Source organism: Vigna umbellata, chromosome 8, assembly GCF_029865625.1.
Source record: "Vigna umbellata cultivar VRB3 chromosome 8, Vumbellata_1.0, whole genome shotgun sequence".
Lineage (NCBI taxonomy): Eukaryota > Viridiplantae > Streptophyta > Magnoliopsida > Fabales > Fabaceae > Vigna > Vigna umbellata.
Window position 1 is genome coordinate 36132739 of NC_142172.1, and position 71625 is coordinate 36204363.

The window sequence follows — 71625 nt, forward strand, 5'->3', positions numbered from 1 at the left end:
AAAGCGTGTCATATATGTGAAGAAAACACTGCAGCTCATCAATTGAAACATGGAAGAAAGACGGTGTATCTGCGTCATCGGAGATTTCTAAAACGTAATCATCCATATCGAAGGTTAAAAAAAGCATTCAATGGAGATCAAGAGAGGGACGAAGCACCAAATCCACTTACTGGCCTTGAAGTTCTTGAAAAAGTTAATAAAATACATCATGTATTTGGGAAAACATCGAAGAAGTCATCTGTAACGACCCCTTGGAAGAAGAAATCAATATTCTTTGATCTTCCATATTGGTCAAAGTTAGATGTTCGACATTGCATAGATGTGATGCATATAGAAAAGAATGTGTGTGATAGCTTGATTGGTACATTACTCAACATTCAGCGAAAGACAAAAGATGGAGTGAATGCTCGTTTGGATTTGGTTGACATGAATATCCGAGAAGAGTTGGCACCCAAGGAGATTGGTAAACGTACTTATTTGCCCCCTGCATGTTACACAATGTCTAAACAAGAGAAGATAAGTTTTTGTGTATGTTTAAAGAGTATCAAAGTACCACAAGGATACTCTTCAAATATGAAGAGTTTAGTGTCAATGCAGGACTTAAAGCTTGTTGGCATGAAGTCTCACGATTGTCACGTCTTAATGCAACAGTTGTTACCGGTGGCTATTCGTGGAATTTTGCCCAAAAATGTTAGGCACACCATAAACAGGTTGTGTTCATTTTTCTCGTCAATATGTAGTAAAGCCATCGATCCTACAAAGTTAGATGAACTTCAAGGCGAGATTGTTATCATCTTGTGTCAACTAGAGATGTTTTTCCCTCCATCTTTTTTTGACATCATGGTACATTTACTTGTTCATTTGGTTAGAGAAATCATGGTACATTTCCCTCTATCTGAGGATGACCCTCTTTCTTCATTGCATCTACTTGCTGACATCCTTGATGATAAGCCTTTGGAGGTTGAGTATGATGCTAATGTATTTGGGGCAGGCTCTGAGGTCCCAATATACCTTAATAGCCAAGATGTCCGTGAGCTTGCGTCGGGAACACAAGAGTTGAATATTTCAATTATTCAACTATGGACGATGTAAGTCTATGACCAATTATTTATATATAAAATTGATTTATATATCAAGTATCCTTATATCAAAGTTAATTTTTGATTTCAGGTATATGTCTGGGGTCAGTAATAAGTTGGGGCGTTCTGATGATTATGGATTCATTGATCCCCAATCAATTCATGAATCAAATGATTTTGAGCAGATCAACATGAGTCTGATAAGAAGTTTTGGAAGGGGCAAGAAAATATACTTTTTGCCTTATATATCCGGGTAAGTGAACTTTGTTAACATAATAATGTTCCATATGTGATTTTAATATTTAATAGTTACGTTATTATGAATTTCAGGCGCCATTGGCAACTTCTTGTTATGTCTATGCAAGACAACTATGCTTTGTGGTTCTGCTCATTGCACAGGCCTCCTCCCACACAACTCAAACAAGCAATTGATTGGTAAGAACCTCAATGTTTGGACTTTCTTTGTTATATAAATGAATGCTAAAACCTTTTTTTATATACAGTTCTATTCCAGCAAGTATGATGATGGGTGGGAGATCAATTGTTAATAGTAGAAAGATTGCTTGGATTTCTCTCAAGGTTTGACATATGCTAAAGTCATACTTTGTTATAATTGTTTTATTTTAATGTTATTCACTAACTATTATCAACTGTGATGATATATTGTAGTGTAACAGACAAAATGGGTCATATGAGTGCGGATACTATGTAATGTATTGGATGACCCATATTGTTCGTTCTCACATCACAAGTCGCTGGGAAACGGTAATATTTAACTTTAACAAATTTTGATTTTTTCCCAAATGTTGAATTCATATACACTAATTAATATGAATTGTCTTTTGCAGAGATTCAAGACTACTACACCAGTTCCTGAGAAGTCACTATTATTCATTAGGAACGCTGCTGCGAAGTATATAATTAGATTATACAATAGCTCTTAGATTTAAACATTGCATTTGATTAGATTGAATTTTCTTAGACTTTGTAGTTTATTTGATGTTGAAATACATTTGAACATGTGTTTGTTATGTTCAAATTGAATTTGTGTACATGTTTTTATATGCAGGTCTGTTTTTGTGGTAGTGGATATCACAAAAACAGACCTGCAATTTTAAAAAACTGCAGGGGAATATGCCGCGGTTCTAACCATAACTGCGACATATAGTGTTTCGTTTTTTTTTTAAAATGAGACATATGGCCGCGGTTTTAGCACTAACCGCGGCATATATTAGAGTATATTGCCGCGGTTCAACCGCGGCATATAGTGGATAAATTGTTTTTTTTTAAAAAAAAAATTGAATTTAGGCAGCGGTTCCGTAGACAACCGCGGCATATTCCGCAACCTATATACCGCGGTCAGAACCGCGGCCTAAAGTCTCTGACTTACTACCGCGGCTGAATATGTCGCGGTTCGTAAACCGCGACGTATAGTGAAAAATAACCGCGGTAAAATCCTCTCGCTACACTAGTGATTGATGTTGAAAAGATGAAATATTTATGTTTAAATTTGAGTTATTATTAGTTTAATATGTTTTTCTTCCTATGATTTTGTTGAAATGTTGTATTATAATTTATATTAGTATATAAATAAATTTATTAAAATTTAGAGAAAAGAAGTACAAAACATTCGAAATATTTTTAAACATTGAACATTTATTTTCTTTTTGTAACTTTTTAAAAATATTTTTTAACTGTATCAACTTTGTTTCTTTAATTTTGAAAAATTAATAGATGTTTTGGTTTTCATGAAATTTTACGTGTATTGTGTGATATTTTATAATTTTTTCACTTTTATGTTGGAAGTGTTTCACAATTATAAATTATTAGTGGTGAATATTGTTAAATCAAAAATTAACTTGTATCTTCAACAATATGATTTTGGGACTCATGGTGAAGATCCTATTCAAATGTACAACTATTTTTTGATATGTTTGAAATATACAATTTTTTAAAAACGTGTTTACATCATCAATTACATAAGAGACCACCAACTGCTATATGTTACTCATTATTATAATTTTAAGTGATTAAATATAATTACATTCACATCAATAACATTTAAGTGAGACGGTTTTTAGTTAATTAAAGTATTAGTTATTTCTTTTTAAGTGATACTATCATTATCTTGCTTTGAATGACAATTATTACGCTTCAAGCAACATATGATTCGTTGAATCATTTTATCATAATTTGTGACATATCATCCCATTAATTTTTGTGATGGAAAATGATTTTATTTAATAAAATTATTATTATTATTATTATTATTATTATTATTATTATCATCATCATCATCATTATCGTCGTCATTGAGAAGTTTGTGATAGTAACAAAATAAATTTTTTTGTCACAAATATTTTATGAAGCATGATTTTATTTTTTGTTTTTAATATTTGTTATCCAATAAGATATTATCTATATGAGACTTAACTCAACCTATATAAGGTATTGATACCACTTTTAACCTAAAACCTGAAAAGGTATTAAGTTTATGGGTCTTTTGTGTACATGGTGTTTAACTTTGTTATTACTTAATGTAGAACTTAGACTCACATTTAGGTTATTCTCAACAATCTTCTCTTAAGGGTGAGTCTCTTTGATATGATATATTTTTCTCAATATTTTATAGTGATATTTACTTATATCATTGTTGTTGTGGATGTAGTGTTATTATTATTGTTGTCACAATGGTTTAAGCTGGTAATTAAGACGAATTGTTGTTGATTGAATTTTTTTATTAGAGAGGAAAATATTGTATATATATGACTTAAGTCAACCTCCATATATGATACCAAATACATTTTAACTTTATCAACTTTATTTTATTTATGTTAAAAAATTAATAAATGTTTTGGTTGTCATGAAATTTTACTTATATGTGATGGTGTAATATTTTATATAATTATTTCACTTTTATTCAATTGTTATTTGGTATTTTAATTTAAAATTTATACAATCATAATTTTTTCTAAATATTTGACTTTGAAAATATGAAAGTAAGTTATTTTATATTAAATATTTGATAATATTATGTTTTCTTTGTAGTGATTTCAACTTTTTATAAAAAATAATTAATTGATATTGAAATAATGAGAAAATGAATATATACACAAACAGTAATAAAGTAGATATAAACACCAATATGAATATACTTGTTATCCGATGGAGGTTAAGAGAAGGATGAGACAACAAAATTTATATATTATATATGTTGCATATGGATTGAATATAAAATCAAGAATGCGAATGAATTTTATTTCAAAAATGCTAATGAGATAATAAAATTGTTCCTATTTACCTCTGTGTCATTTTTATTAATTGTCTACATTGTAAAAGTATTTTACGTAATACTTTTAAAGAGGTAGGATTCGAACATTTGTCATTCCATATATGCTTAAATAATTATTCAAAGTGAGTTGGGTACTGTGGTTATTTTTATTTAGATGTTTTGTGAACACTTTAATCCCTATTTTTCCAAGCAAATGTACTTAAGCAAATTTTTTAAACATATAAAATATTTGTGAATTATAATAGTAGAACTCTTTTAATTGTGTATCATACATAAAATATTTTTTTGAAAATGATTGTTAATGCTTTAATCAAACAAGTTCTTAAAAATAAGAAAATTGATAGGGTAGATTACATTAAATAATTTTTTATTGAAATTTAAGAATTTGTTGGATTGCTAATGATGCAAAAATAGGGGAGTAAGATGTTTTGGTAAAGTTTGTAAATGAGAAAAATATCAAGAGTGAAATGTAGTTAAATTTGTTTGTGAAACAAAATGGTTTTATGTGTATTTAATATTATTAAACAAATTATGGTAAAAATGTTTTCCTATTTTCTCTTGTGTGAAAGGTCAATCAAATTGCACTACAATATTTTTAGTGAACAAGAAGTTATTCACAATTATGAATTATTAGTGATGAATATTGTCAAAAAAAAAAAAACTTATGTATGATTTTGGGACTCATGGAAAGATCTAATCCAAATGTACACCAATTTTTTTTTAAGATATTAACAAAGGTATAATTTTACTTAAACCGTGTTTACGTTATTTAACGCGTATTTACGTCATCCCCCACACTATCAATTCTTATGTGTTGCTCATTATTACAATTTTAAGTAATTAAATATAATTACGTTGACTTCAATAACATTTAAGTAAGACGGTTTCCAATTAATTAAAGTATTAGTTATTTCTTTTTAAGTGTTTCTATCATTATCTCTCTTTGAATGACAATTATTTTGCTTCAAGCAACATATGATTCATTGAATTAATTAAATCATTTTGTCATAATTTGTGACTTATCATCCATTAAATTTTGTGATATAAAATTATTTTATTTAATGTAATTATTATTATTAAGGAGTTTGCCATAGTGTGATTTTTGTGTGTGTTAGTAACAAAATAAAAATAAAGTTTTTTTGTCACATATTTTGTGATGCATTTTACTTTTTTTCTTTAGTATAGTTAAAATGATATTTTTCTTATCTAGTGATTTTTTTTTATGGGTTTTTTTTATCATAAGAGATTCATCAGGGAAATTATATATATATATATATATATATATATATATATATATATATATATATATATATGTGTGTGTGTGTGTGTGTGTGTGTGTGTGTGTGTGTGTGTGATCGAAGTCAATATACATAAGGGATTACATCACTTTTAACCAAAAACCTTAAGAGACATTGGATTTATAGATCCTTTTTCTTATATGGTCATTTTTCTCCTTCGGTAATTACCGAAGGCCAACATCTGTCGGTAATGATTACTAACAAAGGTATAATTGACGGATTAGTAGTTGTCGATAATCTGATGAAAAAAGTTTATTACTGGTGGAATATGATTATTTTCGACAGATTTTGTTTATTAGTAAAACCTGTTTTTTTTTTGTAGTGAAACAATTTCCTTTTAAGGGTGTGTTCCTTTCATACGATATATTTTCCTAGTGTATGATGACCTTGCTTATACCATTATTATTTTGGGTGTGGTGTTATTATTGTTGTTGCCACAACAGTTTAAGTCGGTCACCAAGACGAACCAAACTTTTATACCATTGATAGATTTTTATTAGAAGAGTATTCATTAAGGAGAGATTATATATATGTGATTTAAGTCAATCTCCATAAGGGATTGACATTACTTTTAATCCAAAATCTTGAAGTATTGAGTTTAACTATATTTTTTTATATGGTGTTTAACTTTGTTATTACGCAATGTAAGACTCAGACTCATGTTTGAATTATTCACAATATTTTCATCGCAAAATATAATTTTTTAATAACAATTCAACTTCACAAAATCGGTTTATAAAGCAATGTTTTGTATCAAACTATATTTTATAATTTAGTTATTTCTTTAAGCAATGTTAAAATCTCAAAAAAAAATAGGCACAAGAAAGAAAAAAAGTAATTTTATAAATAAAAGAAGAGAAAAAAATTTGATATTTATAATCAAGGGAGATATAAATAACAATTGTACAATAAAATTTATAAGACGTTCACAAAAATGTCTACACAAGCAATAAAGCCCATTAAAAAATAATCCTAATTAGGTTAAGATGAATTAGATTGGAAAAGGATAATTAGAAAACCAATTTATGTATCAATTTTTATCAAAGGAGAATTCATTAGGAAGATATTTACTTGTGATTTAGTCAACCTCCATATATGATACCAAATACATTTTAATTTTATCAACTTTGTTTTATTAATGTTGAAAAATTAATAAATGATTTGGTTGTCATAAAATTTTATTTGTGTGATTGTGTAATATTTATATAATTATTTAACTTTTATCCAATTGATATTTGGTATTTTAATTTGACATTTATACAATTATATTTTCTTCTAAATATTTGACTTTGAAAAAAATGAAAATAAGTTATTTTGATATGAAATATTTGATAATATTATGTTTTTTTGAGTGATTTTTAGTTTTTTATATAAAGAAACAAATTAATTAATATTGAAATAATGAGAAAACGAATATGTAGACAAAAAGTAACAACGTGAATATAAACATAAATGAATATAGTCGTTACCTGATGGAGATGGAGAAAAGAATGAGACAAAAAATTTATATATTATATATGTTGAATATTGATGGAATATAAAAACAAGAATGAGAATGAATTTTATGTTGAATGTACTAGTAAGATGATAAAAATTGTTCATGTTTTACCTTGTTGTCATCTCTATCAATTGTCTGTAAAAATATTTTACGTAATAGTTTTAAAGAGGTAGGATTCGAACATTTATCCATATATGTTTAGATAATTATTCAAAGTGAGTTGATTTTTTACTTAGATATTTTGTGAACATTTTAATTCCTATTTTTTCAAGCAAGTGTACTTAAGCAAATTTTTTAAATATATAAAATATTTATGAATTATAATTGTAGAACTCTTTTAATTGTGTGTCATACACAATTTTTTTTAAATGATCGTTAATGCTCTAATAAAAGAAGTTCTTAAAAATAGAAAAACTGATAGGGTAGATTAAATTAAATAATTTTTTATTGAAATTTAAGAATTTGTTGGATTGCTAATGATTCAAAAATATAGGAGTAAGATCTTTTGGTAAAGTTTGTAAATGAGAAAAATATTAAGAGTGAAATGTAGTTAAAATTTGTTTGTACAACAAAATGGTTTTATGTGTATTTAATATTATTAAGCAAATCATGGTAAAAATATTTTCCTATTTTCTCTTGAACGTGAGGTCAATCAAGTTGTATTACAATATTTTTAGTGAATTATTAATTATTAGTGATGAATAATGATGGAAAAATACAGGAGTAAGATGTTTTGGTAAAGTTTATAAATGAGAAAAATATTAAGAGTGTAATGTAGTTAAAATTTGTTTGTGCAACAAATTGGTTTTATGTGTTTTAATATTATTAAACAAATCATGGTAAACATATTTTCCTATTTTGTCTTGTATGTGAGGTCCTATTACATTATTTTTAGTGAACAAGAAGTGATTTACAATTATGAATTATTAGTGATGAATATTGTCAAATAAAATAATTAACTTATGTCTTCAACAATATGATTTTGAGACTTACGAGGAAAATCTAATCCAAATGCACATAGATTTATTGAAATGTTGACAAATCTACAATTTTACTTAAAATGTGTTTACGTTACTTAACCCTTAACGCGTATTTACGTCATTCTAAACTACCAACTCTTATGCGTTATTTAACACTTAACGCGTATTTACGTCATTCTAAACTACCAACTCTTATGCGTTATTTAACACTTAACGCGTATTTACGTCATTCTAAACTACCAACTCTTATGCGTTACCTAACACTTAACGCGTATTTATGTCATTCTAAACTACTAACTCTTATGCGTTACTCATTATTACAACTTTAAATCATTAAAATTTCACTGTAATCAACAACATTTAAATGAGACGGTTTCTCATGAATTAAAGTATGAGTTATTGTTTTTAAGTAATATCATCATTATCTCGCATTGAATGATAATTAGTATGCTTCAAGCAATATATGATTCATTAAATTAATTGAATCATTTTGTCATAATGTGTGATGCATCATCCCATTAAATTTTGTGACGAAAAATGATTTTATTTAATGTAATTATTATTATTATTAAGGAGTTTGCGATAATGTGACTTTTGTGTGTTAGTGACAAAATAAAGTTTTTTTGTCACATATTTTATGATGCGTGATTTTATTTGTTATTTTTAGTTAACATATTAATTTTTTTATCTATGATTTTTTTATAAGTATTTTGTCATAGAAAATTCATTAGGAAGATTATATATATGTGACCGAAGTCAATCTACACAAGGGATTGCATCACTTTTAACCTAAAACCTCAAGAGACATTAGGTTTATAGGTCATTTTTCTTATATGATGTTTTACTTTATTATTATTTAATGTGAGACTTAGACTCACACTTGGATTATTTCTAAAAATATCTGAATTCCTTTCATATAGTATATTTTTGTTCAAGTGTATGGTGACCTTACTTGTACCATTGTTTTTGTGTGTGGTGTTGTTATTGTTGTTGCCACTACGGTCTAAGACGGTCACCAAGACAAACCAAACTTTTATATCATTGATGGATTTTATTCATCAAAGACGAATTCATTAAGGAGAGATTATATATATATATGACTTAAGTCAATCTCCATAAAGGATTGACACTACTTTTAATCCAAAATCTCGAAGTATTGTGTTTAACCGTCTTTTTATTTAAAGAGTGGTCAATTATTTACACCAAGTTCATCTGTCATACCCAAATTTTTAAATCATTATAATCATAATTTAAAAACTTGAGTAAAAGGAGCAAAACAAGATTTGATAATAGAAAAAGAAAATACTTCATAAAATATTCGAGTACGTAAAAATCTCAATTGATATTTTTATTCTTCACAAATCTTTCATCTTTTATATATTTATGTGAATTTGGAATAATGAATTTTAAAATTGGATCCGTCTTGATCAAAATCTTAAATACCATGTATTTATAGATCATCGAGATCCTGATTTGAGTACACCTCAATTGATACTACAAATATAGGTTCAATCTTTAATGTTACGAAAATCAAGATTCAATGATAAAATAGGAAAATCACACTCAAATCTTAAATAAACACTTTTATTCCATATAATTTGTTCTCATCTCTTGTATATAAGACATGAAGCAAAAATGAGAATCAAATGGTAAGACTTCAACACATGATCATCAGTACATCCATCATATATAATTCAAGATGATACTAAATAAACAATGCTTTGAAGATTTATAGCCTTAAAGCAAGATCCAGTGCTTCACCATTGATGATATCCTGATTGAAATTCTCAGCATTGATAGGTTTATCCAATAGATTGATGTACGGTTTAGTTCCATCAATTGGAGAAACCTCCATCTCCCTTTCATGGATTGTATCAAGAAGTAATTGTGCCACTTCAATAACATCACTACTTGCAGGTAACATAGAATATGGTGAACCTTGGAGTGATCGAGAAGCAGCAGCCCCACCTTGGGTAACATAGGTTGCTCTAGATGGAGGTATCATCCTAGGTTGTTCTGGTTGTGCATGAAAAAGCCTGTTGTTAACAGAAAATTGAGGTTCCTGCATCACCATTGGTTGTTCAAGTGGTGGCTGAAAAACCCTATTGTTGACAAAGACATTAGTTTCCTGCATGACCATTAATCTAGAAAAGTTTGGGTGTAAAGGGTTTGGAATCACTTCCCTTCGAGAGTTCACCTGATTTGGTGAATATAGAGCTCTTATAGCAGGGTCTTCAAGAGATAAATGAGACTCAACATGCATTATGAGTGCTTGAAAGGTAAGAAAGACAAGGTTGCAAATTAAACATCTAAAACCATTTTTGTTGTTTTGGTTAGGATCTTCTCCAGAGTTGGAAGCAATCAGGCGATGAGCGATGTTAAGAATGTTTTGGGTATTCATGGACATGATTTAACACAACAATTCTTACAAACCAAAATGAACACTCTTGATATGCTCACATTCATCTTTTTTCTTTTTATAAACGAGATTGTTTGTACACATTAAATGCATAAATTAATATATTTAAAATTTATTACTGCATTAATAATAATCGAATTAATGCATTGTAAGAATAGTTATTACATTTATTATTAATTAGAAAAAATTAACTACGAGCGTGTTGGAAGAAACTCCTCAAAAACATTTTTTAGAGAGAAATAATAGAAAAAATTAAATTAACTTCTTCATAAACTAAATCTAACTTAGGATGAACTGATTTGTAATACTAACATTTTCAAAATCTAATTTTTGACTCATGCATATGCTGATTTTTTTTTTTTTTATGTTTTTCTTCTTATTTTTTCTTTCATGTGGATATTTATCAAGACTTTTCCTCCAAATATGTATTAAATTAAAAATAAATTTTAATAAAAAATAAAGTACAATATTCATTATATTAATTTTTATTTATACATCAAATACATAGGGTCAATAAATAAAAAATATTGATATAATAAATATTTTATTTTATGATTAGTTATCAAATTTCTCAGGAATGAGTCAAGGTAAAATTACTTCTTATAAAAACTCCATGTACTTATTAAATTTGATTAATGTAACAATAAGAAAAAAAATAGATAAGAGTAGTTTTTCTAAATGAAACTTGATTATTTTATTATTAAAAAATTTGAATTATAAATAGAAAATTAGCTAATTGAATTTTATTTTATAAAAAACATATTTGTAGTTTTTTAAGAAATATACATACAAATAATATATTTATAGTCCTCTGATAAATATTTATAACTTTTTAAAAAGGATAATATATACATTACATTCTTAATAAGAATTTTAAAATATAAGAGTATATATTTTTCACATTTTTAATTTAAAAAAAAGACTTACTTTAAACTTGTAATTATTTAAAATATAAAAAATGTAAATGTTAAATGACACTTATTGTAACATTCCATTTTAATAATATAAAACTATTAAAATAAAATATTACATATATAATAATAGGACAACTAGATGAAAAACCTATCACAAAACGCTAGAGATCAATATTTAGGATTATCTAATAACTCATGTGCTTCACTCTCATTTCTTGCTACAATAACTAAAAAGAAATCTCCCTAAGCAAACTCATACTATTTAGATAATCATTGCAGAGAAAAATAACACACACAACACAAAAATAAGAATAAGCTAGTGCTAAAACAGTTCATTATAATCAAATAAAATTTCATCTTATATTATATTATATACATAATAAAACATTCATCTTAAACATATTACAAACTTAGAGTTGACTCATCCAGATATAATATGAATATCGAGCTATGATAATTATTAAGGAACCAAATTTTTTGAATGAGATTTTAAAATGATTTTTTTTATTTTAATTTTTTTAAAAAAAGAAAAAAAATTATAATACTCAAACTTTTTAAATTTTTTTAAAAATAATATAAAAGTACTAACTTCTATTTTATATTTTTTTTCTAAATAATTTTTTTTCAATAAATTTTATTACTTTTTATATTTTATAAATTTTAATTAAATTTTTTATATATTTTATTATATTTTTAAATTTCTATTTTTATATTTTATAATTAAAAAATTCTTAACAAAATTTCTACATTTCCATAGTTTTAAATATTAATTTTTATACATTTTTAAGAATAGAAAAAGATATATTTTCAAATGAAAAATAAAAAACTATGTCAAGAATAAAAGGGTCTAGTTTAGAAAATAAAATATAAGTGGATGTAGTGATGGTAATAAGGATGTGAAATAGTATATTACAGGAAAAAAATTCCTTTGTATTTATATTTAGGTATAGATTAATTTATTATTTAGTTTTATTTCAAATTTTGATTTCTTCATTTATTCTTTGGTCCCAGGTTTTAGATTTTACCAAATTTATGATATTAGTATATAATATTTTATTTTAGATATTATAATTTTTGTTTGCTTTTAATTTAAATTAATTAGTTATTTCTTATAGGTACTTTGAATTAGTATATATTTTTTTAGAGTTTAATCGAATTAAAAAAAATATCAAAACTATGAATTTTTAAATTCTAAGATTAAAAAAACAAATATGAACGGAAAGTGAAGTACAATTTGTCCACACATTACTAAATTTGGGTAGAACATGTCTTCGTAATAAGCCGAGGAAGGGATTTCGCAAACAGTCCCACCTTCAAATTTCATACAATACCATCCCAAATTCACTCTCGTTTAACTTCATCAGCAGTAACCTTTATTATTTCTTTCAACTTCTCATGGGTGAAGAAGATAAGGTGTTATTTTTTATTTCACCTTTTTTTTTCAAAAGAACCATTTTAATTTGACCTTTATTTTGAAGTTATTGCATAGAATAGACAGCACCGACTGGCAGAAGAGTTGTAAAAAGGCTGTAGTACCGTGTGCCATGGCGTGACATGATTGTTTACATGTTAAGTGCAAACCCACTTAGTTGGTCCAAATGGAATCTCAGTGGTAATCTATCCGACCCACATCATATGGTATACCACAAAAGTCTTGCCACCACGGTCAATTTGCTGTCTGCAACTCTTTCAGGTTCCAACACTACTATTATTTTAACAAAATTAACTCCCCTTCTTAAGATGTTCTTTGAACTGCTCCACTGCCACACACGCACATAACAAACTTCAGACATTCACCCAGATCTCATCTTCCTCTTCCTTTTCTTCTTACTTATTTCTACTTATCTTCTTATAGAATTATTTTTCGGGGACGAAGTTGGGATTTTGATTTCACTTTCTTGCACCCAATTGGATTTTGATCAGAACCCAGTAAGCTTTTCTTTATGTAATGCTACTTCTGTTAAGTTTGTTTTGCCTGTGTGTGGTGTGGCATGGCGGTTATGATGGATCTGGTATGTTTTACTGCCGTTGGTCATAGTCGTGGCCTACTGAATGTACCTTCGACTCTCTTATGTGATTTGGTGTTGTTAATAAGTATTACACGTTTTAGTGCTAGTGATTATTGTTTTGTATTGGGCTAGATCTGAAAGTTCAGTTTAACTGTAGGAAAGTGTTTGTCATTGAGATAGTTCATGTTGCTCGATTCAAGTCCATCTAAGTCTGAATCATATACGTGTAAAAGAATTTGTTTACTTATAAGTTGTCACCTTAGATCATGTTTCTTTTAAGGGGTGATTCGGATCCATTGTTTTCACTGGTCTGCTGTCACTTCAATAGCAAGCATAACGGCTCTCTTCAATTTCATTTATTTATTTTTCTTTTTTTAATAATCTTCTTCATTGGTATGTTTTATCCAAAAAAAATTGCTGAAAACTAGGAGTGAATCTTGTGAATTGAGTCGTAACTTATTGTTGGACTAAATTACAATTGCTTGAGACACACTCTAGGATTGTACATGTTTGACAATATCTTAACAATCAATAGATTTTCTTGTATTTGGTTATTTCTCATTGGCCAGGGTAGGTTTGTCCGGGCTGCCTGCGCTAGGCCAATTGATTGCTATTATCCTTTATATTTTGTTTATGAATGTCCTTGGTGCTGTGAAAATCTTTCTTTGCTGGTTGTTCCTTGTTTACATTTCTCATTGAACTTCATCCCACAAGGCTATAGAGCTATTTTAAGGTTCCTTACACGGATCTGTTGTCATAAAGATGTTTGAAATTGGATTTTGTATTTCAATTGGTTTTCCTTAGTACAGTTTAGATGTTTTCATGATGAAAAAGTGTAATAATGGTCTGCGATTATGGTATAATATTCTTTATTCCTTTAAGCACTATGATTTAATCAAAAGTAAAACAACGACAACAAATGAATTTCTGTATCTCGTTTGATAATTGATCTTCCCTTGTTTGCAGGTCAATCATTTAGTCAGTGTACTACGAGGAAACTGTTTGTCTTGTTTATGATTTGAGGAACTAAGATTGCTACCTTAACGGGGGTTTCAAGTCGGTAATTTGACATTGAATGTCTGGCAAATCAAGATTTTTTTAGACCGTAACTGAACAGTGAAAGTTGCAGTTTGGATTTATACTTTCAACTAATAAATGCCGAGGGGGAGATCTGATGGATTGCAACAAAAGCATACAGTTGCTTTCCTCTTTTTTGTGGCATTTTTTCTTGGTTTTCTGTATGTGTATGGCGGATCCATCTTTGGTTCTCAGAATAGTGGGTCATCTGCTCTTGAATATGGAAGATCATTGAAAAGACTTGGCTCATCATATTTAGGTGCAGAGGATGACAATGATGGCAATCGAGATGAATCTTCGGCAAGCTTCAAGCAGGGAGAAGGGGAGGCAAATATTTTCTCAAAGAGTTTCCCTGTATGTTGATTTGTAAGCTTAGACATAGGGCGCATACATTCTTTCTCAATGGCTTCATGCAACATCCATTTTATTGCTATTGCTATCATTCATGCTTAATGTAACATCTCTAATTTTTTGTTTTTGCTATTGCTATTTGGTTTAATCAGTGGTATTAGTATTATGAACTCTCTTATATACTGTTTTATTTGAATTTCGGTTGCTAAACTCGGAAGTCTACGCTTGAGAGTTGGATAAGTTTTGATAAATATAACATGTTACGTAAGAGGCTTAAAATGTATCATAAATGGAAAAGTAAAAGCTGAAGAAAACTAGTTTCTTGTCCACATCCACAATAACATCCCAATCAAGCAACAAGTTTCTTGTTTACATAATGAAAATAAGTTATACTTTCATAGATAAATAAGTGGAAACAATCAAGTTCATGTACACCATTTAAATTTACTTCTGGCTCTTCATAAATCTCACAGTGTTTATGATGTTTATGCTTTTGAAGACTTGTGATGATCGTCATTCGGAGTTGATTCCATGCCTAGATAGACACCTCATCTATCAAATGAGGATGAAGTTGGACCTGTCTGTAATGGAGCACTATGAGAGACATTGTCCACCTGCAGAAAGGCGTTACAATTGCTTAATCCCTCCTCCATCAGGATACAAGGTGAAGATTAGTTTGAATAGATGTTATTTCTAACATATCCTCTGATAGACATGTATTGTTCCACTCCAACATTTGCTGTTTCTATAATGTTGCAGGTCCCTATTAAGTGGCCACAGAGCAGAGATGAGGTGTGGAAAGCAAATATCCCACACACTCACCTGGCACATGAGAAGTCTGACCAGAATTGGATGGTTGAAAAAGGTGACAAAATAATGTTCCCTGGAGGTGGAACTCATTTTCACTATGGAGCTGATAAATACATTGCATCAATTGCAAATGTAAGTCTGCATCCGACTTTAATGGTTCTGCCTGTAAAAAATCAGTTATTATTCTTACAAGTACCACCAGGCTTAACAATGCTAGTTGTCGACTTTAATGGTTCTGCCTGTAAAAAATCAGTTATTATGCTTACAAGTACCAGGCTTAACAGTGCTAGTTGTCGACTTTAATGGTTCTGCCTGTAAAAAATCAGTTATTATGCTTACAAGTACCAGGCTTAACAGTGCTAGTTGTCGACTTTAATGGTTCTGCCTCAGTTATTATGCTTACAAGTACCAGGCTTTACAATGCTAGTTGTCGACTTTAATGGTTCTGCCTGTAAAAATTCAGTTATTATGCTTACAAGTACCAGGCTTAACAGTGCTAGTTGTCTGGTAAATTCTGTTTATCTAGATTTGCTTGCATTTGACACATAAATCATTATCTGAAAATTCCAGTTTACTTTGCCAGATGCTTAACTTTTCAAACAATAATCTAAACAATGAAGGAAGATTACGGACAGTGCTTGATGTTGGCTGCGGTGTTGCAAGTTTTGGAGGATATCTTCTATCATCCGATATCATTGCAATGTCCTTGGCACCAAATGATGTGCATCAGAATCAAATTCAATTTGCCCTAGAAAGAGGAATTCCTGCATATCTTGGTATCCTTGGAACAAAAAGACTCCCTTACCCCAGCCGATCTTTTGAGCTTGTTCATTGTTCTCGCTGTCGAATTGATTGGCTTCAAAGAGATGGAATACTACTTCTTGAACTAGACCGATTGCTCCGACCAGGAGGTTATTTTGCATACTCATCTCCCGAGGCATATGCCCAGGATGAAGAGAATCTCAAGATATGGAAAGAAATGAGTGAGCTTGTGGAGCGTATGTGTTGGAAAATAGCAGCAAAGAGGAACCAAACTGTTGTCTGGCAAAAACATGGGACTAACGACTGCTATATGGAAAGAGGACCTGATGCTCACCCTCCTCTTTGCCAGTCTGATGATGACCCAGATGCAGTTTGGGGAGTAAATATGGAAGCATGCATAACACGTTACAGTGAGCGTGAGTAGTCTTTTCTGTGTTATTTGATGGATTTTGCATTCCATGGATTCTAGTGATTTCCTTTCAAGTATCAATTCTTAGTTGCTACTTTAGTGCCATGCATCCCCAGATTCTACGTCAGTAAACTGAAAAATTCCAGCATTGTTTATTTTATCAGATGACAACAGAGCCGAGGGTAGTGGTTTAGCCGCATGGCCTGCCAGATTGACTACACCTCCTCCTAGACTATCTGACTTTGGCTATTCAAATGAAATGTTTGAAAAGGATACGGTAATCAGAATTATATTTGATCTTCTTGTTAATGATCATAACTATCTTTATAGTACAGCGATATTATTTTAGATAAATCAATTGTTGGCTTAAATTTGGTCATCTGCAGGAACTATGGCAAAGGAGAGTTGCGAAGTACTGGGATCTTTTGAGTCCAAAAATTGCATCAAACACGTTGAGGAATATTATGGATATGAAAGCATACATGGGTTCATTTGCGGCAGCTCTTATAGACAAGAATGTTTGGGTTATGAATGTTGTGCCCCATGATGGAGTCAATACACTTAAGCTCATATATGACAGAGGTCTCATAGGATCTACTCATGACTGGTATTGAAGCTAGATTGCTTACATATTTGTTGCTTCTTTGACAAATTTCTGCGTATTCATTTCGTTTTCTAACCTGTTAACTACTGATGAATAAGCAAGAGTTTTGATGTGGTAATCTTAAACAGGTGTGAAGCATTCTCAACATACCCCAGAACCTATGATTTACTTCATGCATGGAGTATCTTCTCTGACGTAGAAAAGAGAGGTTGCAGTCTTGAGGATCTATTAATTGAGATGGATCGTGTGCTTCGGCCCACTGGTTTCGTGATCATCCGGGATAAACAGGCAGTGATTGATTTTGTAAAGAAGTACCTAAGTGCTTTGCACTGGGAAGCAATTGACTCTGTTCAGGATGGTGATGAAGTTGTTTTTATAATCCAGAAGAAACTGTGGCTGACTAGTGAGAGCTTTAGGGACACAGAATAGGACAACCATTGCATTTTCATCTTCTTACATATTATTATCTGCTGCTGCTGCAAGGGATCAAACCACGGCCCAAGTAGTGAAGTGGATCAGTAAACAACTTCATTCTGTAGCATTACATGTTGTTTTCCTTTCATTTAATTTCCTTCTTTTGATTCTAATTTTTGGGCTGATGATTATTCAATGTGATTAAGACATACATAGGCACGAAGCTTTTATAGGCAATTCCAAATTTTGCCTGCATTTGGGGTTTATGTAAGGGTAAGCTATATAACAATGACGACATAGAAGTCACTTAATAAGTTATATGATGTAATATATACACATTTCTTTTCTGCTCGGGATTTCTTTTTCTTGTTGGACTTTAATTTATGAAGATGAGATTTTAATCATAATTCAATTTTAAAAAAACAATATATATAATAATAATAATAATAAATTAATTTTATTTTTAATCTATCTAATTGATGTAAGATGTGTAATAGATATATAACTATATACATTTTAGAGTTTAAATATATATAATTCTCTTACACGTAACCCTCTTACACATAATTATATGCATTTTATGTGTGAGCTTAAATATATATAATCCTCTTACACATAACTATATATATTTTATTTGTGAGCTTAAATATATATAATAGAAACAATGTATTTAACAAATAATAAATTTAGCTAAAATAAGATATACATGACATAATATAATAATAAGTGAACAATAAATATAATTTAATCATATAAAATTAGCTTGCAAGATAGTAGCTTTATCCATATCATAATACTTGACCATGATTTGGATTGGAATGTATTTTTTTATGATTCTCTTTCTATAAATTTTAAATAAATGGCTTTTTTTTTATTAAACTTGTGTATCAATATTAAACTAGATAAATATTAAAGTTTTTATATGTTGCATCGAACTTTAATATGAAGATATTAATTTATGTGATGTAAGGGCCTGAAAAAAAAATATAGGGCTTTTGGGTTTTATGTTGGGGCAGTTAGGTCAGTAAAACTAAGGACACCATGATCTTAGAATGAACTTTTTCCAATCTAAGTTCATTAGTCAACTTTTCTTTCTCTCTCTAACCTCTGTTCTTTTTCTTCTTGCTCTGCCTTCTCTCTACCCATTCACAAATTTCAACCGTTGCATTTTCAAATAGGTGGTGTTCTTTCGTTCACGAAGTTGAGAGCTTCCCATCCATCCGACTAGTTTCCGTTTTGGACGGGTAAGGCATTCTTTTCTGTCTTTCCATCTCTCTTGAATCTAGGGCATGCCACTTTACTGGTTGCATGCAGCTGGTAGCTTTTTCCTTTTTGTTTCCTTGTTCATTCTAGCTCTAAGAGCGGTACTCTACCCCAACTTGGTGGTTTGTAGATTCTGTGGAACTTGTTTTTGTGCGATGGTTACTGTTTCGGGGCTTTTTCTAAAGTGTTGTACTTGTAACCACCAATGTAAGGGGAGCTAGAAATACATCTTTGCATTGTTTGTATGAGGCATATGTATGTTATGATTCTGACTTGGTATGATGTTTGGAGTGGTATTTTATTTGCTTGGGTATGATGCATTATATGAACTTGATTGTATAATCTGTGATGCTGGAATTAGTGACTGTGTAGTTATTTGCATGAAGTGAATATCTGAAATTGGGTATGTTGGATGTATGTGTTCTTTTGAAGGGGTATTCAAGTGGAAGGTAAGATCAGTATGCACTGTTTTGAGTAAACCAGTAGAGTTTTGGGTCCCTGGAGAGGAAGTGAGGTAGTAATTTTGGGAAGTAGGGGTTCTGGGCACATTTGGGCTGTCGGGACATCTTAGGCAAGTCAATTGTGACTTGTTAGGATCATAAAACTAGACTAGAACATGTTAGAAGTAGTAAAATTGAAATTGGGTCCTTAAGTATAGAAGTTGATGTTTTAAAAGACAACTTGATCTTAATCACTTTAGATTAGTAATATAAAGGGTTAGGATCATCTAGACAGGTGTAATTGAGCTTAATACACGAATTGGAGGTCTTAGAAGTTGGCCAAGAAGCCTAGAAATGGTAAGGGTTGGTGTGAGTGTGTGATTCTATAGAATTTGCGTTCTACAGATGATGCAGAGTCGCTATGCGAACTGTCTCGCATAGCGAGACCCTATAGAGAGTGCTCACTGTTTGAGTCATTCGTTGTGCGAGTTGGTGCACTGTGCGAATGACCAGAGGGTGTTGCTCTCTGTTTGTGGATTCGCCTAGCGAATCTTGTCGCTATGCGACTGGTGGTGGTCTGGAACCACTGCCCATTTAATTCGAAAGGCGAGTAGGGCGCATAACGAGAGTTTTAGGGGGGTTGGTCTTTGTCTGGGTTCTCGCATAGCGACCTGGATGCGCTATGCGAGGGACCCAAAGTCTGACACTTATTTAGACTTAATTCGCAAGGCGAGCTGGGAGGGTGCGCTATGTGAATAGCGCCAGTTTCGCCTTGCGAGGGTGGTGCGCTGTGCGAAATGTTCAGGGTTTTACTCTCTATTTTCTCTTTTATATTGTTTCACTTAAAGTTGAATGTTGTATGGTTTGTGAAGTATGTGTTGGAGCAAATTATATCGTATGATGTGATTCAAACATGTTGTATACTGTTAAAGTGAAAGTGTGTGTGATTCAATGGTATGATTGGTGACTCAAAGTATGTGGTTTTAAAAAGTATGGTTGATGGACGTAATTCCATGATCTTCAAGGAGAAGATCCATGGTGGTGCCCTTAGTTGTTTAGAATGAAAGTAGGAGCTCAGTCTTGGGGTCATCCTGAAACTCCAATGGTCTTTCTTCTCACGTAGAGAGGATTGAACCATGTGGTGAGGAGTAGTAGGAGGTCTTAGTCTTGGGGGCTTCTAGTATGCCTCAAGGCCCGGAACAGGCTAACCTCGTGAGTGTGGTAGGGTGGGGGAACCCAAGTTTCATAAGCCACCACGAGTGCAAGACCCGTCATAGCTCGACTATCATTCTAAAGTCCGGACGAGTCAAGTCTAGTATTCAACATGTTAGGATGCGTGTTTTTCTTGCTTGATTGAAGTTAACTCTTGCATGCATATTGTCATATTGTATGTTTTATTTTATATAATTAGCTCACCCTTGCTTGTTGTGTTCGTGCTATGTTTGGGTATGTTTTCTCTTGCGATGATCATCCACTTGGATGAGAGCAGATGGCGAGGAGATGCTCCTAGAGCAAACATTGGAGGAAGATAACGCTGAATCCTAGTACCATTAGGATCTCCTTACTTTAACTTTTGCATTTTAAAAACTGTAATATGTATAGCCCATGGTATGTTGGCAGACTTGAGTACATGAGCTTCACTTCCTAGTATTTTAAGGATGATTGTAATCCTAATACTCTGATATATGTTTCTAACTGTTTTCTATTATTATAATCTGATGACATCTTTATTATATATACACGTTGTATATTTTGAGATGTGACATGTGATGTATAAAACTACGGTGATAAAATTTTTATATGGAGTTTGTTACATTTCTACTACTGTGCAGAATTTTTTTTATAACATGGGCAATTAAGAATGCAACCGAGTATAGCTTATAATAAGTTTAACTTAATATTATTGTAAAGACTACCTTTTCTGTGAAAGAAAGACGGACTCGTGTATGTATAGAAAAGCGAAGAGGGTACGCAATCAGATAGATGAAATCTTAACTCTTAAGTTCTATTTTTGTGTCTTTATTGTACATAAATGTTAAAGAAAGCAAAAGAGAAAACAAATGGCTAATATAGATAAAACTACTACTAATATTCATTGTATGATGATGATTTAATTAAACAAACATTTTGTTTCTTTTATCGTTCCAATTTATAAGCATATTGAGATTGCAATATTGGACAATTTAAAAAAATTGAAAATAAGAGGAAAGTATAGTTAATGTCTTTTAAAAGTGTCAAGAATCAGACGGTTAGAATTATCAAATTTAAAGAACTTAGATCGAGTTATTTTTCTAATCCAGTAACTTTGCAATGCTATGTTTCAAATCTCTGTACGGAATAATTGAAATTAATTAAGTTCTTTTAATATCATGTCACATATTTAGTATCAAGTGATCTTTTCATTTTCTTTCTTTTCTTACCGGATGTTGTCTCTTTTTATTATGCAACATTAATTGTGGTTGAAACATTAAAGTTTGGGATTAGACTGATAATCACTGAATCAGACCCGAGGAGTGGAAAGGATCCCAGAATATTTGGTATCCGCCACCAACAATAATTTCTGATAATTGAATTTGTAAAGTAAATAATTATATAATATTAACAGGTGAAAATATAATTCTTAAAAATTAAGATCTCTGCTGTTAAAGGAAAAGCACCTTAGTTTGGTAACAAATAACAGTGAGATGAAAAGGAGAGAAATGAAGTGCTTTCCAACTCTGATTAAAATCTGTATCTAATAAAGTTTATATACCTGTTGTACATATTTTTTTTATATAATTTTTCCATTATTATTATAATACCATATTAATAATCCTCCATTACCCTCTTAGAATTAAGGGGACCCAACACCTTTTCTAGACTTCTTTTCAGTCAGTGGAAACATTGCAAGAAGGAAAGATTAAAGAAAATGATGTCTGAACAAAAGAGTATCAATGCCAGGGTTTGGAGAATTCCTAGTGTCATTGGATGTTGTTTTGCCACACTACATAATCATCAACCCAAAATATAAAGGTTGTATCTTTATGCTGATGAAGAAGAATACTAGAATGGCTCATATCATATCCATAATACAAGTATAGTATTATCCATTTTGGGATAAAAAAATTAAAACGCTCCCAACAATGTGAATTTGAAGACCATAAAATGGAACCAACAGTTAGCTTCCTAGGATCATAAAACCATTGAGTGTTGAGAAACTAAGGGACACCTACTCCAACATCTCTTTTGAATGTATTCACTACAACTATTTAGAACATTGGAAGAAAAAGTTAAAAAAATATCAGATATAAATAATCGGTTATGGAAATATGTGAAGTGATGATACACATTACAAAATTAATTAAAATTTAACCCATGTTTCACTATCTGTAGTATAACATAAAATGTGAAGAACACTGTAAAAGACTTATATATCAAATTTGGATTGGTAGAAAATAAAGAGGTTCCCAACTTTTAACATAAAAAATATATAAAAGAATATATATAAATGGAAAAAAAAGGAGTAAACGAGGGAATGAATGGGGCATGGAAATGATGGTCGCAAAGTGGTCCTCTTTCTTTCTCTCTCTTTCTCCCTCCACCTTCTTTCTTCACACCGATAATCTCGGCTCTTTCACTTTTCTTTCTACACTTTCTTTCGCTCTATCTGACTCACTTCTTTCGCTCCCACATGCCACAACCTCCTGATTCCTCTCAATTTCAGGTTTTTCCCTCTAACACCCTTTTGCTTTTTCAGTCCGAATTTCATGTTGTTTTGCTTCTTCAAGTGTTGCTTAATTCATTTCGATTCGATTTCGATGATGGGTATCTTCAATTTTAATTCTTGCCTTATGATTGTGTTTGTTTGTTTGGTTGGTTAGTACAATGAGAAGTGAAGTGAGAATCAATTTTTTTTTCGTTGGTGACAGTGACGGGTCTTTGTGGCTGTTCAAGATTGTAATTTGACCTTGTTCTTTACTACCCATTTAAGGGATTTGACTTGTACTGTGTGCAATTGAGTGTGCTTGATAGATATGTGGGGATCGCTGGTTGGGCTGAAGATCGGGGCTGCTTCTTTGAATTCCACGGTTTCTATGTTTTTTAAGCTTTTGAGTAATCTGAAAGTTTACCTCTGCTTCAATTGTCCAGTTTAAGTTTTTTGAACTAGACAGTGTATGGTTAATTTGTTTCCGGTAGTTTTCAAGCATTGCAAATTTGATCAAGGTTTTGAAGTCTAATTTGTTGTTAAATGCGTAACTTAGCTAATGTTGTCGTTGGTTGAGAAAACTTCTAATATTTTTAGTGCATAACAAGCAGGCTTAAGAGATTTCCAAAATGGATAAGTGCTGGTTCAGTAAACTAAAGCCAAAAGATAAAACACGGTCTTCAAAAAGCAAGGAAACTAAGGGCATTGCAAAAGAAGGGTCAAAACCCCCAACCAATGAAGTAGCACCTTCAAATGTGACCAAACAGAAGGTTGCAGCTGCAAAGCAGTATATAGAAAACCATTATAAGAAACAAATGAAGGACTTGCAGGAGAGAAAGGATCGGTATGTTTACTTTTATCTTATATTTTGGATCATTGTGATTGTATAATCTAAAGTTCCTGTTGACTAATTCTCTCATGTAAAGTAGTTGTTTTAACTTAGATATGGGCATCTCCCGGAAAATATAAATGAGGGATTTCTTTAGTTTTTTTGCTTGTCATTGTACAAGCCAAATAAGGAGCTAATCAGTATTCTTTGACGTTGGTATACAATCTTGTATGATGTGTGATTCTTGATATATTGTTCTGTAAAACTTTTCTCTACCGGAAAGATGGATCACTCATCATGACAGAATTGCTTTATTTTTGTTCTTGACATATTGTCTTATATTGTCTCTGATGGGCTGTAGTAGATTATGTGCACACAATTTCTGCAGATGGAAATTGTTGTAAGTTCTTAATAAGGCTAAACACATTATTCTTGCAGGCGTAATATGCTAGAGAAAAAGTTGGCAGATGCTGAAGTCTCTGAGGAAGAGCAGAACAATTTGCTTAAGTATTTTGAGAAAAAGGAGAGGGAATACATGCGCCTTAAGAGGCATAAAATGGGGGCTGATGATTTTGAGCCCTTGACTATGATTGGGAAGGGTGCATTTGGAGAGGTATAATCTACCTTTATTCATTAAAATTAAAAAAAAAATTATGTTTCTGATTTTTCACATGTCACAAAAGATTTTCCAGATAATTTGTGACTGCAATTTTTTTCTTTATAGGTCAGAGTATGCCGAGAGAAGGCGACTGGTCATGTATATGCTATGAAGAAACTTAAGAAATCAGAGATGCTTCGCAGAGGCCAGGTAACAGAATCATCAGGACTTGCTCTCGATGTTAAAATGAATGTTCTCTTGTTAGACTCATTGATTACTTTTTAACCCTGTTTAGGTGGAACATGTAAAAGCTGAGAGGAATCTACTTGCAGAAGTCGACAGCAATTGCATTGTAAAGCTTTATTGTTCCTTTCAAGATGAAGAGTTCTTATATCTCATAATGGAGTATCTGCCTGGTGGTGATATGATGACTTTGCTCATGCGGAAGGATATACTGACAGAAGATGAGGCCAGGTTCTATGTTGGGGAGACTGTCCTAGCCATAGAGTCAATTCATAAACATAATTACATTCATCGGTAAGCTCAAGCTGCAAATTCTAATTTTACACCATTAAAATCTTATTATATTAATTTTACAGTGGTCCTATTTTCTCACACATAGTAAAGGTATACTATTTTATTTCTTACATACGTTCCAGAGATATCAAGCCTGACAACTTGCTGCTAGATAGAAATGGTCACATGAAATTATCAGACTTTGGATTATGTAAACCACTAGATTGCAGTAATCTTCAGGAGAAGGACTTCTCTATTGGAAGCAACAGAAGTGGAGCCCTTCAGAGCGACGGACGCCCTTTGGCTCCTAAAAGAAGCCAACAGGAGCAACTCCAGCATTGGCAGAAAAATAGGCGAATGCTTGTAAGTCACTCAATATACATAAGCAGCCATTACAGCTTTATGCCTTGTTAACTTTCAGGTTATGATTTCGATTTTCTTCTTACCCTGTTAACTAACCTTGTATATTATATATTGTTGAGTTTAAGATGTATTTTTCTTAACAGGTATTTTTCATTTTGTATATACATTTGGGGACCACCTGCCCTCACTTGTGTTTTGACAAGGTGCTGACTCCTGTTTTCACAAGCTATGGCATTTGAAGCTTTTCTTTCTTTTCATTACTGCAGGCCTATTCTACAGTTGGAACACCTGACTATATTGCCCCCGAAGTCCTTCTGAAGAAAGGATATGGCATGGAATGTGATTGGTATTATCTACTTTTCCTTTTAAAAAATACCTTGAAGTTCCCTTGGTTTCTCTAGATTTTATATTATTTCAATATGTTCTGATGAGGTTGTGGTAATGCTTCTAGGTGGTCCCTGGGAGCAATAATGTATGAAATGCTAGTGGGGTACCCGCCCTTTTATTCAGATGAACCAATGTTGACTTGTAGAAAGGTAATGTTTAGATCAACTGCTGTTGAACAAGGATGAATATCCTTGAATTAGGATCACTGTTGAATTAGGATGAATTTTTTTGAGGTTTGACATGTGTAGCACATTGACTTCATTGAATTTTGGTAGATCACTGTGCCTAGGGAAAGCCTATATTGCTAAATGATAAGTACCACTTACCAGTATTTTTTACGACCTTATCATTGATATTTTGCCTGCAGATGGTTCTGAAAGGCTTAAAATTTTTGGCATTGTGTGAAAAAAAATTGGTGTTTTCCCAGTATCTTAATGCTGAGAATTGCATCTTTCTGTTCTCATTACCCCATCTACCCTTTTCTTCCCTTTCTTATAGTAGAGGATGGTCACAATATATTTTAGACCATTCATATGTTGACTGGTGTTGAAGTTTTTAAGTAATAAGAGACAGCGTGCCTTAGTTATTAATAATTTGTGACATGAGCATCATGATTCCTTGTATGTCTTCCTTTTACTCTTTTTTTTTTTACTTTCATCAATTATGTTCATGTTGTGTTTGACACCTTCAAATTTGCAGATAGTAAATTGGAGAAATTATTTAAAATTTCCTGAAGAAGTTAAACTTTCAGCAGAGGCCAAGGATCTTATTAGTAGACTCCTTTGTAATGTTGAGCAAAGGCTTGGAACGAAAGGGGCTGATGAAATAAAGGTGGCGTGGTGTATTATTTTCAGAATTGTATAGTTTACTTTGGGTTACAGTTGACATAATTGGCTGATTTGTTATTCCCAGGCTCACCCATGGTTCAAAGGCATTGAATGGGACAAATTGTACCAAATGAAAGCTGCTTTTATTCCTGAGGTTAACGATGAACTAGATACTCAAAATTTTGAGAAGTTTGAAGAGGTATATTATACATGTTTATTTTCATAGGTATAGATGTGGTTTTTATCTGTCGGTACTAACCTCCTGCTGCTTAATTTACTATTGATGTGTAGGTTGACAACCAAACTCAACCTTCCTCAAAATCAGGCCCATGGAGAAAGGTTGGTTCTAATTATTATTGAAATTTTGAAAATTGTTAGTGTATTATAGCTGTGGTCATTGTGGTGATGTTTTGAATTGACACTATTTACTACGTGGACTTTCAGTATCCCAGTTCTTCTTCTTTGAAGATTAATTAAGATGTGAGATAATGGGTTGTGTAAATAATAAAACTGCTGCAATACGCTCGTAACCTATGTGTGTCTTTTCAGATTTATCTATCTGGTGGTTTGTCTATTATTTTTCAGTGTTTATCATCCCCAGATAGCACCATAGTGTCTAAATCTAAAAATGCTTCTTGTCGGTGTCTAACTCTACAAATGCCACAAAAGCCGAGTGATTGCTATTTTAGATATTATAATGCAAACTAAATAAATTATACTGCACATATAAACACAATTACGAACAATTCAAAGAAAATTACAAGCCCAAATATGTCTAAACAATGTCTTAACTGGATATCTAACATGAAGCCCCTCATTGTTGTCCACTTCAATTTGGATTAATTGGCCCAACTTGGGTTCCCCTTCCATATTTTTTTCTTGAGATTGAATATGTGGATCACCTCTTGTATGAAGCCTCCTTTGCCTTAGTCATATGTCCTCCTAACACAATTAAAGGATCGTCCTTCTGAGCTTTCCTCTTTTCTCTTGATGGCCTTCCTCTTGTCTAAGGTCTTTTGATAGTTTGACTAACTTTCATTTGATTGAATAGTTTTCTTTGGATTGCTTCTGTTGTTATGCTACTGGCAAGCTATCAATTGAACCCCTATGTTTGCAGATGGAAAAATTTGCTTTAGATGATGACATTGGGATTTTATCCAAATTTTGGTTATAGTAACTCTAAATACAAATGCATCTTTATTTAAATTCATTGATGACTAGTGTTGATGAGGAATGTTCAAGTCTGGATTTGTAACTTGACATGTTATTTTCTGCAGATGCTGTCGTCTAAAGATGTTAACTTTGTTGGGTACACATATAAGAACTTTGAAATTGTGAATGATGATCAACTACCTGAAATTGGTAAGTACATTTTCATTTGTGTAACATATTTTGTTTATGCTTTGTTTAAACCCTTTTGTCTCATTTTCCTAATTTTGCGTTTTATAATAATAAGAATTTTGTCTCATTTTCATATTTTGCGTTTTATAATAATAAGAAAGTTCCAAAGTTCCTCTTTAAGATATTGCTTCTAATATCTAATATTTTTTTTACTCGATGTGAATCTAATGGAAGGTTTTGTGCCCTATCAATTTTATTGTATTTAACTTTGTCTAATTGAGCTTTTTATTGTGGGGGCACAAATGAAGTGTTTAGCGCTAGGGTTTTATCGAGTAATGTTCTTTGATAAACATACACTTCTGCTGTGACTCAGTTTTAACATTCGATATTGTACAATACTTTGTATAATTTGTGCAAACATTTTACCTTCTAATAATTCATGTACTGGACTCTACTTTTTAAGTTTTATCAACAGTCGTCAGCCCTTTTAAACCCATTTGATTGTGTCCTTTAAAGCAACAAACCTGTGGGGAAAAAATGGTGCATCTTACTGAAGAAAGAAACTATATATATATATATATATATATATCATGTTAATGCTACCACTTGCAAAATTCTTGTTGATACATCCAATTGACTATAATTTCAATAAAATGTGATTTTATTGAAGACCATGTTGCAGAACCTTGATGCTTACAATAGCTATGCATTTCTTGTTTTCATTACTCCCGTCACGTGCCAAGTTTATTGTTCTTTTCCAAATTGATTCATCATACACTAATCTTCACAAACAATATGGATGTGTTCAGCTGAATTGAAGAAGAAGAGCACAAAAACTAAGCGACCATCTATCAAGACCCTATTTGGTAAGCATGTGCCTGTTGTTTTATGCCTTTGACCACTATATTATGTTGGTTTATTTGAGATCATTCACTTCACTTATAAGTAGTAATGCTGTGATAGCAAATACCTCCATCGTAGAACTATGCATCCTTCTTCATGACATTATGGCGTGGTTTCTCACACCCCTGAAATTTTACCATATTGAACCTGTTTTCAGGTGATAATTTAAAAGTTATGTGAGTGATAGTAAACTACCGATATTTGTGTTAATGAGGTTATCTCAAGTAATAGATCAGCAATTTATGGAAAAACATTCAAATATAAGTTATATTTGCTCAAGGCAACAATAATCGAATTTGATCCTGGATCAGGGAAAAAGAGTGCAGAATATTGAAATTGGAAAACCATGTTGTTTAGTAGAATAAATTTATGTTACTATTGATGTTGAACAATTAAAGTTCATGAGCAAAGGGAAAAAATGCCTTCCCTTTTGCATATAATAGAGATAACAGCTATTTAAACATTGAGGCTTAAAAGCTTGAAAGTTTTAACTGTCTTGTGGTTATTAAGTTGAGCTAATCACTTGCTGCAGATGATGAATCAGCAACGGTTGCTAATCAACCTGCCCAGGGGAGCTTCTTAAAACTCTTACCTACTCAACGTGAAGTTCCAGTGAAGAATGAATCTCAATGATCTGAGTTAGTATATTTTGCAGGGCTTTTACATGGCCATTGAGGTATGACCAGATGCCAGAGTTGAATACTGATTGTTTTAGTCTTTCCCACATTCTTTTGTTAGTTTGGCGTGGATAGTTATGGGAGCAAAGGCTCTGAAACTTTGTCGTTTTGGATAGCTGGGTTTTGGGTTGATTATATTTGTCTGTAGAAAAAAAGTCTTGAAAGGTATATATTCTTTACATTTTTGGTTGGTGTTGTATTCTTTTGTTCACCATTTATGAAGCTGCAATGTATTGAGAATCCAAGTTATTTCTTGTAATTAAGTTACTGCTGACGTGCTGACAAGAAAGTGCAATTCTCACATTCTTTTACTATCATGTAGAAATTCATTACTTTCCAAGGTAACATTTTCGTTTGAACCTCACTTCAAAAGTTCTAACCTTTATATCTTTGTGCTCATTTTTTCTTCATTTCACAATTTCTTTTATGGGCTTGGGAGGGGGAAGGGGAACACCCTACATAACCTATTTTTTCAATATTAGATAATGCTTGAATATCCACATTCATTCCTTATTTATTGTTTCTTCAAGATAAAATAGTCCTTGCAATAGATTGGGTTGGTATCACCAATTTTAAATGCAAATGCAAATGAGGTGATGAACTAACCACGTAACTTATCTAGCAAAATGAACATACATTCCTCCTGAAACATATACTCCTCCACAACCCATAATGAGTGGCATCTAGCCAAGTCAATCTTATCTGTTATCTCAGTCCATTCGTAAATAAATTCATTCAATTCTTCAATTATGTAAATAAAATTTTCAGCATTTGGTGATAAATTGTGACATCCATCACATCAAAAAGTCATTTGATACACAAGAAAACATTGAGGCTTTGAGATCTTGGTTATGTTTATTGTCATATGTCATCAGAGAAAAGACGGAAGAAACTGCCAAAAACTTGTGATATTGGCTTGAAATGGGAAGGGAGAGAGTTTCAAGTTTCTAAAACAATACTACTTCCTCGACTTATTATAAGACACCCTTAACTAAATAAATTTTATAGATTTCTAAAAAATTATATTGTTTTACCTATTTTTATAGTATTTATTTCAAAAATCTTACTAATGCTTTCAGACATCGGTGTAATAATATTTCACGTAAACTAAAGCACAACTTATAACTCTCTTCCATAAAGACAAGCTCCAAAGCATATATAAAAAGCTATTATTAGAGACAAATACAAAAGTGACAAGTTACTTCTCTTATAAATTTAATTATTTTTATATTTGCATTCGACAAATTTTCTTTTTTTCCTGAATTTAACAAACAAATTAGTTTGATTTAATGAACTTTTGTACACAATCAAAATGCAACACGCATTTTCTATCACATAGGTAGGCTCCAACAAACTTTTAACCATTTATAAGTAAATTTAAGATAAATCTAAATAAACTATAAATCTCACTTTTTCAAAAGCATAAATAAACTCTTCACTTGAGTGTCCGACTTTTATTACTGACTAATTTTTACAAAAATATATGGTTGATTATTTTAAGTGGATAGTCTGCTTCAATTAATCACATTTTATTTTCATGGATTGAAAATTAAAACAAATTATTTATTTTGGTGGTGTAAAATAATTTATTTATTTAAATGAATAAAACATTTATGTAGTATCTATAAATAATGTTGTCACTGGCGTTAGTTTGGACAGGCGTCCATTTTCTTCCTCCTCCAGCCTCACATTAGCTATTCTTTCTATGTTCTCTCTATCTCTCATATCACTTTCTTTTCTTTTCTTTTCTTTTTTCCGAATCTGAAATTTTTCCTACAAAATCTACTTCCTGTCCTCAAAGACAGATCCGAAGGTGGATGCCAAATCTATCACCCCTATTTACCCGAGAATATCGTACCAATTAGATTCCTCTTCCTTCTACATTACTGCATTTTTTCACACTATTAGTCGCAATAGAACATAATTTAGTTTATCTACTCACTGCTAGTTCGTTTTTTTTTCCCTATCCTTTTCGCCATTCGATCTCTTTTCGTCGTAGAAGAGGAGAAGGGGTTTCTTTGAGCGACCCCACAATCGCAGTGGGTGTTTTGTAGATTCTAGTTCCTGATCTTACTTCCGTTGATCAAAAGTTTTTTCTTATGATTTTTACGGTACTGGGATTAGCATAGCCTGAATTTTTGAGTTATAAATATAGTTTCGGATCTTTGGGTTACTGGCAAATCTTGTTGGATCTGAGATTGTGCTGTAAATAATGCTCAATCGTTGATGAGATACTGGGAATAGGCAAATTTTTTTGTTTGAGTTGTGTAGTAGAGTGCTTTTGTAACTTAACAAGGATCGGGAGATTGGGTTTGTATCATGGATCATGTTATTGGTGGAAAGTTCAAGCTTGGTAGGAAGATTGGGAGTGGATCGTTTGGCGAGCTTTACCTAGGTTAGTATACAGAGAATTTTGTTTTTGTATCATTAGTATTTGGATTTAACATCTTTCTTGATCTTCTGGTATTTTTGTGTTTTTTCAGGTGTTAATGTACAAAGTGGGGAGGAAGTCGCTGTTAAGCTAGTGAGTGCAATTTTTTGAGTTCTATTGGGTCTTTGATTGATATTTTTATTTTTATAATATTTGTTTTTCATAGAACATAGATCAATGTTTTTTGTTGTTGAACTGAAGTAATTGATATGCTTTTGTTTGCTGGTGGCTTAACCGTCAGCTGAGTCATAGGGCAATATTTGCGGGTTTTGTTATTTGTGCATGCTTCTGTTGCCTTGTGTTACATGAGAAGTTAGCTTTATAAGAAAGGGGTTTTAGGATAACTATTGTTGATCGGAAATTTTAAAGGGGATTAGCAGATTCCTCCGTGGCATTTGGCAGCCATGAAAAATACAGTGTTATAACAATACACTGATGGGTCATATGCTTTTCAGTAGGTATACCACTGATCAAAGACTGTTTCAACACGTGTATGTAATTTTCCAAGGTCAACTGCCTAAAATATGTCTTAAATGATTATCATGCTGTATTTTTATATATTGGCAAGTGGGAAAGCATAACAAATATTGCTGTCTAAGATTTGATTTACATACTTTGTTTGACACGCTGTTTCATGCTCCTCTATTAATGGATGTTTATTTGGACCCCAATTCTCTTGTTTTAACAGGAATCTGTGAAGACCAAGCATCCCCAGCTTCACTATGAGTCTAAATTGTATATGCTTCTCCAAGGGGGAAGTAAGTTTTCATCCTTTCACCATTTTTTTCCAATCTTTACTTTATCAACTTCTTTTCTTGCAGGCTAGACTTGCATTTCTTTAGTTTACTGTCATGAAATGAAATTAGGCTATAAGCTCTTTAATTTTTTTTTTGAAGCTGGTATACCCCATCTAAAATGGTTTGGAATTGAGGGTGACTACAATGTCATGGCTATTGACCTCCTTGGGCCTAGTCTTGAAGACTTGTTTAACTATTGTAATAGGAAATTATCTCTGAAAACAGTTCTGATGCTGGCAGATCAGCTAGTAAGCATGGCTTTAATTTCAACAAAGTTATACTTTGGGCAGAAAGCTGCTATATTTTTACTCTTTTCCTCTATTTGGTTCACCTAGATAAACAGAGTTGAGTACATGCACTCCCGGGGTTTTCTGCATCGAGATATAAAGCCTGACAACTTTTTAATGGGTTTAGGCCGGAAGGCAAATCAGGTATTTTTGTCTATACCACATTTATTTTAATTAAGTCTTGTCCTGTTGTGTGTTTATGCATGGCATCCCTCCTGTATTATCAAGTAGTTTCAGTTATGATTTAATATTATGATTAAATTGTTTTCACACTATGGATATACGGAGACTTCAATGTTGCTTTAAATTTGTAGCGATCTCGTGTAGTAGCCATTGGATATGAAATTTATTATTCAGAACTTTAATGCTGTAAGTGTAAACAAGCTTACCTTACTTTATATGTTTATGATAGTTATTTGACAAAAACTTGATCACAACTTGTGACGAGAAATAAAATTTTATTACCCTGAATCTCGATTTTAATGAAATAGAATGACAAAGAGAGGATGAAGAATACAGAGCGGAAAATATACTTCTACCCCTGCATTGGAGAGACATGCACTCTCACAAGCCAAATCCTTTCACAAGACGCGTCTACTAACTTTCCCTGCTTCCTGCTTCATATTTATTATCTTCTTCCCTCCTGGCTGTTACAATTAATTGTCTATTTGAGCAAACAGCATTTATTCTCTTTTGATTCTGACTTATACAATTAATTGTCTATTGGGTTGTAACGACTGCTGCTCACTCCTTAATATTGTAATATCTGTTCTCTGCCTTATTTCTCCTACTATAAACCTTCTCTAGGGAAGTTTTCCTACTTGTTCAATGCATTTTTTTATTCCAGTATTTCTATTCTTTGCGAGGCCATAGTTAGAATAAGTTGATTTCTCTTCTTCTGAATGATGCTGTTCAGAATGCATTGTTTTGTTCAGTATTTCTAGTTGTTTGATATTCTTATTTCTAATTTTGAGCAAAATATTTTGATCAAGGTTTTTAACATTTTTTTACACTTCAACGCAAGACCCTTTAGTCTTTCTACCTTGTCTTCATTAAAGTTTTCTCCTCCCCCCATTTTCACAAATCTCCATGGCTTCACAAGAATTAGTTATTCCTCCAAGATTGTGGTTTTAATCCTTAGCTACACTCTGTTACTTCTGGACTGTATGTTTTGGTAAATAGTTGAACAAACCAGTTCAGCTATGGTGTTGCTAATCCCTTATGAGCTTTGTATATTGGTTACTGTTACCCTTCTCCTATGAAAACTCGTTTTCAAATATTTAAGATTTGTTGTATAGACCTTTGAATTGGAAACAACGTACATTCGAAATAATTGAACTGTATAACATTATAGCTTGGTTGCTAAATCTGTTAATTGGAGCTCTCTTTAACTTTCTGTAAACCATGGCATGATTTTGCAACTAAACCTTTGGTTCTCTTATTTTTATTTTTATTTCTTTTATACGTATTTTTTTCAGTTTATGTTTGATTTTAGTTTCACTCTACTGCTCCCTCTCTTGTTGTGCCTAATTAATTTTTTTTAATAATTTAATGCTTTATAAGACGAAGTTGTGTTCCTGGTACTGTATAAAACCAAACTACTCACTATTCCAGTTTACTTAAGGTTGGACTATTATCAATCTCGTAAATTATGAAGGCTTCCAAACAAATTCAGTCCCTAACAGTATCATATAAACTCAGTCTGTAAAGAAAAGGGAGGTTAATTTACAATGAATCTTTGAATTTATTTTCTGCCAGATAGGTGTCATGCATTAAATAACTAAGTTGGTTTTGGTTAATGTTCTTTCTTTCTGTTTTTTTTCTGTTTTTTTTTTATAATTTGAAGGTATACATAATTGATTATGGTCTTGCAAAAAAGTACCGGGACCTTCAAACACATAAGCATATACCATACAGGTAATAATTTCGAGATTTTGTTTGGGCAGGCTCTGCAGCTTGTTTTCATTTCATCTCATCCCTTCAATATATATACATAGCAAACCCAATACAATATGTACTACGTATACCTCAATAATTCAGATCCACAACTAGTTATTCTAAAGATACATCGTATAAGTGTTCTGTCATATAGCTGTGGTGCTTAGTAGGGATTAAGCTGATGGGTGGAATTTGAGTTTTAGACATTACTTTTCTTTTGTGAATGGTCATTATACTTTATTTTTTTCAGGGAAAACAAAAACCTCACTGGAACTGCTCGTTATGCAAGTGTTAATACTCATTTGGGAGTTGGTGAGTGAGGTTATTTATTGTGGGCTTGCTGCGTGTAGCTTCTAATCAATAAATTTTTCTTAAGCTTTTTAAAGTCAAAATGGATATAAGTTTATAACAATCTTGTAATAATTTGTGCAGAGCAAAGCAGAAGAGATGATCTAGAATCTCTTGGTTATGTGCTCATGTACTTTTTGAGAGGAAGGTCAGTTGAAATACTGTTTTCTTTTTTTTCTCTGCAGTAATCTTTGTTATATTTTAACATTTTTGGCTTTTGTGTTCCAGTCTCCCGTGGCAAGGCTTGAAAGCTGGCACTAAAAAGCAAAAGTATGACAAGATAAGTGAAAAGAAGATGCTTACTCCAATAGAGGTGTTGTTATTATTTGTTCAGAGGCAGTTTTTATGTGAATTTTCTAACAATTAGAAAATTTGGTGTTTATTTATATTAGGTTGATTAATGTTTTTTGATGACTTAATCATCAGTAGAATTTGTTCAGTGCTGGCATTTTTTGGGAATATTTTTCTTTAACCAAGTAGAATTGGTTGTGCAATTAATTAATTTTTTCTTTTATATTGTCTGTTGCAAAGAATTTATTGTGTGGGTTTCTGAGACAGGTCTTATGCAAGTCCTATCCATCGGAATTCACATCATACTTCCACTATTGCCGATCATTGCGGTTTGAAGATAAGCCCGATTACTCTTATCTTAAGAGACTCTTTCGAGACCTATTCATCCGAGAAGGTTAACTTTGCACAAATAACCTTTGATGTTTCCTTGTGAGTAATAATTTTCTAAGACTTTGAAGCTCTTGCTTTCTCAGGGTATCAGTTTGACTATGTATTTGATTGGACAATGTTGAAGTATCCACAAATTGGATCCAGCTCTAGAGCTCGAGTTAGTTCTTCTTAGCTAGCGTAGTATCATTATTTTTCTAGCAGAAGTTAAAGTTCTTTTTAATCATTTGTTTGCCACATCTTCAACAGCCTAGTGGGAAACCAGTCATAAACCCAGGGCAATCAGGAGAACGACCTTCAGGTTTCATCTGTCTACAGTTTTTCCAGTAGCCTGTTGTTACTTGTGTTCATAGTCCTTAAAATTTTATTTAGTATTCTGCATGTTTATGAGCTTTTATTCTCATCATATGTTTGAAATTGATTATTTTGTCCTGTTCAAAATATTTCTCTGTACATTGTGCATGACCGAGAAGTGCTTTCATCAACTAATGACTAAGACTTGTATTCCAGTTATACCAGAGATTCGAGATAGATTCTCAGGTGCAGTTGAGGCATTTGCGAGGAGGAATGGCTCTGGACTTGGTCTACACGGTGATCATTCTAGGCATAAGTCTTCTGACGATGCGCCTTCTTCGTCTAAAGATGTGGTTAGTATCTTCTTAGTCATCATTTTCTGTGTGTATATGATATGAATTGGTTACCTTCAAACTTTTACGGGACTCTTATACTTAGTCCCGTTATCCTCTGCAGCAAGCTGATCCTGAGAGGCCTCGGAGTTCTTCTCGTAATGGCAGTTCTTCAAAGAAGCTTGTCTTGTCAAGCAGACCAAGCTCTTCCGGTGAGCCCAGTGAAAGCCGTGTTAGCCGACTGGTCTCAAGCAGTGGCAGACTATCAACAACTCAGAGACTTCAACCTAGTTCTGAGTCTAAAACATCTCTAACTCGGACTTCGGGGACAAGACTTGGCCGTGATGATGCCCTCAGGAGCTTTGAACTCCTGTCACTTAGCACAGGGAAAAGGAAATGAAGAACTTTGTGTCGATGGTCTTAGTTCTTCTGCGCTGAAAGTTTCCTTTGAGATGTCGACACATGTTAATTGCTCTGTATATTTCCATCCAATGCTGAGGCTAAAGCTCTCCCAAACTTCTTCACGAAGATTTGGCAGACTCTTCTTCTACCTCTTCAGATGTTCTTCCATGATTATTTCAGCATGGACCCATTCATGAAGAGATGCTATGTTACTTAAGGAATTTGTTAATATATGGCTACTTGTAAGTTGTAATAAATTCGTTCTCTATTTATCTGTAAAATGAATGAAAAAGAATCTGCAGAAGTGCTTTTGGAACTTTTAGAACTTTCTATTCATATTTCGAACCCAGAGCATTTGAGGAATGACATTATTGGTTTCAATTATGAATACAAGAATGAAAATACCTTGGGAAAATTTAGCCAATATCCAATTATGCATTGATATCGGTAAGAATTAAATTCATAGCATGTTACACTAAAGGTGGTCCCAGTATTGAGACCTTGTTCACTTGAGTGGATTTGAGAGAGAGTAATTGAGGGGATTTGAGAGGATTTGAAAATAAATTTTTTTGTTGTTTATTTGAGTCAATTTGGAGGTAAGTGAGAATGAATTTGGAAGTAAAGATTGTGACAATTAGTGTAGGATTAGATTGACGTGACAGATTAAAAAAATTTACTTCCAAATCCAATCTCATTTACCTCCAAATTCATTCAAATAATCAACAAAAAAAATTATTTTCAAATCCCCTCAATTACTCTCCCTCAAATCCACTCAAGTGAACGAGGCCTGAGTCTTGTCTTGGTCCATGGGAATGACAGTCTGAAAATGAAAAAAAGGAATGGTAATTATTTCAGATCAATTTTGGTTCTACAATAATATATATGTATTATATGAATAAAAGATTAACTATTTTACACTAAATTTTAATACAACTTTGTTTTGAACAATATTTTTAAAGTATAATTTATTTTACTTAATTATTATTTCCTTAAAAATCAATTATGTAAAATTAAAACTGTATAGGTTGATCAAAAACAGCAGAAAATCCAAACATAATATATATATAGTTAGAAACTATAATTAAAAATCCATGGCATACAATCAATGTAACTAGGTTGACTGCGTGAAAGTTTGAGCCATCCAATAGAGGGAAAAGTAAGAGTATAAAAAAAAATTAGAAAATATCTGTCTGAAGTCCAACTAAATTACTAAGAGAGAGAGAGAGAAAAGCAAGTCAGGAAGTACTATTGTATGAAAAAAATAAAATGCATTACAAATATCTGCATGCTTTTGTCATCCCAATTCTCATGAGACCATTATATTGTTTATTTTAAGTTTAAATTGATAAATAATATAAAAGTCATAGTTAAAATATTATTTACTTTTTGATTTGAAGATGTATTGTTTAAGAAAGTCGAAAAGTATTGAAAGTGTGAAAAAAGAGATTCAAATCACGAAAAATAAAATAAAAGTTGGATGCTAAAATTTTTGGTGTGAAGAAAGTAAATATAATAATAATATTTTTTTTAATTTATTGCATATAAAGAATAATAAAATGTATTAAAATATATTTTAATTTATTAAATTAAACTAATAACATCATTCATAATTTTCTTTTTTTCACTTTCTCTTAATTCAAACAATCTCACTTTTATTTCATCTTTTTTCTTAGATTTACCTTTCTCAAACTCATCATTCAATTCAAGCATAAGTTAAAAAACACAAAATAATGTGAATAAAAATAACTTTTATCTCACTTTATATATTGACAGGAGTTTAAGAATCAAAATCAAATTTTAAATTGATATTATTATCATGTTAAACATAGCATACTACTAACCTATTATAATCTTATCTTAAGTTTGTTTTTATCTTTTAACCTTTTGTTAATTCACTATTTAACTTTAAGGTGTACAAAATATTAAAAGTTTCACTGTCATTTTATCATTATTGAAACACTCAAACATAAAAGATAAGTCATAAAATGTCAATTAAAGAAGGACAAAAGAAGTAACATTTTTTAAAGATAATTATAATGTAGTAAGAAACAAGACTTAAAAGTAGAACTCTTTAAACATTTTTAATTCTTAAACTAAAATGAAATTTTTTTCATTGATAATAAATGTGAACTTTAATTAAAGTCAAACACTGAAAATATTTAGATATTTAAGAAAGCTAATTTCATTACTTATAATTAGATTGTTATATTAAAATTTTATTTTTGAATATTAATGCTATTTTTTCATATTATAGGCAAATTATCTTAATTTTTTACATTTTCATCTCAAAACCCCGTTGAAACTAAACCTGTAAAATAAAATAGTTTTCTCTATTTTCCCACCCGAAAAAAAATTCAAAATTATTCTGGCAGGTAAAAGAAAGGTTTGGTAATCAGCAATCACTCACTCACTCGCTCTCTCTCGACAGTTTCAGTTGGTACAGTGCGTGCACAGAACACGGACACAACAGATAAATACAACTCTACTGTTTTATTTTACCTCTTTTCATTTGTGTTTTCTTTTGTTTTCTCATTCATCTCTACCGTTTCGTTTTGTTTTCTTTGCCTCGCCCTCGTTCCTTTTTCAAACCTCGAAACCAAACAAGGGTTTTCTTTTCTTTCTTTTTATTTTTTTTCTTTAATTTCCCATTTCCTCCCTCCACTTCAGACTCCAATTTTCTCCTCTCCCAAATTCTTTCCTTCCTTGATTCTCACCAAAACCGTTTTTCCCTCTCATCTATTCAAATTTCCTGGAATTTGCAATTATGGAGCGTGTTTCAGAGAAGCCAAGCTGCAGGACCCTCTGTGTTCATCTTCTCCGGTACCCATGATTGTTTTTGGCTGAAAGTTGTTAACTTGGTTGCTGGGTTTTGGTAACCCAAGTGGTTGAAGAAGGGTGGGAGGAGGAATCGGAGTAATTGTTAAAAAAGTGGGGTTTAGGGTTTTTGGCGGGCTACGGAATTTGTGATTGAATTAGGGTTGTTGAGTGCATGAGAGGTAGAATTGTGCTGTGATGGATGTGGAGGAAACTGAGGAGTTTGTGTCTTTGGACACAGATTTGTTGCAGCTTCAGGAGGTGTCTCCTTTTGCACTGAAATCGAGTCATTGTGTTGTTGAGGAGCTATTCACGCAGTGGCTTTCGCTTCCGGATACTTGTCGCCTGGTACATATATACACACGTAGTTCATTTGAACTGAACCTCTTATGCTTTTCTATGAATCAATGAATGATTTTGGCTATTCACTTGACTAGTGGACATGGTGCAGAGATAGAGTTGTGTAGGGTTTTTTTACCAGCAAATTGAGTGTTTTTCTTTTGTTGCATGGGGGTTTTAGTTAGCCAAATTGAATTAAAATGTGACCGAAGATGTTAAAAATCCAAAACAACTGTGAAGATAGACAACTTTTGTAATGGTAAAATACTAATCCTGATAATTAAGTCAGTTAATTCCTAACGACTTATCGTTCCAATCGTGCTGGAGATTGTGAATCCCTTGAGTCACGTGATTGTAATTTAACCGTTTACATTCATTTACTCTTCTCTACATGCTCTTTAGTGAATAACTTGTTTGAGCATTCCTTTTCTTCCTTTTAAAGTAGCTTTTTAGTGTACAATACTAACCTAGAGTTCATTGCCACTTGGAAGAGATTTCTGATTCTCTGATCTTGAAACGTTACTATCCAGTTTGGCTTTTATAATTTAAACATAATAAATGACCCTTTCCATCTCCCGCCAAGTGCCTTGATGGAACTTTTAGAGTCCAATGACCTAACCATAGGAGAGGTGACCTCCATTCCAATGTCTTGAATTACAGTTCTTACAATCGACAGATTGTTATTTTGTGTTCAATTTAATCGCAATCTAAAAGAGGGTTCTAGTATAGGAATTATACAGCTCTCATGTTCATTGTCATCAAAATTGCATGCTGAGTCATAGAAATGTATGCTTTTATGCTTCAGTGGTGCCTGGATGTGTTTGCTGTGACATAAAATTCAGAAATGGGTAGAATTGCAGCACAGAATCGTAAACTTAGAAGAATTGTAGAGTTTCTTGATCTGCTTACTGTCAGGTTCAAAAGTGTTTTGCCGAATTTGGGCTTACACAAACCTAGGTCCATAAACGAGGTGCTCACTAACCCCAACAAGAAACCAATAAAAACCATTGCTTGTCTTCATCTTCGACCTTGTCTCCCAAAACATGACTCTGCTGCTTCTACCACTCTTCACTGTTTCATCTGGCTCTGTTATGTCAGGCTGCAGTTCTTCCCCTGGTTTGTCTGATTCACTTTTTCTGGTTTGTTTCTCTTTCTGTTTGCTATTTGTGGCTAAGGAGTTCGACAATGTCGATCTCTGGAATGATTATGATTTTAATTTGAATGATCTATATTTGAGGTCTAGGTGTTTCGTACTAGGAGTAGGCACTGCTTAAGTTGTTTTGTTCCGAGGTATGAGTTCCATATGAATTATTTATTGACTTTCTTATGCTTGTGATTGTGTATTTAAGCTTAATTGAAAGAATGTGTTTTAAAGGTATTTTTCTTAGTTATGTAAGTTTTGTAAATATGTATGGGTTTTATGAATCTTGGGAAATGTTATGCACGGTGATACATTCCACCATTTTATTCTGTTTCCCCTATGTTTGAGCAGACTCTTGAATTTGTCTACCTTGCTTTTGGTGATGTGCTTTCATTTCTAGATCATACAATGAAGATTTGTAATGTTGTGGTTCTATTGACACTTTGTAGCTTGGCAGTCGTAGTTTATCATTTATAAGTCATCTTAAGCACTAGCTTTTACTGAATCTCTCTTTTATTTTAACAAACGTGAAAAGATAATGTTATTATGAGATTTTTGAAGTGATGTTGATGTCTTGGTTTTATGCCAGTTGTGTCCAATCGGGTGCATTTACTGCCATAATTTGATAATAGAATTAATTTAAATTGAATTATTCAAACGTTGCTAAAATATTAAGTTTTTATTGGGAGTTCATCTGGCCATTTGAGGAGGGTGCTATTCATACTTTCAGTTAAATTTAGATTTTTTAGGGACATGACACATTAAAAGGAAGTTTGTGTCTTACCCTGTAGAAACATCACAAAATAATATTTATGAGCAATAACTAGAGTTGCTAAAGGAGGACGACCTGTGTCAATAACAATATGTTGAAAAATAAGTGTGTGTTTAGTTGTACCTTTGATTTTAAAAACTATTTTATAAAACAGCTTTCATAGAGTTCATAGAGTAGAAGTAGGGACAATGTAGAAGTACACGAAAGAACGAAAACTAAATCAACTTAGAGATGCTGTTATAAAAACTTACAAAGATATTAGTTTAGAAAATGGTTTTCGAAAACTACTCTTACCAAACATGCTCTTTTCTTTATTTTGTTGTTTTTTAAAAAGAAACAAACAGGCTCAACCACTATAATGTTTGACCCCGTAACAATGTTGGATGTAATGATTACTGAAATATGACAATTTTGCATGGTATTGACAAAGGAAATCTGAGAATTTGTTTTTTTTCCTTTCTTGCTCAATAGTAGGTTTAGGGGAAACATTTCTCTTTGTAATTTATTTTTTCATGTCATAAATCTATTGAGGAAAGTAAACCGTGAGTCTACCGTGCAACCTGAAAATCAATTATTGGCCTGGCCTGGCCTGGATTAAGTGGTTAGGGAAATTTTGAGTAAATTGAGAATAAACTAAAAGCAGGAAAGGGCATTTTATTCTAGATGCATTAAATGATTCTCATTTAACTTTAAATAATTGTTGGAAGTCCCACATCAACTAGAGATAAAGACAGTTTAGAATATATAAGTTGGTGCAAACTTCACCTTACAAGTCGGTTTTGTGGGGTTGAGTTAGGCTTAAAGTCCACTTCTTAACCTGATATCAGAGTCAGGTTAGAACCTATCCTAACGATATTTTTTGTTTATTGGGCATATTGTTCCACTCGCTATTGGACCGCTATCGGACCACTCATTAATGTCTAGTCTCACGCTCGAGATGTATATATACCTCAGCGTGAGAGAGGTGTGTTGGAAGTTCCACATCGACTAGAGATAAGACCAATTTAGAATATATAAGTGGGTGCAAACCTAACCTTACAAGCCGGTTTTGTGGGGTTAAGTTAGGCTTAAATTCACTTCTTAAAAATAAATAAACGGAAGAAACATCTCATTAATAAGTTTAATAGCTAGGCTATAGATTAGAGTAACTAAGCTATGCAGTCAGAGTATAGATGTTGGATTCTATTTTTTAATTAGCATCTCCAAAACACCACCTTTATTGTTCTTTTCTAGCTATATTTTTATGTTACTTTCACTCGTCTGTTTAATTATTTTCATTGGTGCACTATGGAAACAGGTTAAGTCATTGCTTGCTGATGCAAAGGCAGGAGCTGGTTTGAGTGCACTGGAGAACTCAACAAGCACAAATTCTCTGTCAAGCAACTCTCTACCTTCCTTATTTCCTGCCGGGAGCACACCACCACTTTCTCCGCGTAGTTCATCTGGTTCCCCACGCACCACAAAACAGAGGAATAGTCCTTCATTAGGATCTCCACTAAAACTAGTCAGTGAACCTGTAAGGGAGGTCATTCCACAGGTATTTGTTAGTATTGACCGATTCTTTATTTTTCCTCTATACTTCTGTTTTGGTTATACTAGAATAGAAAGAATCAATTAATTCCTTGTTTTATATTATATTATGCTTTCAGTTCTACTTCAAAAATGGTCGTCCACCACCAAATGAGATGAAAGAGCATTTTATGTATCAAATTGAAAGTCGGTTTTATGGCCATGTGAATGGTCTGCAATTACATGGTGAGAATTCCTTACTGATAACATGGTATTTGTGAGTTAATTAGTTCTAAATTGTCAATTATGATAGTTATTGTGCAGCAATTTTTCAACTTTTGTTGTTAATTTGCAGAATTTAAGTCTGTTGCAAAAGAGCTCTGCAAACTTCCCTCATTTTTCTCCACTGCTCTTTTCAGAAAGATTGATGTCAATTTTACTGGAACCATAACAAGGTACCAACTCTCTTATTGTATCATTTCATTTGAATATTTTATTGCATCAGATGAAATACTATAGTTATTGAATGTCTGAACTCTAAATCTATCACAATGTCTGTGGGTTGTTTCATATATGCTAAGAAAAATTGGGCTGCCAGAGTTTTGCTGATAAAATGACCTTTTGAAAGTGGTTTACTTGCTGGATGTGGTTATGCTTTTTCGGGTTGTGCTTGAGACAGGGATTGAGTATTATGAAGTGTCTAAGTCCCTCGATGGAGGTGTTTGTTTAAGTGTTTGGTTCTCCTCCCTTAACTAGCTTGTAAGGTAGGGCTTTTCAAGTGCTTGAGTGCATGGCATAACTGGTTGCCAGTCTCAGAATAAGCTACTTTTGGAGGTGTCTGGTCTCAAGGGCCGTGCTATGATAGGATTTTGGGTATTCGGAAGGTGCCTAAGTCTCACACGGTTAATTTGAAATACCTAATAGCATATTTAAGTGTTGGGTTCTTTCTTAGCAACTAGCTTTAAAGGGAGCTTGCCCCAAATGTTTTAATCAATCTGTTTAGTGAAACTTCCATTTTTTCTCTCAAATGAAGGAAAAATATAGTAACCTTAGATAAAACCAGTTTATTTATACTGGATGGCAATTATTTGTGCTTCGATGACCCTGATAAACAAGTACCTTGGTTGGTAATTTGACTATTTTTCTGTCTTTGGATTTTAGAATTCGTTTTTGGAGGACTCACTTAACTAGATTCACATTATGTTGTTTGAATTCAATTTAGAAGGGCCCTTTTATTTTGAAGTTGACTATGATAGAATTAATTTTAAACTGCCGACATAATTAGGATGTATGTTCAAATCGTTCTCAGCTGTAAATATATATTGGAATGTATATTTTTCTGGTCTATTTCTGTATTTGTGTTCACTGTTACTGTTTCTGTGACGAAGATGGAAGAAATTATTACCTCTTGTAACTCATGAGTTACTTATGAGTTTGACGATTTTATTTATTGACTTTCTTTACATATAATTATGAATTCAAGCTTGATTAAGTATTTGATGTCTATTATAAAAGGATTTTTCTCTTATTTATGCTATGATCGGTTACAATACCAGTAGTGGATACGACAGGGGGATTTATCTCATGTAAAATATAGCATACAATACATTTGGAATATGTATGTGAGCTTAGATATAATTCAAAAAATGAAATAAATGCTTTTGTAATCTTTTTAAAAACCATTCTAAAATTGCAATACTATTATCCAAATTGAACATACTAAATATCCGAAACTAAATTGTATATATAAACTAGCAATGACACCTATAGTCTTTAACATTGCTAAATATAAAATAAAAATTGTAAATCACTACTTATTACCTGTTGCCTAAAAATAGGAATAGTATCAATTTCATCCCCTCCTTGAGCATCATATGTAAATAAGACAATTTCTATATATATGGTTCATCAGGAGATAATCCTGCCAGTGTAAGGTTTCCAACCTTATCAAAATATTGCCTTTATTTAAAAATAAATAATAAAAAAGAATGTGTTGAAAATGCTACATTGACTAGAGATTTGACTAAATTATACCATGTAAGTGGGACAAACCTCATCTTAGAGTTCAGTTTCTAAAATGATATCAAAGCTTATCCTTGTAAGATTTATTGGATCTATCTCATACTAGTTATCAGACTACTCACAAATATCCAGTCTCAAGTTTGATATGTTTAGTCCTAACTGTGAGAGAGGGTGTGTTGAAGATCACATTGACTAGATATATGATTAAATTATAGTATATAAGTTAGTGCAAGCTGTTTTAAAAGTCAGTTTTATAAGGTTGAGTTAGATTTCAAATCTATTTTTTAAGAGAGTGAATAAAAAATAATATCCTATATTTAAAGGAAAGAAAAATATCAGAGGAAGAAGACAAAAGAAGTGACAGAATGCACTCCCCATAAAATCTGACAAGAAAAAAAAAATGAATATAAGCACCGCATTAAATAGTTTTCAGAAGAATAAAAAATTGAGCACAGGCACCCCTTCATCTAGTTTTCATGACTGCACCACTTTAAATAATTTTCATTTGCTGCACCGTGTAACAGAAAATTGAAAGTGACATTTTAAAACATTTTTGAGATATGGGAAACACAGTTGTTCATTTGTTCAAGACCGATGTTTATTGTGCTTCTGCAAGACATTTGATAGTTGCTTAGTCAATGTTATTTATTTCATAGCGCTAACTAGTTATGAAGGAGCAAATGCCTTCCCTATTAGATATCAGTTGGGCATAAAATTGAATGTGCTTATAAGATATGTTTGATTGTTGTCCAGTGTTTTACATTTTTATTTATTCTTTTGAGATGACTCACATAATTATTTTTAAAATGTAGCTGGAATTGATATCGCCCTCCCTTTTTCATTGTGATTCTTGCTTTTCTGTAAAATGTCTATTATCTTAATGGATCATGACTGACTTTCATAGAGAAATTGAATGTTCATAATTTACTATGTTGCTGTTTGGGACATTTCGTATTGGTGTTACTGCCTGTTGAACTAATTTCTCAATTTCATGACATATATTTGTAGGGATCAATTTATAGACTATTGGATTCGGGGCAATATGTTAGCTATGGATTTAACCACACAAATATATACCATACTGAAGCAACCATATCGAACATACCTTGCACAGGTTTGCTTTCTTTTGTACGCTGTCATTTGTGTAGTCCAATGTGCTATTGCTACTTTCTGTCTCTCATCATGAACTATATGGGGCTTTAAATTAAATATTAAAATTGCATTTGGATTTTCTATTTTGATTGTAGGATGATTTCAAACCTGTCCTGAGGGAACTATTGTCCACTCATCCTGGATTGGAGTTTTTGCAAAGCACGCCTGAATTTCAGGAAAGATATGGTACGGTCATCTGAATTAGATAGTGTCTTTATTTCTTAAAATTTTAGTTAAATCAATAGATATCATAGTCACTAGTCTCACCTAAATTTTATGAAGGGCATTTAATTCTGATGGCATGGTTGGATTGTCTGTTTTTAGTTTGTTGTTTTGGGGCTAATTTCTTAGTGAAAGTCTGGGAATAGTAAAAATCTCCATTTAAGATATGATTTCCTTTAATTTCCCCCCCACTTTTTTCATTTAAAGTGGGCATGCTAGAATGCAGGCTCTTTGACATTCTACTTGTAAAAGAGTCATGATGGAGCGCATTCTTTATCCTCCTTTGAAATTTTGAAAATCTGAGTAAAAATACCATTACATCATACTAGAGCACTAGCAGAGCAGTACCCTCACTTTAATAAATCAACAATCCACATAAAATAACAACTCACTAGCCACCAATCTGAAATTTGTCCAACATGTTCAAAAACTGCAGAGACAAACTAAACAAACCCTGGATTCAACCTAGTTAAAATAAAAGAGAGACATAGGTTGAATTCTTAACGTGTATAGAGCACATTGGGTTATGCATTTATAAATAAGAAAATACAAAGAGACGGGCCTAAGCCCATTACATCTAACAAACCTAAAACACCATCGTGTCCAAAGGTGTTTGATATTTGTATTTTGTTTTGAATCAGGCAATTTTCCATCTTGTAGAGTCTAAGGAGAGGGTATTTGACCTTTTTAAAGCTATTCATGAATTTTGTTTGTTATTTATTAGTTCATTTCACTGCAGCTGGTGGTGTCTTGGTTTCCTTTGAGAAACCAGCTCCAGCTAGCATCTTCAGAGGAAGAGCAAGAAAAGGATCGCTTTAAATTGTATATCACTGCCTAATTTAAAAGATTGGACTCTGTTTGTCTGTGTGTATATTCAAATATAAACTCTGGTTGCAGGATCATATCAGCATAAGTCTGACCTGTGTGGTTCACTAATATGACAAAAAGGCATCTTATTCTGAACACATTGATAATGGGGTTAATTATACAGTATCCATAAACAAGAAATATTATACCCATACATACATGATGTCTCTTTAGGTCTGATTTTTTTTTTCTAGTTTCTTTTTTTGGTTACTGTATCAACTTCATGTGTAGTTTTTCTTAATTCATTATGAGGATATGATCTTCTGCTAATTATATTAAGTTATAATGTATCAACTTCGGTTGGTATAAGTGGAAGGGGCTTGGATAGAGCCATCAAAAAGGTCCAAACGCATGGGGCAACCCTGTCCAAGATGTGTTCCAGCTAGGCATGGAATGAAATCTTTCAACAATGGGTCAAAATATTGAGCCCATCCCACCTAGATTGAACATGTGATATAGTCGGGTTGACCCATTTAAAAAAATTCACTAATTGCAAAGATAATGTTAAATTGAAATTTTAATTCTCCAATTTCTTAATTGCGGAATCTTAATTTTCGTGTATCTTGTTTTGTTAAATACATAAAAAATTAAATAGTAGATTTTTTAATTTTTCATTTTAAAAATGACTTTTTAAAATTTAGTTAGTTGGACTCACCTGAACTGGACTAATATTTTTCAGTTTACATTTTAAGTGAGCTAGGTTGGACCAACTACTTTGTAAAGTGGGCCAGGGTAAGCAGGCTAGCCTGTGTCGACAGCTATCGGCTTAGTTCCCTTAAGCATGCGGTCTCAGTTCAATCCCAAAAAATATAACTTGGAAGGGTGCTCTTGGAAAAATAAATATCAATTAGTAACATATATATAACTTGGGGTTTTAACTTTCAAGAGTGTATATTCTAGGTGGGTTGTCATCATAATATAATTAGTACAATCAACTTACCATATTAAATATATTACGTCTCAGGAATTTTTGTCTCACTGAGCTTCAACTAATGAATTTCAATTCTTTTAACATATTCTTGTATTTAAGGTTCCTTTTCTACATTTGTTATCGAGAAGTTCTCAGGCTATTTCTCACTGCTGTGCTATGTGTTTTTTAAAACAGCTGAGACTGTCATACATAGAATATTTTACTACATGAATAGGTCAGGAAATGGCCGACTTACACTGAGAGAATTGAAACGTGGGAACCTAATTGATGCAATGCTTCATGTAGACGAGGAAGAGGACATTAACAAAGTGCTGAGGTAAAGGCTTTTTAGCTGAAAAATCACTAGATGTTCTATTGGAGGCATACCCTTGTTCTAGAAGTTTCCTTTTGTTTATTGGCATGAACTCCTATAGAATAGTGCTTTTACCCTGAAAAAACTGTCATACTCCTTATAGCTATTGAATTCAATGGATTGTTTTATCCCTGTTACTTGTTTTCTGAAGGGCTGGCTAAGGCACTGGAACAAGTAAAATTTAAGGGTCGGTTTACTTAAAAGAATGTTTTTCTGTTATCATTTCTTGCTTTAACTTTTAATTAGAAAAGGAAAGCTTAGAAGAGCTAGTGAGAGACAATATAGACATTTCAGGTTGAAGAACAACTGAACAAGCAATTGCCTCAAGCTTATGTCTCAAATCTCAATTTATACTAACTAGTGGAAAAAGAACCCAGAAATATCTGATCATGCTTATTTAATCATTTTTGGTTTATGCTTCGATATAAATGAAACTGCTGGAGGAATAATGCAGGAATGTTTAACCACCCTAATCCTAATTAATTATCAATTCCCTCCCAAATCCATCACCCAAATTGTGGTCCTTAATTTTAGGGCTCAAGACTTTCTTAAAACCTCACAAGCAAAACACCAAAGATAAATGAAAGAACATAGCTTGAAAGAATTCAAGGTCAGAAGAGAAGTCTGGGAGCAAATGGAGATTCTCTGAATTTTGAATCTGATGAGTTATTATTGCGTTTCTTGGTTAGCTAGATCTGAATATATTAATTGAATTGAACAATAGAACAGTAAACATCCTGACAGATCTATCCCATATCATTATTGGATGCAAAGAAGCAACCTTTAATATGTGGGCAACTTCCTTTATTCTTACATGTGCTTGGTCGATGTTCAGTCTTGAGAAATTTTATCCCAAAGATATTGTAAATTCATATTTGGCTTTCATTTTCAATTTAGTTATCTCTGTAGAATTCAGTTTTTTTTTTTTTTTTTTTGTATTTGCTTCATTAATTCCCTTATGGAATTTCAGGTACTTCTCATATGAGCACTTTTATGTCATTTACTGCAAGTTTTGGGAGCTCGACACAGATCATGACTTTTTCATTGATAGAGAGAATCTTATTAAATATGGGAATCATTCTCTTACCTATCGGATTGTTGATAGAATTTTTTCCCAGGTCTGTATAAATTTTTCGCTTTTGCCAATGTGCCAAGTTCAGTTCTGCTCTACTGTGTACGGATGTAGCAAGCCTCATTGAAAATTGATAGTGTGTTTGGAGCAAAAAAATTATGAATTGATTTGATTTATAAATTAATTTTTCCCTTGTTCGATGCTACCCACTGTGAATATTCTGGGGCAATAAAGTAAATTACTTAAATGAAATGAGTTCCATTCTTTTTTCAGGTATCCTAAATGTGGAATTTGATTTGCAAATCATTTCAATTTTTTTCCATGATAATTACTTTAAAACGAGAGAACTGATTACTAATCTTTTGTTGTATTTTAACATATTTTAGGGTAATAAAGTAAATTACTTGAATGAAATGAGTTCCATTCATTTTTAAGGTATCCCAAATGTGGAATTTAATTTAATTAATCATTTCAATTTTTTTACCTGATAATGATTTCCAAGCAAGAGAACTGATTACTTAAAATCGTTTTTGTATTTTAACACATATTTCCTCTCATATATGCTTTAAACTGTTCTAGGTTCCAAGGAAATTTACCAGTAAAGTTGAAGGGAAGATGAACTACGAAGATTTTGTTTATTTTATACTTGCGGAGGAAGATAAGTCATCCGAACCTAGTCTAGAATACTGGTATTCTTCCCACCCATCTTAAATACTGAAGATACTTTTAGCAACAATAGAAATTACGTCTTGACTAATATGACAGGTTGGATCATAAAATGAATGCAAGTTATTTTCTTCATTGTTTTACTTACTCTGAAAATTTTCTAATAATATTATAATAATATGGATAAACATTATATCTGTTTTTTTTACCATTTACCTGTCTTGTGCTAAAACTTTCTTTAATACAGACATCTTGAATAGGTATTTCATTGGTTGTCTTTTCTGTTAGCCTTCATTTGCATCCCACGAAATTGGGACTGCAAAGACAAGAGAAGAGTGAGGGGAGGTCACCGGTTTTCTTATGAAGAAGGGGGTGGAAAGTTGGAAATGTCAATCAGGAAATAATTTGTTTCCTTAAATATTTTGATATGATTTTCTAAGAATAAGTTGGGCAATTCATAGATTGATTTGTGTTAATCAAGAATTAATTTGTCTCTTTAAATATTTTGATATAATTTCCTAAGAATAAGTTAAGCAATTCATAGATTGATTTGTTCTTCCTAATTTTAGAGTATAGGATATTTTGTAATAATGAGTAATAATTATTGTAAATATTTGTAACATTATTTATAGTAAAAATAACAATACTGAAAGGCATCAAACCATCTTTCATATCAGGAAAATTAAAGAAGAGTGTGTGAGAAACTTTATGCCCAAATGTAGGATGAAATAAGTGGAAAGTTGAATAGCATCACATAATTGATTATGTTGTGTTTTTCTACCACTTTTCACGTTAAAAATCACCCTATAATTGATTGTGAAGACCACATAATTGATTATGGAGTGACTTATATGCAATCATTTTTTTTTCCAAATTTTTAAATATAATAAATAAAATAATAATAGTATGTAAATAAAAAAGGTTATAATAAAAATACTTTAATGTATTTTTTCTTCATTTATTTTAATCTAAACTGTTTTCATTTCCACTCATTTCTGACCTCTTTCTCTTCCTTTTTTCTCATTCCACTCCCTCACTTTTCTTCATACCATTCTCTTAAATTTAGAAAAATTGAATGATTGCATTGTTGTGAGATACATTAGATTTATATACACCCATACACATCAGCATGCTTACTATTTTTTGGGAAATAGGGATAACTTACTTGGAGGACAAATCCATGTGATTATGGGATTGTTTCTAAATATACAAGTCCAGTATCCATAGAAAAATACAAGGCTACTATAAAACTTCCTAAATTGCAAGGAGCAACACATTTTAACACTCCCCCTTAAATTAGTGAATATATGCTCTGCAGTCCCAACTTGGATTTAATTCATTTGAAGCTTTTGCCGTTCAGTCCCTTGATAATTATATTCGCAAGTTGGCTTTGAGTGGACACATGTGCAAATTAAGCCACTTTCTAGCTTTTCTATGGTAAAGATTCTTTCCACCTCGGTATGTCTAGTTCTATTATATTGCACCAGGTTGTGGGCTATATTCAAATCTTCCAGTAAGATGCACAACCACAAACGTTCATATTTTTTGGGACATTACCCGAAATCTTGCTTCAGCACTAGATTTGGCCACCACACTATTTGTTTCTCTTCCACGTCACTGGGTTTCCATCAAGGAGGGTGTAATATCCAGTAATTGATCTTCTATTCACGTTTGACCCCCCATAATCAACATTCATATATGCCTTAAGATTTACACTATTATTTCATGTGAACAAAATACCTCTTCTTGGCAACTGGACAATTCTAAAGGCAGCTAGTAACTGTGTTTTCTTTGGTTGATGCATAATTCGGTATGCTCACTATAAAGGCAATGTCTGGCCTAGTGTGGGATAAGTACTTGAGTTTGTTCACAAGTCATTGATACTTTTCCTTGTCCTCAATAACATCCTGCTCCACACTTCCTAACTTTGTATTTGTATGAATTGGTGTATTTGTTCTGTGTTTCTTTTAGCAAGTCAATAATTTAACTTTAGTATTCGTTTTAAGATTATTGGAACTTACTGCTTACTAAAGGTTTTTGAGTGTTCAATATATTTCTACGTTGTAAATTCAGTATCTCAGTAACAATTTTAGAAGTTAACTTGCTGCAATTTTTGTCACTTTTCCTCAAATTTTTAAGTGAAACTTATGATTTTTTTTTTTTAATTCTTGTAGGTTCAAATGCATTGATTTGGATGGAAATGGAGTGCTGACACCAAATGAAATGCAGTTCTTTTATGAGGAGCAGTTGCATCGGATGGAGTGCATGGCCCAAGAGCCCGTGCTTTTTGAAGATATATTGTGTCAGATTGTAGATATGATTGGACCAGAGGTTTCTCTTTGTTCTTATCTTGCATCGTTGCTCTCTTTACTTGTTTTTTGTTTTATTCCTGTGCAGTATATATGCCAAGTGGTAACTGTCCTACTTTTGCAGAATGAGGGATATATCACATTACGAGATGTTAAAGGAAGCAAACTTTCTGGAAATGTTTTCAACATTCTTTTCAATCTCAACAAATTTATTGCTTTCGAGACTCGTGATCCGTTTCTCATACGGCAGGTAGAATTAAGTTTGAGATCCTATATTGCTGACATGAAGGCTTTAGTAATGTTGGTTACATCTAATAACGAGTTTTGTTTAGGAACGTGAGGATCCAAATTTGACTGAATGGGATCGATTTGCACATAGAGAGTATATTAGGCTTTCCATGGAAGAAGATGGTGAAGATATGTCAAATGCCAGTGGAGATGTCTGGGAAGAATCACTTGAAGCCCCTTTCTGAGGTTTAATTAGGTAGGTGGTTACAGCCATATATTTATTTAATAAGTTGGTTTAGTTTGCACGAGGATGCAACTCATATTTTACCCCATTATTACATAAACCTTGGTTAATAGTGAAAACTCAGTATTATTATTATTATAAAAGTTTTCTTGTCAACATTTATGTTGTCAATGTCAAATTCATGAATCTATGTGACTAAGGTAATACCCCAACTTGCGAAGGTAAAGTTGTGTCAGTCTTCTACCCTGTCATTTACAGCTTGAAAATTTAACAAAGTAGGCCTTTCAAAATAATATTGGAGCATATGACTCAGTTGAAAACATGAGAAGATATGTTGGAAATATAAAAAAAATTCTGGGACTACTTTGGATTGTATTCTAAATCTTAATAAACATAACATAGAATATCATCATAACAGTGGAAATACATTTGGTTTTAGGCCTAAACGGACATCATGATAAATGCAGGTGAATCGAAGGCGATATATTCTGGCCCCTGAACATGACATGACGGTAAATGTCTACTAATAGTGTACTGTGCTCTAGAGAGAACTCCCCCTGATATCTGTTTTAGTAAGAAACTAAGAATAGTAAGCGCCTTCAACAGGGTACGAGCACGTGCAGATTTGTTGTTCTTGTTCATATTCACATTTCTTAGAATTATCTTATCAAATTAAATTTCTGTAAAAAAATCATGGAGTTTTTTTTCTTCAGTTTTTTGTTTCCTTGTTTTTTTTTTTTACAAATTTTATCACCGTTCAATTGTATTAAACTTTCAAGGTTTTTCTTGTTATACAGTGAAGAGAAAGTGTCATATCCTTTAACTAAGGATCTGCAGTGCTGTTTTTATTTTATTTTTTCTTTTAAAGAAATGTATCGTTTTTGTTGAGAAAGATTTATTAACTAAGTTTGATTCTTTATTAAAACAGATTTTGGCAATTATTGGATAAATTATTTACTATTCTTAGAGTACGTATTTTGGATTGGATTTAGTTGATAATTAGACTCTGTTTAATATCAGTAATATCCACAACGTGATCATCCATGCATCATGTACATACATAATTCCTTTTCAAATTTTAGATTATTACGCCGACAAGGCACAATGTGGAATCGGTACCAACACTGCGTAATTTTAGCGTTCCACGTGCAAATGCTATTAGTAGCATTTGAGTGATTTCTCTACATTCTGTTTACCACAAACCAAGGAATCAGTAGCACTATAAAGTGACTTTCTACCATTTCCAGAAAAACGCCACTGCCAGTGAAAGCGACGAAAACATTGAAAATGATGGCTCCTGAAAGGTGTGTTTTGGCGGCACTTAGCGTTGCAGCCTTGTTTGGAGTTGTATGTGGATGTGAGAATTGCCCTCCAATGATGAACTTGACTAGTAATAGCATTGGTGGTGGTGTTCGCTGTGCTCCTCCATCAACGTGCCCACGTGACACGCTCAAACTTGCGGCGTGTTCGGGTTTATAAACGGGTGGATGAACTTTTCGACGGGTATGCCTGCAAGGGCACATTGTTGCGCTGTGATCGATGGTTTTACAGACTTTGAAATTGCAGTGTGCCTTTGCACTGCACTCAAAGCAAACATTTTGGGCTTCAACCTCAACATTCCCATCTCCTTTACCAAGCTTATCAACACTTGCTCAAAGAATGTCCCAAAGGGTTTTGTATGCACATGATTCACACACATCCAACGACCCTAACTCCATCTTCTTTCCCTTCCATTCTTCTTTTCCCTTTTTTTACCCTTTTCCCTTTTTTTACTACTTCTTTCAGTTGTTTCATAAATTACGTCAGGATTAATATAGACCTCTTTTTCTCCCCCTTCCTGTTGCTTTTGTTATTTATTGGAAATGTTATTAGCACAACAAATTCACAAGTTAACTTCCTCATTGTCTTAATTCTCCTAGTCATATAAGGGAAAATATACATATATATATATATATATATATATATATATATATATATATATATATATATATATAATATTATTACCAACTTATGATAACGAGAAAGATATAATTACATGATGATACATATATGGTTAACTTTTTAAATATGTTTATAATTCCATAAAAATGGGTACATTCTAATATTGATTTCCGTGAAGTTTTTTTTATCATTTCAAATTTAAAATCACTAATTTTACCATTAAATATTTATTAAAGAATTTGAAATTTTTATTCCATGGCATTTCGTACTCTTTTTAGGAGAATGTTTTGGAAGTTTGTAGATATTCTTGTAGGGTATAGTTGGTTGTTCTAGCACCGTCAGGAACTGAAGTGAACCCACCAATGGCATTTTGGCGTTATGATTTTACATCTATGCTTTATTTGGTGTATCATATATTCACTCATATTCTAATATCTCATGCTATATTTGACTTATTTTCTGTGTGAATGTGCTGACTTAATTTTTATTTGTTTTATTTATTGATTACTAATTTTGTTTTAATAAAAAAAATTAAGTGATGCATCAGACGTTAACATGCAAACTCTAATCGCGCCACCACCAAAGATCCATAGCAAAGCCCTAAATCACGAACTAGGACGCGCACTCAAATCACAGAACCACAACGAGATTTTCTCTAAATTAAAACCTTAGCAGCCACCATTATAGTGTCATCTTCGCCCACTGCAAGCCACCACCTCATAAACACAACTCAATGCGAGCAACCAACCATCATAGCAATGTCAACGTCACGTCATCACAAACGTGAAAACGCGACGAACCACACACATCGCTGCCCATCCATCGTGCCACCATCACCATTTGAAAACACGAAACCCTAAATAACAGTATCACTGCAAAATCAAAGATGAATATAAGTTTTTTAACAACATATAAGTAGATGATTTTCTTCGAATAACCTTTTACTGATTCAATTAAATCCAACTCCGTACACAACGGGTCACATAAGTAAAAACCGCACGCTCATTCAAATGCTTTACTATGTACACTTTTCTACTAACAATTTAGACTCTCCCATGAAAAATGATCAAATTGAAATTTAACACAATCAGAATTACATTGAAAATCCAAAAAGAAAAAAATAAGTTTAACATTGAACAAAGTGAATGCAAATAGGAATCCAAAGAATGTTTAATTTTTTTTTATCTTAATACCAATCCAATCTAACTCACTCTTATATAATTATATTATATTAGCAAAATAAGGTCAAAATTTTTAAATATTTTTCAATTATAGTTTTTAAGTATATCATAATTATAAAATAATATAATTTTTACAAAGATTAATTCAGAACTTTAAGTCAATAAGTCTGATTTGTCCAAAATAATTTATATATAAAAATAAAAATAACACAATTTATCTATAATTAAGGATGACAAAACAAATCAACTCACTAATTCACTAAAAAAAATACATAAAAGACTGAATATTTTATTTTAGATTTAAACCCTTTAGTTGTCCCTATTTATGTGGGTTTTTTCCAATTTGATCCCCGACTTATTAGAATCCTCAATTGAGTCCTTAAAAGTGTTAATTTGAGTCAATTGAGCCCCTGCCGTTAAATTTAGTTGAAACGTGGAATTTGGCAATTTGTAAAATTATAATAATATGAATTTCTGAAAAGCCAAATTCTTTATCTTCTCTAAACAACCAAATTCTCCAAAAACCTCTCTAACGATCTGAACCACCAAATCCCCCAAAATCATCTGGACGACTAAAACTTAACCCCGTTAACTAAATTTTAACGGTAGTGGCTCAATTGACTCTTTTAAAGACTCAATTGGGGATTCTAATAAGTCAGGAATCAAACTGGGAAAAACCCACATAAATAGGGACAACTAAAGGGTTTAAACCTTTATTTTATTAGTTAGTATGCTTAGGTCCACCTTGCATGTTAATGATAGGGCAAGATAAGTTGGCGCACATAACCCACAATAACAAAAGTACATAACTAATAACAAAAATTCAATATATTTTAAACCATAAGTCAATTAAAACTATTTTATTTTCTTTTATTTTGTTATTTCATCACTTCATATTTGAATATTTAAGACAATGCATTTAGCATTTGTTACATATAGTATTTTAGTAGTTTATATAATAATTTATATTTATATTTAATTATTTTTAAAAGATTTATCTTTGATATATTTATTTAATATAGATTTTAATTTTATGTTTAGTTAAATTATTTTAATTTTTATCATTAATGATAGACTCATGGGTGCAATAAAAATACAAACATTAAAAGAAACTTAATTCTTAATTTGGTCATCTAATTTCAATCAAATTTTCAAAAATATTTGTTGTTATTGATTTTTCTAATTTAGTTCTTTAGTGTTTTTAAAGACATCCAATTTGATTTTTTTAACTATTATTAGTTCTTTAACTTTCAATCGTTATTTCTCTTCTCTATCTATGAAGATTGTAACATCCTAATTTAGTAATATAAAACTATTAAAATGATCATTACATAGATAATGATAGAACAGAACTACAATTTTACGAAAAAATAAAATTCTTCACCTGAAGAACAAAAGTATCACCTACACTACAAGCTTCACTCCCAACCTCCTGCTGAGACAACTGAAAGATTGTATCCCTAAGCTCACACCATTAAGGTGATCATCGCAAAAGAGAAACAACAAACAAACACAGACCACATAAATGCAAGGGTAAGCTAGTTTAAATAAAAGAAAACTATTATATTTATCAACTATATTTTATACAAATCATACACAGTCATTTTCAACATATAATACTTGATGCATGATACTATATTGACTTTGACCGTCCGGACTTAGAATGATTGCCGAGCTATGACGGGTCGTGCACTCGTGATGGCTTCTAATACTGCTTTGCAAAGCCATTGCCAATGGGTTTCACCATACCACACTCACGAGGTTAGTTCGTTATCACTCACCTTGGATCATACTAGAAGCACCCAAGACTAGGACCTCATACTACTCCTCACGACATGGATCAATCTTCTCTACGTGAGAGTGAAAGACGATTGGAGTTTCAAGATAACCCCCAAGATTGAGCTTGCTGCAATCATTCTAAACTTACATAGGGCCTCAACGAGAGAATTCACTTTGGATCACAACATAGGGCACCACCATGTACCCTCTTCTTGAGGATCATGGAATTACGTCCATCAACCATAATTTAAAATCACATACTTTGACTTTGGAACATAACTCATAACGTAATCAATCATATACTATAAGACAAACTCAAACATACTTCATAATGCACTCAACAAGTCATTCAGATCAACTTAAGATTAAAAAGAAAAGAGTGAACTAAAACCTGGACTATTTGCTCAGTCTCGCATAACGAATCCAGAGATTTCTCGCACAACGACTCATCTCGCTGTGCGAATAAAACTCCCAGTGATATTAGACCCCAACCCCTCGCATAACGTCCCAAATTCGTATACGAAAGTCTAAACAGTGGTCCAGACCCCCCGAACACTCGCTCTGCGCCACCTTTCGCTATTCGAATTAATTTGACAGTGACCCCAGACCACCTCTAGTCGCTTAGCTAAATGATTCGCTGTGCGAATCATCAAACAGAGAGCAAACCCCATAACCATTCGCACAGCGCACCCTCTCGCTGTGCGAATTACTCAAACACAGAGCAACTCGCCAAGACCATTCGCTGTGCGAATCCATTCGCAAAGGAGTATGCATAATTCTGCAACACGAATTCTACAAAATTAAGCAACTCCACCCAAGTTTACCAATTCTAACTATTTTTCCCAACTTCTAACACTCCTAAATTGTGTTATATACCTAATTATACTTGACTAAACGATTCTAAACCTCCCTAACATCAATCTAAAGTGTTTATGGATCAATTCCTACTATAAAACATCAAATTTATTAACTTAAGGACCCAAATCACAATCTACCACTTTGAACATGTTTTTGACCATTTTGATGACTGAAACAAGTCACACTTGACTTACCAAAGCTATCCCAATAGACCAAAACAACAGCTTCAAATTCTCATTTTCACTACTCTACTTAATGACTTAAACAAAGACAAACTACTACCATTCATAATCAATCAACCTTAGTACAACTTTCCTCTCACAGATTCCCAACCTTTTATACCACCAAAACAGATCAATTCATAATTCAAAACAGTCCAAAATATCAATTCATGCAATTACATTCAAAATCATCAATTCACATATTGTTCATATACCACAAAACATCATTTCAATTCAAATAACTCAAGGATCATCTTTTTCACAAACATACATAAGAAATTACACAAATTAAAGAAATTTCCTAGCTTCCCTTACCTGAGAGACATAGAGCCCAACTCTAGAAAACTACATTTGATGCTTGCACTGCAAGGTAACTCTAGGAAACCCGGCTCAAAACAAGAAATTGATCGGTAGAGATTATTGCCCTTGACGCAAGGATCTTCTAGGCACTTCCTGATCGTCGAATAGATGATCCAAGAGTGAGAAAGGTTAGAGAGATGGTAGAGAACTCTAGAAAAGTAGTTTCTAGAGAGATGGTACGTTTTTAAAATAATGAAACTCGTTTATAACAAAATTATTTATAATAAAACTGTTTAATATTAAAATAATTGAGTCTCACTATTTTTAGACTATCACCACTTTTAAAATATCATTTTGTGGAGTATCACAGAGATCTTATGTTTATTTTTCTTAAACCACCATTCATGATCAAGCAGAAAACTAGCAACCAAATTAAAAAATAGCTAAATTTGATATTTTTTAAAAACTAAAGGATTAGATTGGAAAAACTAATAATTATATGTCTTTTTTGAAAATTCAAATGAAATTAAAAATCAAACCAAAAAATTATTACTGCAACATTTATACCTAAATTTTTTAGATATTTTGTGCGTTGGCTTGCAGACATGTAAACCAATTATCATGTGAAGAGAACAATTAAAATTAACCCACAATTGTTTACATGGGACAAGATACTTCGATTCACTTTTCATATGCCAAATGTAGGACCAGTCAAGTTATTCCTATCTACTTTTCATATATTAAATGTGAAACCAGTATAAATAAAACGTACCATGGGAGGGACTATAGTTCATATTACTGTACAATCCCTATCATGATGAATTAGTTTGAGTTAAGTTAAAACTTAATCCACATTCCAGTTGAGTTAAATAGTCAAATAAACCAACCCAATAAAGATGTACTGTGTAAAATAATTATTTTTTTTTCTTTAGAAAAAAATATAGATAATAATGCGTGAAAACACAATGTGGAATTTTTAAATAACTTAAATTATATACAAATTAAATTGTTTTATTGTTTTCAGTACATATGTTTATTTTGAAAAACTAAATATAAATATATGTATTCGAAATTATTATTTTTAGTATAAATGTAAGTTATAAACTTGTTTGTTTAAAATTTCATTTTTTTATAAATATACAACTGAATAATAATCTATTGCTAATTACCGTCCTCAAGTGCAAATAATGAAAAAAGTTCCTATTTTCGATATCTTAATAACTCAGATGGTACGCCGAAATCAAAATCCCTATGGCTGAGTTGCCTAACTACAAAGCAACGTTGGATTCGTTGATTTCCTAAAACTTTAGTTTTTTTTTCTAATTTGTAGTCGGTGACTCACTCGCTGCGAACCACTTCAAGCCGTCATTTTTCAATCTCCGGTGCATCTTCTATTCTTCAATTCCATTTCTGTTTATGATTCCCTCTGTTTCCGCCTCAAAATCTGTAGGATTCGCCTCCATATACTTTTTATTTTACTTTTTTTTTGTAAATTTATTACTTAATAATTAATTCCATGTGGAAAACTCAAATTCATTTCTGATCCCTACTCAAACCGGTTGATCCATGTTAGGGTTTAGCTGGTGAACCCCCTGTATTGCATTCTTTTGACTCGTACTTTTTCTCTGGGAGATTCAGCTAGTTATTATTATATGAAAATGTGATTTTATTCCTCTCTATTACTTCTAAACGACATGTTTACTCCGAATTGTTGTTAAGTGCAAGCGCAAAGAGTTTGAATTAGTTCATCAAAATCGTAAGTGGTGTTGCTCCAGCCTATGCTTGTGTAGTCGTTCAATCATTGGTTATTTTAATTATTTTATGAAAATATTTTTGGTTGCAATTTAAGATTATTTCATTGGGATCAGAATTGTAAAAAAAATATTGAGAACCGAACAATTACGAGAACCAGAATTTAGGTGAATTGCAATGTTGAAATCGTTTTTGGTGGCTCCTTAGTTGTTTGTTTGCTTTTTTGTTTTGTGTTATATTTACCTAAAATAACATATCATATATTGCGACTGGCAGGAGAGGTTCAAGGCTCTAACCATTTCTTACTATAGGGCACCAAAAGAAATCATTCTAGGTAAATGAAATTGATTTATGTACATAAGAATTTCAGATGATTTCATTCTTCTACATCAGAGACTTCTGTAGAATTTCTTTATGTACAATGCATATATGTAGTTAATTTTCACAAAGAAACGGCAGTTTGCTTCTTGAAAACTATTTAGTGCCAACTATCAGTATGAATACTTGACAATGTTATGCTTCAATCTTTTCTCTAATGTATGAAATTGGACTGGATGACCTCAAATTCAAACAGAGTCTGTTAGTCAAGGATCTCACCATGCAAACAACATCGTATAGTCATCCTTTAATCTGTTTCTCTTGCAGGTTTATACTTACCTTTTCCCTTGATTTTTATTATATAATTTTCTGTTTTCTAAAATTAATGTATATTGAACGTACAATGGAACAATATGTTGTTGCAGAAACATCAGTGCAAATGGGAAGAATAAATATAAGGTGAAATTCTGTGCACCGTTTCCCTCTCAATGGGATCGGAAATGTGAATTCAATGGGAGACCTCAAATTTATAATTCTCCTGGCCCCATAAAACCAAAAAGATTGTTTGTGCTTCATAACACAGATGACAGCCATCCATCTGCTTCTACGGTAGGTGATGAAATGAACACAAACCATGCTCCAAATGGCTCATCACCAGCATTTCTCAGCAATTGGTCACCTCCAAGGTATCTGTGGAGGGGGTTATCAGTTTTAATCCTGGCAGGGCAGGTGATTGTCAAAACTCTAAAGGGAAAGATTCATTGGAGGAACACTCTTCAACAACTGGAGAGAGTTGGTCCAAGATCAGTTGGGGTGTGTCTTTTAACTTCGGCTTTTGTGGGCATGGCCTTCACAATTCAATTTGTAAGAGAGTTCACAAGGTTAGGATTGAACAGGTCTGTAGGTGGGGTTTTAGCTTTGGCTTTCTCAAGGGAGTTAAGTCCTGTTGTTACAGCAATTGTGGTTGCAGGGCGCATTGGAAGTGCTTTTGCAGCAGAGTTAGGAACTATGCAGGTTTCTGAGCAAACTGATACATTGAGAGTTCTTGGTTCAGACCCTGTTGATTACCTGGTGACACCAAGAGTGATAGCCACTTGTATTGCCCTACCTCTTTTGACCCTATTGTGTTTTACATTAGGGTTGGCATCTAGTGCCATTCTTGCTGATGGTGTTTATGGGGTGAGCATCAACATTATCCTGGATTCAGCTCAGCGGGCTCTCAGATCATGGGATATTATTAGTGCAATGATCAAGTCACAGGTTTTTGGTGCTATCATATCTATTGTGAGTTGTGCGTGGGGAGTTACAACTTTGGGAGGTGCTAAAGGTGTTGGGGAATCAACAACGTCAGCTGTGGTTATTTCTCTAGTAGGCATCTTCATCGCCGATTTTGCTCTTTCTTGTTGTTTCTTCCAAGGAGCAGGAGATCAGCTAAAGAATTGCATTTAGGCAACTAATGTTGTCTCTGCAATTTGGTTTTTCTCTTTTGTACAAAGTGAATGGTATGACTTTTCTATAAAAGGTGTGATAAAATTTTTAGAATTTGAATCAGGTGCATTAGTCTTGTTCTTTTCTAGGTAAGTTATGGTTTGCCAGTATTATTTTTATATATCTTTTCTACAATTGCGTTTCCTTCAAACATGGTAAAGACGTTTGTTTTTCCTTTGAATGTGTATTATTTTAATAATTCTTGTAAGCTACAATGAAATGATAAAGAGGCCATGATGTTCTGATCCAGCTGATGTTTGGACATCCAGTGTTGAGCATTTAAATGGGATGGAACAAAATGGAATTAAGTTACCACTCTTTAGATCATTTGATGATGGATTTCAAATGGATCCTTCTTGACTTGTGATTAGGGCCTTGAATTTCTCACTACTTAAATGTGGAATAGAATTATTTTCATAATTTTAGCATGTTTCTTTCATTTCTTCTTAGCTTTGATTCGTGTAACATTCCGTTCTTAATGAAGTATTTTGCTTCAAGATTAGTGTTGCATGGTATGCTTGAATTGTGTTTACACGGGAATATCATCTTTTGGAGTTGTTTTTGAAATATAATATGCACTATATTATGATTTCGATTCTATGATGTCCTAGAGTTCTTTGTGGAAAATTTAAGTTGAACATATATATTGACAATAATAACAATCACCGGGCCTTCTTGCACTTGGTGAGGTTGGTTGTGTAGATAAAGCAACTTGACTGTGTTCTGTAATTGTAAAGCATAAACTACCCATTGTGCCCAAACCTCTCTCTACCAGCCCTGTACCAGCCTTGTCACTGTGCTTGGTTATGATTCTCAGCTATGCAAGGAAATATGCTTAGTCATGAATTCATGATTCCTGATTTGTTTGCCTTTGAACTATGTAATTTGTTTTTATTTATAGTTGTGATGAGTTTTCCCTATAATTGTAGGGTATAAAATGTACCAGTGTATAGAAAGAATTGAAATGAGGCAATCAGTGCCTCTGACTTGGAAATATAGGTGAGTCTAAGTAAATCGAAACTTTCATATCTCAATCATCTTATATTTTGTAGCTATTATTACTCAACTAAGCCTGAGAAATCATCTGAACAATGGTGAAATTTGTGTTCTATTCTTTTCATTGGGGCAATTTTGTGTTAGTAAATCGTGGATTTCATTAATGAATAGTGATAATGACCACTGCATCACCATGGTTTGGTTTTGGAATCAACGGTTTATTTGGATAAAGTTGTTTGACAATAACTGTCAAAATAATGATAACTTAATTAGTAATTTGATTTTTATATTTAAGTTTATGATTCATTTTTATTCTTATATATTTTTTTACGGAGTCCTTATATTTTTTACACAGTCTTTATATTTTTTAAATAGAGTCAATGTGGTCCTTTAGCATTAAAGATGTTATAAAATGTGACCATGTGTAAGTTCAAATTCTATTTTTCCTCTCCAACCCAAGCTTTTTTGGCGACACAATCCCACCATCCTGACAACACCCGCCACCACCACCATAGCCGGACGCCCACCACCACCACCGTGACAGCACCCACCACCACCCACCCTCCTCTCCTACCGATGGCATTGTTCTTGAACCCCCTCCTTCCCCATATTTTTCTCTTATCAGTGTCTCTCCTTCCATTGAGACAGACACCTTTGCATTGTTCCTCTGCTTGTTTTGTATCCACTGTAAGAGTGTGCAAGATTATTGCGCGCTCTCTTTATTTGCATTGTTTGTGGCTGTTGACATACAAGTTATTATGTGGTTTTGTAAGTGAAACTCATCAAGGTTTTCTTTCAAGTTGGACTGCCAAGGGATTAAGCTTTTTGGGACATTTCTTTTTCATCTTGTAGTTTCCCTTTTACAAGCACTGAGGAGAACTTTGACAACCAAAACATGAACTGTATGGTTTAATGAGATAAAGTTTTCACCTTTCATGTTGTGAGGACTCAAATTTGTAGAAATTGGTGAAATTGAGTGGACGGTATTTTCTGTACTTCTATTGGAAATTATTTTCCTGCAACTGGGAAAATATCTATCTATATCTTTCTGAATGCTTCCCTCCATTTGGGACTACATAACTGTGGAAACTGTTTCATTCTTTTTGCAATTAGAACTGCATATAATTGAGGAAAAGAGAGGAGGTTAATTTAATTTATCTTTTGAGCACAATGAATTTTGTTTCAGGATGTAAGTGATTGTGATAATTGAGGGGTCTAGTTCAATTGAAAAGGAAAAAGGTTGATATGGCAGCAAAAGTCCTGCAAATAGTTTTGCAGAAGCAGATAGGATGCATTACTAGGAGGGGAGGAGGGTGGGGTGGTGGTTGTTATCACGGTGGTATGATTTGGACTAACAAATTATCCCTATTAACATCATTAGTTTTATTTAATGGAAGAGATTATATTTACTTTATTTAAAAATATAGAATAAAAACAAATCATAGATTTAAAATCAAATTATTAATTAGAACAAACAATAATTGAAATTCTTTGAACAGACATAACAATGCACAAATCATGAACTTTAACTCTTTGTCATGTTTATTATTTTATGAAATCATCCAACAAGTTGTAGCGTCATGAAAAAAAAAAAGTTAAATATGTTTTTAATCTCTAAATTATCATGCAATTTTAGATTTAGTCAATCTTTCAAACTTTGGTACACTTTAATCATTGTCCTTAAATAAACTATAATTTGTCGTTTTCCAAAATCAACATTGTTAAAATTAAGCTGAGCTGGCAACGTCTGGTCACGTCTGATGATTATCTGTAATGGCTAACATTTGCAACGTTTCATGACATGTTTGATGCCATGTGGTCAGTGAGTAATTTAGTTGAAGCAAATTAGGGTTCCTTACTTAGTTAAATTAGGAATTTTTTTACGCGAATGAAGATTAAGGTTTGTAAGTAACTTTTATCTTGAAGGTCAATCCAAAATCACGATTACAGTTTGTGAGTTAGTTTTGTTTTGATCAATTTGCTTAAGCGCTTGTTGTGGGTGTAGTGGTTGCTGCATTTGGTGGTTTGAAACTCAATTTTGCTCAAGCTTTAACTCAAAATTGATCACTTCAGCAACTTGGTTTAGTGATTTTGAATGTGTTCAAACTCTGAAATGACTGTTACAAAAAATCACCTTACAACTTTCAATTTTGGTTCAAAAATCATGATTTACTATACTATTCTGCACTTAGACCAACATGTCACGAATTGAATCTTGCTAGCAGTTTTAAAACATCATTTTAGATTTGTTTAAACTGTCACACAGAATATAAATGCTACCATTCAAAATCTGCACTTAATTTTCAACTCTTGCAACAACAAAATGGCTTGAAATTGGTGGTTTGAAACTCAATTTTGCTCAACACTGGCTCTAACTCAAAATTGATCACTCCAGCAACTTTGTTTAGTGATTTTAAATGTGTTCAAACTCTAAAATGACTTAAAATCAGACTGTTACATAAAATCACTTTGCAACTTCCAATTTTGGCTCAAAAATCATGGTTTACTATACTATTTTGCACTTAGACCAATTTTTCGTGCTGTAGTAACTTTTGTGATGTTTATCAGTTTAAACAAGTCTAATTTGATGTCTTAAAATTGTTACAACAATTCAATTGAAGTTAGATTGACCCGTGTGCAAATTAGTATGTTAAAACCCTCATTTTTAGTGATTTTGGGAACTTAAAAAGTGAATTTGAGGTGCAGTTCTTTTTTGAGTAGAAATTGAGTTTAAACAAGTGTATTTTGATGATTTGAAAATGTTCAAATGGTTAGTAAAGTGTCAGAATCACTTGTGCACAAAATCACTTCTAAAAACCAAAAATTGGTGTAGTGACTATTCTGTTTAGTGATTGTGTTGGCTGATTTCAATGGTGTTGTGAAGTCCAATTGGAGCATTCAAGTTGCAGATTTGGTCATTACTTAGAATGTTATATTTGTTTGCATTTCTTAATAAAAGGTGGAGTTGGCTGGGACTAAAGCATCAACTTATATCATAAACTTGTAAAGTTCTTCAAACTGTTTGATTTTAAATGACAACAATCATGTTTATACAAATGAACGTGTTTTGTTTAAAACTCCCTAATTTCTACATCTCAGAAATAGTCTTCCTTTTTTCTTCAATGTAGTTGCCTTCAACAACAACAATATTTTCCCACAACCACAATTTTTTGATGTTGCTAACTGAGGAGAGGATCCACATGTTTACGACATTCCCAAACCAATGCTCCTTCGCATGCAACCAAATCCTCCACAGTCAGCTTTCATTTCACTACAACAATGATTTCAAAAGTAAATAACCTAAATCAACTTAGTTTCCTCTATTCCCACCAAAACCCTATATCCCCAATCCATCCCAATCCATCCCCAATCCATCCCTCCATTCCCATGAAAAACAAAAATCAACTTACATCCCAAAGAAGACCAACTCCAATCTTTTACTCTTCCGCTTTCTTTCAACCTTAAATAATGATTTCATCTCTTTGCCCAATTGCATGCAGAGCACACTTTGGATCTCACATATCACATTGGGTTCAAATTAATAAACCCTTATTCTTAGTTTCTATTGAAAAACAACAACGTAACACAATGTTACCATGAAACATGTTATCAAAAGTGGCCAAACATTAGCCAACTCAGTCTAATTTTAACGACGTTGATTTTGGAGAACAAAAAATTATAGTTTCCTTAAGGACAAGAATCAAAGTGTGCCAAAGTTTGAAAGAATGACTAAATCTAAAATCGCATGATAATTGAGGGACTAAAACCATATTTAACAAAAATAATAATAATAAAAAATGTTATGAAATCCAATACTGGTAATTTCCATAAAATTCTATTATGACAATCTCCGTGAAATACAACTCTATTTGTAACAGAAGAAATGGTGTAAAGTCTTGAGCAATACAAATTTCAAAATCTTCTTACAATCCTTACAAGAGAACCATAATTCTAGAAATATTAATTGGAAAGATCAAACTGATCGTGAAGTAGTTAGCAATTAAACGGGTTAAACTTAATTCCACCCACTCAACTCTTCAAAATCCGTAAGAATTGTCCATGTTTAGGTTGTTTGATCGCTAATTCATAAACAAATTACCCACCCACCTTCTTTTTTAACTTGCTATTAGATTAAACATCAATCTCTTAAGAAATACTTACTATATAGGAGACAAATGCAGTGTGAAATCCATCATTAATGATAATAAAATTAAACAAAGTCCATCTCATCCACAATATCATAATCCCTCATAAAATACTAAACTCTTAAGAAATGCTTACTAATTACCCATTTGTTTTTATTTTCCGAAATCTAAACGACTAACTCTGCCTAAAAAGAACGGTACGCGTTTTACCTAATGATGTGCCAGCGCAACTAAATTGCAAACAAGCCGGCACTCAATACATCTGTTCAATATTTTATTATGAAATATATATATATATATACATAAAAAAGTAGCATGGTAACATGGATACCCTAACTACCCCGACACTATTTAGGGTAAATCAAAACACGTCATACTTTAGTTGGTAAAAATGGTATTATCCTGGAAAAATATAAAAATAAACGAGAAATTGAGTTTTTTCACATAAATTTAAATTATATAATAAAGTTATGTTGAAAAAAATAGGTTAAAATAATTAATATAGTAAAAAATGAAAAGAAAATTATTATAAGTAGTTCCTCAATGCGTGGGACCCGCTTTTTCTTTTTCAGTTCTGGTATTTCCTTCAATTCTACTTTTCCTTTTCTTAGCCTCTCAGTTTCAACCTTTGACCCCTTTCATTGCAATCAATTGAATAATCAATCACAAATCACTTTCCTCTCCCATTATACCCACCAATTCCCTTTTCATTTTTTTTTTCAAATGGGTCCCATCGTCTATCAGCTCTATTGGGCCATGTTATTGGTCATCTTTTGTTCATATCATTCCAAGTTAGCATATTTCTGTCATCCGTCGTTCTGGGTTTGAATTGCATTAATTAATTAACTGGTTTGTTTAATTGCTGATTATTTTCTATCATTACGTAATTTCCCAACACTTGTTTCTTTTTTATCACTTTGCTTATAGCTGAGTTGAGCTTCGTCAAATTTTAAGTGTTGTTTTCTGCTTTTTTGCTTCCATTTGCATGCATATGCTCTTTCCTCTAGAATCTGGATATCTGTTTTCTTCTTTCTTACATCATTCCCCTGCTTAGCTTTTGTCTCTTACCTTAAATAATTTTTCAATGGTGTCAATATTTTATCCGTGTTATCTTTATTGGTAAGGAAAAGAAGAAGAATTAAAAACAGTTTCACTCTGCTTTTTTTCCCTCTTGTTTCGGGGTGTTAAGGAATATATCTTCAATAAGCATTTCGTATTGACTTTAGCAATGTTTTTTGTTCTTGGCATCATGTGTTGTTTGCCCTTTGTTAGGTACTATGTCAGGCAAATATCTCTAGAATGTTTTGGAACATCTCATTTGTTTTCTAATTTTTGTTCTGTTTTAGGTTCATCGTTTCGAGTGAGCAGCATAACTGCCCAGAGTAGCAGTGGTATTATTATTTTGTGAAGATGGTACTGGGAATAAGAACAAAGAGTAGAAAAACTGTCTCAGTCCAAGTTCACTACGTAATCCATGTTCAGGAGATCAAGCCTTGGCCCCCTTCACAATCACTGAGATCTGTGCAAACGGTATTACTGCAGTGGGAAAATGGTGATAAAACTTCTGGGTCTCTAGCATCCACCACTGCTGGCATTGAAAACATCGAATTTAATGAATCTTTCAGGCTTTCAGTTGTTATGTGGAGAGAAGCATCCAAGAAAAGCAAACACCGTGAAAGTTTTCAGAAGAACTACTTAGAGTTTAACTTGTATGACAAGACAACAAAGAGCCAACTATTGGGATCAGCCTCAATAAACTTTGCAGATTTTGGAATTATTAAGGAAACTAAAGCCTTACGCATTCTATTGAACTGCAAGAAGAGCTCCAAGCATTCTTCACAGCCATTTCTTTATGTTAGTATTCAGCCATTGGATACAGAATGTTCTAGCTCATCACCAAGCAGCAGCTATTCAAAAGGGTTGTCACTAGACAAGGAAGGAAGTGAATCGGTGACACAGTCATTGAAAGATGACGATGATGTTGAAATTGCCTCTTTTACTGATGATGATGACAATGATGACTTCCCTTCAAATACCTCCCAAACTAATAGATCTTCTTCCAAGACTACTGGAGGTTTGTCCCTCTAAATGAAAAAGTACTGAAGTTTTTTTCTCGTCTAATTGTGCTTAATGCAAAAATATCAAACGTCACCCCTTTTTCCGAAGGGATTTGTTTACATAGTATGGATATTATCAAGACATTGTTATGATTTGGCAATAATTAACCTCATTCCTGCTTAGACCTTATTGAGTGGATTTTTCCTAACAAAAGATCGCTATGATGCTTAACCATTTGTTCTGGTATTAATAGATTGTATTCCTCTTTACTTTCGGTATGCCCATATACATTAATCACATACATCACATCGTTATTGTGTTTAATTGTTAATTGGTATGCATACATGCATTAGTATGCAGTGTGCTGCTGCAATTCATGTTGTTTTGATCTTACTATATTCAGGATATGAGATGACATTATTAAACTAATTTTGCTGGCTCATGACACATTTTGTATATCAATTACCTCTATGATTTTTAACTGTTAATTTATTTCTGCATACGGTGATCAAGCATTTGAACTCTAAATGTATTGACATGTGATGTTAAGCAGATAGATATAGGGTCTTTTTCGATAACTTCTTTGTAAACACTTATAGGAGAAGAAAATAATAAGGAAAAACTAAATATACTCTCTTTTATAGATAAAACATATGACTAAGTTAATTTTTGAATGATCTATCATATTAGCTTCTT

At 32.4% G+C, this 71625-nt stretch overlaps 6 protein-coding genes across 11 annotated transcripts in view; all 6 read left to right on the top strand.

Moving 5' to 3' along the window:
- The first annotated feature begins 12843 nt into the window (after nt 1-12843).
- On the top strand, nt 12844-18263 carry LOC124819691 (putative methyltransferase PMT3). 3 transcript variants are annotated; one of them, XM_088095622.1, is made up of 9 exons: nt 12844-13173; nt 13336-13409; nt 14456-14920; nt 15417-15581; nt 15677-15859; nt 16311-16905; nt 17063-17175; nt 17285-17505; nt 17631-18263. In XM_088095622.1, the coding sequence occupies exons 3-9, from the start codon at nt 14645-14647 to the stop codon at nt 17929-17931; spliced, it is 1854 nt and encodes a 617-aa protein (XP_087951748.1). In that variant the 5' UTR covers nt 12844-13173; nt 13336-13409; nt 14456-14644; the 3' UTR covers nt 17932-18263. The 3 variants fall into 3 exon arrangements, with proteins under 3 accessions (XP_087951748.1, XP_087951749.1, XP_087951747.1); XM_088095623.1 differs by lacking the exon at nt 13336-13409; XM_088095621.1 differs by lacking the exon at nt 12844-13173 and having other exon boundaries at nt 13180-13409.
- Nucleotides 18264-23133: 4870 nt separating this feature from the next.
- Nucleotides 23134-30059, top strand: LOC124819688 (uncharacterized). 3 transcript variants are annotated; one of them, XM_047291245.2, is made up of 15 exons: nt 23134-23322; nt 23528-23686; nt 23916-24148; nt 24572-24746; nt 24858-24941; nt 25027-25268; nt 25391-25610; nt 25877-25956; nt 26062-26146; nt 26697-26828; nt 26910-27023; nt 27116-27163; nt 28102-28186; nt 28975-29031; nt 29601-30059. In XM_047291245.2, the coding sequence occupies exons 3-15, from the start codon at nt 23934-23936 to the stop codon at nt 29699-29701; spliced, it is 1638 nt and encodes a 545-aa protein (XP_047147201.2). In that variant the 5' UTR covers nt 23134-23322; nt 23528-23686; nt 23916-23933; the 3' UTR covers nt 29702-30059. The 3 variants fall into 3 exon arrangements, with proteins under 3 accessions (XP_047147201.2, XP_047147200.2, XP_087952541.1); XM_047291244.2 differs by lacking the exon at nt 23528-23686; XM_088096415.1 differs by lacking the exon at nt 23528-23686 and having other exon boundaries at nt 25478-25610.
- A 1345-nt stretch (nt 30060-31404) lies between these two features.
- Nucleotides 31405-37577, top strand: LOC124819690 (casein kinase 1-like protein 10). Its single transcript, XM_047291246.2, has 14 exons — nt 31405-32140; nt 32229-32269; nt 32865-32934; nt 33073-33221; nt 33309-33404; nt 35107-35177; nt 35449-35510; nt 35631-35694; nt 35775-35859; nt 36105-36231; nt 36311-36384; nt 36474-36525; nt 36735-36871; nt 36975-37577. Exons 1-14 carry the CDS (start codon nt 32065-32067, stop codon nt 37248-37250), a joined length of 1380 nt encoding a protein of 459 aa, XP_047147202.1. The 5' UTR covers nt 31405-32064; the 3' UTR covers nt 37251-37577.
- Nucleotides 37578-39700: 2123 nt separating this feature from the next.
- LOC124819684 (serine/threonine protein phosphatase 2A regulatory subunit B''beta-like) lies at nt 39701-54852 on the top strand. The gene is made up of 13 exons (XM_047291240.2): nt 39701-40414; nt 43616-43855; nt 43968-44073; nt 44183-44282; nt 46858-46963; nt 47097-47187; nt 49196-49337; nt 50344-50491; nt 51025-51134; nt 53286-53442; nt 53545-53670; nt 53753-53904; nt 54360-54852. The coding sequence occupies exons 1-12, from the start codon at nt 40265-40267 to the stop codon at nt 53891-53893; spliced, it is 1617 nt and encodes a 538-aa protein (XP_047147196.1). The 5' UTR covers nt 39701-40264; the 3' UTR covers nt 53894-53904; nt 54360-54852.
- Nucleotides 54853-61369: 6517 nt separating this feature from the next.
- Nucleotides 61370-63979, top strand: ABCI14 (trigalactosyldiacylglycerol 1). 2 transcript variants are annotated; one of them, XM_047291254.2, is made up of 4 exons: nt 61370-61618; nt 62201-62258; nt 62499-62569; nt 62668-63979. In XM_047291254.2, exons 3-4 carry the CDS (start codon nt 62523-62525, stop codon nt 63689-63691), a joined length of 1071 nt encoding a protein of 356 aa, XP_047147210.1. In that variant the 5' UTR covers nt 61370-61618; nt 62201-62258; nt 62499-62522; the 3' UTR covers nt 63692-63979. The 2 variants fall into 2 exon arrangements, with proteins under 2 accessions (XP_047147210.1, XP_047147211.1); XM_047291255.2 differs by having other exon boundaries at nt 61370-61554.
- Nucleotides 63980-69503: 5524 nt separating this feature from the next.
- LOC124819694 (uncharacterized) overlaps nt 69504-71625 on the top strand; it is a 12422-nt gene continuing 10300 nt past the window's right edge. Inside the window, exons 1-2 of the mRNA XM_088096271.1 lie at nt 69504-69720; nt 70218-70945. Of these exons, the coding sequence (XP_087952397.1) occupies nt 70282-70945 (664 nt within the window). The 5' untranslated portion in view covers nt 69504-69720; nt 70218-70281. The remainder of the gene's footprint in view (nt 69721-70217; nt 70946-71625) is intronic.

Bases quoted from the DNA above. Each gene is read 5' to 3' on its own strand.
- LOC124819691 (XM_088095622.1), top strand. From the start codon at position 14,645: ATGCCGAGGGGGAGATCTGATGGATTGCAACAAAAGCATACAGTTGCT. The intron at 15,860-16,310 runs GTAAGTCTGCAT...TTACTTTGCCAG, and splicing joins ACATTGCATCAATTGCAAAT to ATGCTTAACTTTTCAAACAA. The intron at 17,176-17,284 runs GTAATCAGAATT...GGTCATCTGCAG, and splicing joins AAATGTTTGAAAAGGATACG to GAACTATGGCAAAGGAGAGT.
- LOC124819688 (XM_047291245.2), top strand. From the start codon at position 23,934: ATGGATAAGTGCTGGTTCAGTAAACTAAAGCCAAAAGATAAAACACGG. The intron at 24,149-24,571 runs GTATGTTTACTT...TTATTCTTGCAG, and splicing joins TTGCAGGAGAGAAAGGATCG to GCGTAATATGCTAGAGAAAA. The intron at 27,164-28,101 runs GTTGGTTCTAAT...TATTTTCTGCAG, and splicing joins AATCAGGCCCATGGAGAAAG to ATGCTGTCGTCTAAAGATGT.
- LOC124819690 (XM_047291246.2), top strand. From the start codon at position 32,065: ATGGATCATGTTATTGGTGGAAAGTTCAAGCTTGGTAGGAAGATTGGG. The intron at 32,141-32,228 runs GTTAGTATACAG...GTGTTTTTTCAG, and splicing joins GTTTGGCGAGCTTTACCTAG to GTGTTAATGTACAAAGTGGG. The intron at 35,178-35,448 runs GTAATAATTTCG...TATTTTTTTCAG, and splicing joins CATAAGCATATACCATACAG to GGAAAACAAAAACCTCACTG.
- LOC124819684 (XM_047291240.2), top strand. From the start codon at position 40,265: ATGGATGTGGAGGAAACTGAGGAGTTTGTGTCTTTGGACACAGATTTG. The intron at 40,415-43,615 runs GTACATATATAC...CTATGGAAACAG, and splicing joins TTCCGGATACTTGTCGCCTG to GTTAAGTCATTGCTTGCTGA. The intron at 43,856-43,967 runs GTATTTGTTAGT...TTATGCTTTCAG, and splicing joins TAAGGGAGGTCATTCCACAG to TTCTACTTCAAAAATGGTCG.
- ABCI14 (XM_047291254.2), top strand. From the start codon at position 62,523: ATGCAAACAACATCGTATAGTCATCCTTTAATCTGTTTCTCTTGCAG. The intron at 62,570-62,667 runs GTTTATACTTAC...ATGTTGTTGCAG, and splicing joins TTAATCTGTTTCTCTTGCAG to AAACATCAGTGCAAATGGGA.